This window comes from Nicotiana sylvestris, chromosome 2, assembly GCF_000393655.2.
Source record: "Nicotiana sylvestris chromosome 2, ASM39365v2, whole genome shotgun sequence".
NCBI classification, from domain to species: domain Eukaryota; kingdom Viridiplantae; phylum Streptophyta; class Magnoliopsida; order Solanales; family Solanaceae; genus Nicotiana; species Nicotiana sylvestris.
This window is the reverse complement of record NC_091058.1, coordinates 5,846,195-5,918,283: the sequence shown is the minus strand read 5'-3', so window position 1 is coordinate 5,918,283 and position 72,089 is coordinate 5,846,195. Positions and strand designations below refer to the sequence as shown.

Here is a 72,089-nt window from a genome sequence, read left to right as displayed (position 1 = left end):
TTTTGGCTTAATTATAGTTTTAGGGCTAGAGAGAACAAGGTTGGAAGCTAGGGTTTATGCACTTACACTTGGATTTTGAAGATTTGAAGATTGTGGTTAAGAATTCTTCCTCATTTTTATTCATTTCTTCATTTTTTTGCTTTGTATTGTTTATCTAAGTGTGTAATATTGTATCCAACACTTGAATCTTGTTTATGGAAATATTCATATTTAAAGTGTGGATTAAATACCTTGTTGCGCTTATGTATTGAATGGTTTTTATCCTTTTATGAAGTGAGCTATTGTTACTTTAATTATTCTTGTTCTTTAATGTTTCCAAAGGGATTAGCTAACCCTATGACTCGCCCATTAACTCTGAATTAATTTTGGGAAAGATTATTTGGGGTTGGGAAAGATTAATTAACAAGAACTTGAGGCGTTAACCCTCATTTTATAGATTCTACCTAGGGATAGAAATGAACTACTTGTAGCCATATCCGGGTGTGCTTAATCTCTTAATTGTTTTAAGGATAATTCAATTAGGAAATCTTGTTAGTCTTTGGAAGAAGTTAATATAGAATTATTACCCGTGGTTAATTAACATAAACTCTCTCATATTTGTAAAATCATAAAATATATTGGATCGTTACTTGAGTATAATTCTCAATGCATCCATACTTGTAGCCATTGATCATTTTACTTGCTTTCTAGGTTAGTTTACATTTCCGCATTTAGGTACAAATCTTTCCTAAAACCAATTCTAAGTGTTTGGCTTTGCATAACAAGTGATAATTCTCTTACATTCCTTTTGCCTACATATTGTTCTCTGTGGGATTCGACCCCGACTCATAATTGGGTAAATTATATTGCATGCGACCGTGTCCATTTACTTTTTGGTAGTGAATTTGGACGTCATCACCTTTTCCCTGAAGAAAAAGAGAAACCTCCTGATTAAATGCTAAATAAAGTACATATACTTTTTGTTCAAAAAATAGATATATATACAATAATCACATTATATACAATATTCTGCACTTTATGGGTGGTGACACAAGTAGGCGTAGGCCAAGACAAGATACCTTCCTTCACTCTGCAATAACCCGATGACTCTTCTCTTCACAAGTAGGCTTGGCGCATGCTTAGTCGATTTTCAAAGCTAGAAAAGATGCAAGAAGACTAACGAGGCGCTGGAGTGAAGTGATTCCCGAGTGGGAATGGCGAACGGAGTTGGACTACTATGTGCATTCTATCAATAAAGTCAAAGCATAAGTTTTAGCCTTTTCTCTCTGGCATCTTTTTATACTTATGCAATGCAGCCTTTTTCGAAAGTATTCAATAGCAAATCTTTTAGAGTTAGTAGCCTCCATCCTCTTGTTAGAGGCTTTCTTTGCGCAGGATCCCCTTTCTTCTCAGAAACGTTAGGGAATGCGAAGGAAGAAAGCCGGGTAGGTGCTTTAAGAAGGCGCCAGTTGACTCCCCATAGGCAGAAGATTCATATCTAATTAGGGTCCCTTAGAGCGAGTTCCATTCTTTCAGCCCTGAATGTCTTTCCTTCTACCTCCCCAGTTCAACAATAGGGTTCTATCTTCTGGTTAAGCAAGATCTTAGTTATTTCGCCTTTGTGTGATAACTCTATATTTCTGGAAGCTACCTCCCCCTCTCTCTTTATGCACTTGCCTAGAAGGCTTAGGTGTCTGTGGGTAAGTGATAACTAGGGATTATGATGCATTTTACAGTCCTTACTACTTGAGTTTTGATTAAAAATGTGTACAAAATAGTCCTAAAGGCTTATATGTTGTACTTGTTTGCAGTTTTTGATCAACAAGGTGACAATTCATCAAAACCAACTCAAAAAGGAGTGAAACATGCACAAGTACCAAGAACAAGTCCAAGTACAGTGCAACAGGTCCAATGCGGCCGCACTCCATTCTGTGCGGTCCACAGTGAGGAAGTTCAGAGAGGTGCTCATTTCAGGCACTCAAGCATTGCATCCGCAAAGTAGTTTGTGCGGACCGCATTGGCTTCATTACGGCTGCACTCGATTTTGTGCGGTCCGCAAAGCTGAAGTTCAGAGAGTTGCCAATTTGGGGAATCATTGCCAGTGCGAACCGCAATAGAAGCCACCGCGGCCGCGGTGCATTTTGTGCGGCCTGCGGTGGCCAAGTTCAGAGAGCAGAAGTTTAAAGCCAAGAGCCTCAGTGCAGCCACACTCTATTTTGTGCGGACCGCACTACCCTCGCAGGGGTATTTTTGTCCAGAAAATTTGGCCTAGTATAAATAGTTTCTTTTACCATTTTTAGGTCATCCGTTGTATTCTAACTAGCAACTGTGCTCGTGAACAGTGTTCCTTTACCATTTTGAGTAATTTTACAATAGTTTTACTATTGAATCTTCAAGTTTTAGCTTGTAATTAAATATTATGGGTTTTTTCTTCATTTATTTTTTTGTTTTCTTCTATTATCATGAGTAGCTAAACTCATTAGCTAGGGTTGTTGCTCAACCCTAGTGTGGGTATTTGATGTGTCTTGTGTTTTAAGGCTTGAATGTCTATGGATGTTTGATATTTGGACTAATTTATGGTTTCAATGTTGAATTAGTGGTTCCAAACACTAATTTGTACCTATTTGACTTGGGCTCTTCTTGAGAAAGAGAGCCTAAGTCTAGGAAAATTAGTCCAACAAGGAATTGGGGCGTATTTAAGAGATTGATGACCCCAATTAAAGGGTTAAACCTAGAGATAGTAATACCCGACTTGAACCTCAATTGCTTGCACAAATTATCATACCCAATTGGTCTTGAGAAAGTCAATTAGGGCAAAATCACTCAAACTACCGAGAGGTATAGAGTGAGTAGTATCGAGCAATAGTTATATCGTAATCCCCAACATGATAACCTAGCCTTAGACTCGAGAACCTGTCAAGTGTCCACCTAGGAGAAAGTCACTTCCCTAGTGCCTTTTAACTATTTAGACAACCCTTCAAGTATCTTACTCTTAGCTTAACTTAGCTTAATTTAGCATCTTATTAGTATAAATTTAGAAGTAATATCAAAACCAACTATGATTAGAAGTACAACTAAGAGCAATTACGCATCTCCAATTTAGATAGAAACTCAATTCCCATTTCTAGCTCCCTATGGAAATCGATCCCGACCTTCTCGGGTAAAAGCTGCTTCGACCACTCTCGCTACTTTGTAGTAGTGCAAGGTTGGTCTCGATCACTTTTTGGCGCCGTTGTCGGGGAGCTAATGATTTTGGCTATCTATCTAAATAGTTTTGTGTATTGTTCTTCTTTCCTTCTGTGTTACTAATTTGTGTGTGTCACAACTTCAGGTACAAAATGATAGCAAACCACCCACCTCTTGGATGTAAGCACGTGATTTTTGTCCTATATGATAATTACTCCGAAAAATTCAAAAAAAAAATAAAACGATTTTCCTTGGTGTGCAATTTTGTGATATTTTGTGATATTTTTGAATAATTATTTGTATTTGTCTGTGCATGTTTATTTGTTAAATTAATAAAAATACAAAAATATGTCGCATTTTGCATGTAGGATTTAATTACACAATTGTTAGTAATTAAGTTTGTTTTACAAAAATTAAAAATTACAAAAATAGGCATCTTTTGCATTTTTAGCATTTAATGTCCAAATATACAATTTTATGCTTAATTATTACTTAATTGTGCGTTAATTGTTATTGGGAGTTAATTTGCGCTTTTATAACTTAATTTAGTTCATAATAATAGTTTAAGTATTTTTATAATTTAGTTTTAGAAAAATAAAAGAAGAAAAGAGAGCAAAAAATAAAGAAAATCGGAATTGGGCTCAAATTTAAGTCATAGGTCCAAAGAGACCCAATCTTCCCAAAGACCCAGTCCATTTCGAACTAGGTCGACCCAGTCCATAACCCAAAGACCCAACACCCCTATTACCTTACATTTTTACAACAACAAAAACAAACAAAGGAAAACCCTAAAAATCTAAACCATCCGCCCCCCCCCCTCATTTTCCTTCTTCTTCCTCAAGCTCCCCTCCCTAGCATCAATGGTTGCCCCTCCATCCTCACCACCCAAACACAGCTGTGGCCCACTTCTTCGTCTTACACCTTCATCCTCACGACCACTGGATCAACACCAGCCCGTCGTCTCTAAGGCTCACGTCCAAACGCACCTCACTGCTGCTGCGTTTCTTTCCCCGGTGATGCGGTGTTGCTGCCTCACTTCATCATCTACATGACCCACCTGTTGTTGCCTCACCCCGTCGTCTGCTGCTTCAGTGACTGCCATGGCCATGCTTCATCTCCCTCGTCGCCATGGACAACTACACAGCCGATGTCGTGTCGCCGCTGCTGCCGCTGTGTCGCCGCTGCTGCTACTCCGTTTTGCTGCTGCTGCTCGAGCATCGCTTCTGCTGCTCGTCGAAGCTCCTGCTGCTTTCCTCTTCGCTGCATCCCAAACAAACCCCATCGATGCCTTTTGCTCCATTATCTCCATAGCAGCTGACGAGTCCGAAAACCATCTCGTTCAGTCTAGTCCGAAAACCTACTGCTTCAGTCCAGTCGAGTTCGAGTTTTTGTTCGAGCTTTGGTCGATGTTTGGCAAAACAGTCCATACATGGTTCGAGTTCGTCGTTGTTCATCTCCGGTTAGTTGGTTTTTGAGTCTCATTTATTGTCAGTAATTTTGTTTGATATTTTTCGGATCCGAAATCGTTAAATGTTTGTTTCGTTCATTATTTTGTGAATTTTTCAGTTTGTTTCATGTTTGTTTTATCGTTCTTGTTTATTGTTTAGGTAAAAGTTGTTAGTTTAATGTTGGTTAGATACAAATTGAAGTTTAATTAATTGTTTCTTCAATTTGTTTCATGTATTTTATGTATTTTCCAGAAATTGTTAATATTGTTAAGTTCAAGTTTAAATTCATAATTGTTTCTTCTTAGGTTTTGTTTTGTTATTTGCCTAAAAGAATTTAGTTGTAATAGGGAAGTATGTTGGTTTTAAGTTCAATATTGTTAAATTTAGTTTAAATCATGTGAATCCGTCATGTTTTGTTGTTTAAAATAGATTTAATTCATGTTCATCTTTGATTGAAGTTCGCTTTTAATTTAGTAATTTAATGTGAAGTTATGTTTTGGTTTTAATTTTTGGATCATGTATCTTTGTTATAATTTTGTTGGATTTGATTTTATTGATTATTTGAAGATTAGTGATTTGAATATGTTTATTTGTTTTGTTTAAGTTTAATTTGAAGTTTGAATAAAGCTTGTTGTTGTTGTTGTTGAATCTGAAAATAGGTTTGTTTGTTGCTAAAAATATTGTTCAATCAAAATTTTAGTTGTTCTTTGTTGTTCAATTTTGTTCATGTGATATTGTTGTTGTGTTGTTCATCCGTGTTCATATGATTTGTTGTTTGAATTTATGTAGAAATTGGTCATATTGGCTATATTTTGGTTGAGTTTGATTAATTGATTGGTTACAGCTGATGAGGGTAGTTTGGTAAATTGTAGTACGTCCGGGGGTAAAATAGTAATTGCAATAAGGTCGGAGGGATAGTTTAGGAATTGTACATTTTGTAATTTTTTATGTTAAGCATGGGGGACAAAAGATAATGGGGTGTAGGTGATATAGTTGTTTAATATAAATGGGGGACAAGACAAAATATAGTGGAGGGGAATATGGTAATTGTTTATGGTAGGCATGAGGGACAAAATATAATGGGGTGGGGTTAATATATTTATTTAATGTAATGGGGATGAGTGGGAAGAATAATGGGTTTGGTAGGAAAAAGTATTGATTTATTAGTTAATTAAAGGGTTTGGGAATGTGTTATATATAGGAAGTCTTGAATCAGATTTTGAGAGGAAGAGAAGAGAAAAGGAACCAACACAGAGAGAAAAACGAGAATAAAAAGAGACAGAACAGAAAAAAACGGACAGGGAGAATAAGAGAGAGAAAAAAAGAGCTGAATATTTAAGAGAGAAAGAAAATTCCGAAAAATATTTAAACTTTCAAATAAAAAAAACTAAAGAAAAAAATCTTTTGCTTTCTTTCATTGTTTGAAATCAGCATTAATTGTTGTTGTTTTATCGAAGCTTGAAGCTTTTGTTTTGGGATTACTATTCCACCGGTTTGCAAACTCTTTTCCTGGGTTGTTACTGTTGCTGGGCTGTTGTTGCTGTGTTGTACTGTTATTACTGCTGTTGATTCTCATCTTCATTTTCTTTTGCTTCCAATATCAGGTACACAACTGACACGCTGGTTATTGTAATCCGAATATGAAGCATGAATACGAAAAATGAAGAGTTGAAATTCTGAATTATATTTAATTATATTCTGAATTTTATTTGTATGTACAAATTATTTAGCTTGCAAAAATCAGAATCATGCAGCTATTTAATACATATAGTGGAACATCCGACGATAGCTTAACAGATGAACTAACTACATATATTGCCTAAAAATAAATAAATGGTGTAGTAACTCCGTCAAGTCAAAAATCAAACGAATAGGCCATCTAGTAGGAACTTGGCAGAAATATTGTTTAGTTAAATAATATTGGTTAATTTTAGCATGTAAATGGTCTAGGATTAAAATTAGATTGCTATGTTTTTTTTTAATTTGACAAACTGAGAACATGCCTAGTATAATGTAACTAGGTAATAACATATAAATAAATTAAGATATTTTCTCTTTTATTTTGTAGAGACAAATTTCAATAGAAAAATGTAAGCATTTTAGGACTGTCCTTTTTTAAAAATAAAATTAGATGAGCCTCGCCCAATAAAATGCACCAATTGCGGGGCCCTCAATAAATGTTTAATTGAGTATTTAGAATTCGGGATGGACTGTTTAGTGAATTCCACGGTCTTACCCATAAATAATAATACGTTAATCGCTTTAGGCACGATGTTAATAATAATACATTCTTAAACACGGGTGCGCATTTTTGCGACCCAAATCCAAATCCCAAAACATTGAATAAAATGTGTTCCGGATTGCGGGTGCATTTCATGTGACGTAATCCAAAGACATGTTTTAAACAATGTTCACATTCTTGTAAAAATAATAATAATAACTGATAAAAGCGGTAAAAAGATAAAACTTGCACATAAGTTCATATTTGTATAAAAATCAGATAATCAAGCCGAATATAACAGTTGAGCGACCGTGCTAGAACCACGGAACTCGGGAATGCCTAACACCTTCTCCCGGGTTAACAGAATTCCTTATCCGGATTTCTGGTTCGCGGACTGTAATACAGAGTCATTCTTTTCCTCGATTCGGGATTAAAATTGGTGACTTGGGACACCCTAAATCTCCCAAGTGGCGATTCTGAAATAAATAAATAAATCCCGTTTCGATTGTCCTTTAATTGGAAAAACCTCCTTGCACCCTAGCGGGGCCGGAAGAAGGAGGTGTGACAGCTCTGGCGACTCTGCTGGGGACTACACCCAGAACCACTGGTTCAGGGTTAGAAATTCGAGATTAGATAAAATTGTTATATTTGGTTTTATCTGATTCTGTTACATGATATATGCCTAATGTGCTAAATGATGCTTTTACCGCTTTAATATTATCTGAATTGTGTATATAAAACTGCTACGAAACCCTTCTTCTTTCTGAGTCTTTTGAATTTATGGTGTACACGTGCACGTGGCCCACCTTTCTGTTAGAAGTCATACTAAATAAGACGAAGTTGGGACAAGTAACTAGGCCGGGTAGACTTTCATGCTCCCGGTACGTTGCCCTCACTTCGGCTCAAGCTGTCCACTTGGGTAAGCCAGGGCTAGAACAATATGCTTCAGGTTTTTCACTTATAATAACTCAGCTACATGCCGGATCCCTAGTAGGAACGTTTGTTTGCATCACCTGCATTTGACTTTGGAGGCTCAATACAGGGGTTGGGTCTGTCTAGGACAGGTGTACCAGAAAATGAAAATGACCATCCTGATGCATCTTACTTGCTGCTACTTGCGCATTTATTTGATTCGGACTTGTGTGTTGACTGACTTTTGAATATCAGGAATAATAATTTGAAATTGAAAAAAAAAAAGAAATAACAGTTAGGGAATTGATTGTTTATTTTTGAAAAAAAAACAATGACCAAATACTGTCAAAACTCTGCCGAAATTTTGAGAAAATGAAAAAAAAATGTTTTATTAGTTTGTTTTACTAAAAAGCAAAGGAAAAATAGAAAGAAAAAAAGTCGTTGTTCTGTCTTATTTTTTAAAAAATAAAATAAAAAAAAAGTATAAAAAGGAAAATAGTTTGTCTTCCCCTAAAAATGACAATGAAAAAGAGTCTTACTTTTAAAATAGTTTTTTTTATTTGTTTCTAAAAATTCCAAAATGAAAATGAAAAGAGTCGTGCTTTGAAAGTGGTTTTGTTATTTGTTGCTGAAAAAAAAATCTTGTTTTAAAATAGTTCGGTTAATTGGCCCGAACTACGCGGGTTTGATTCTCACCGGATGTGAGATACGTAGGCAACCCTCATCGGGTCCAACCACACCTTTTGCTAAAATAGCCAAAAACAAATAAACAAAAAAAATGTCAAATTTTAATTTGGTCATAAAGAAGTCGGGTGACGCTGTTTTATCAAGACATAGCCGAATGTTCCCGAAAGGGACGACGGAAGGGTGATTTTGCATAAACAACCACCTTTGGGTCATTTTTAGATTTGGTCCAATTGACCCACACAGCCTTAAAAATCTTCGTCCCCGAGGCGCTGAAGGGCCGTGTTTGCAACACCAAGTTTTTATTGTAATTTGAAAAAAAAAAGAGCCAGCGGTCAGGTGAATACCGTTTGGATTTTTGTCACAATAAGTCGAGCCAGCTTCGGCCGCGTCTTAAACTGTTCTTGCCGAAATAGCCTTAGAGTATCTTTCAGTTGTCGAAAGGCTATTTTCGTACAAGAATGGACAAGTTTGTAAAGTGTCATAAAATAATCCTCCCCGGCCTCAAAATTCATGTGAGATTTGGAAGGGGCCACATTTGCAAAAATAGCCGTTTGGTTGCATTTGTCAAACGGGGAAAGGAAGCTGGCCTTTTTGTTTTGAGGTTATAAATCTTTTGACTAGAATATGTGGGTTGTTTGATTTTTGAGTTTGTTGGTCATCTTTCAACCTTTGAAACCCAGTTTGTTTTATTATGAAAATTGATAAAGAAAAAAAATGTGTCTCATTGTTGTTACCTTTCATTTGGTCCGAACTACGCAAGGTCTGATTCATGCGGGGTCATGATACGTAGGCAATCTCCATAAGATTCGACCACAACAACACAAAAATCGAAAAAAAATCAAAAAAAAATCAAAAAAAAAAAAATCAAAAAAAATGTTGTTATAATGAGGACCGACTGAGTCCATTCTAACCTGTTTTGCTTTGAATCACAAAGAAAGTTAGGTGGTTGGTTTGTGGTAAGCCGGAAATACAAGACCCAGAAGCACACTTTGCGGGGATCAGGCTTGATAACAGAAGCACTCGAATCCTATTGGGACTTGTTGACTAAGGTTGATGATATTGAAGTTGGCAATGGTCTCGACAATATTGATGTGAAGCTCAATGGCTAAGATGCCAATTTTGATAAAGTGGGAGGACGCTCCGTTCCTTGGTTAGCAAGAGAGAAGCTTGTGGTGGCTTATTTTGTTGTCATTTCTGTTGTCCGGATTATTCTTAGGGTTGTAATCCGAATATTGTCTTGTGTCAAACCTTCTTATCTTTCCAGTTTGTCATATCAGTTTGTTTAAGTTTTGTCAAGGCTGTGTTAGGATTTTATTCTGGTTGTTTTGTTTGTTTTATTATTCAAACCATTTCACCGGTAGTCTAATACAAAAGCCGGTCTTTTATTATTTCCAGTCATCTTTTTGTTTAGTCCTTTTATTATTTTGTTCAGCGCCGATTCTAGTTACATGACATGCGCACACAGTTTGGGCCTAATCTTAAAAGTTAATCATAAAACCCTGGGAAGGTGATCAAAGCTTTTAAAGGAAATAAGAACGGTTTGAGATTATTTGGAACCCGAGTCATGTGGAACTGGGGCAAGTAAAGCATAAAGAAAACCGTTAAATGCAAGGTTTGCCAAATTGACATGAGGGTTGTTCATGATAATGCGAGTGAGAGTGTTGCCCAATGGTGCTTTAGAGATGACAAATGTCGAATATAATTGTCAAGTCCAGCACCATCGGAAGAGGCTACAAATCTTTGTTTAAATGTGTTGTTTGCACGGGGCATGTTTTGAAGACTGGAATGACGAAGGCATTTTGTTCTGCTACCTAAACACTTTATCCTTCGTCACCCCTTTTGAGCCTTATTTATCTTCTTTCATACCCCTCGTTCGGAATCAATAGCAACGACTAGGAAATACAAGCCTGGAAGGTAAAGAAAAAAAAATCAACAACAAAAAACGAAAAAAAAAGAAGAGAAAAATGATAACAAAGAAAAAAAAAAGTCCGAAGAAAACAGAGGAATTGGGAACTACGTTTGACCTGATTCCTCAAAGAGGATACGTAGGCGCTTCACGGCTCGGTCATAGGGTGCATAATGGCCACAATGGTCACAGTGCGCATGGTGTAATAAATTTTTTTTTTTTAAAAAAAATTATAAATAAATAATCCCCAAGCAAGAAACTGGGGCAAGGGTAGCGCTTGAGGTAAGCAAAATTGGTTCCGAAGGTTGTAATTTTAAACCCCAAATTTATTTTGTTTTTGAGCCTTTAATACCCTTTCTTTCTAGCCTATCCAAAAACCCACATTACGGTCCAAAGAAAGACCTTCTGACCAGTCTGCAAAAGATGCCAAGTCAGACAAATGAGAGTCTTACCGGCGAACATAACATTCTGTTCCACAGCAGAAAGGACTCTAATCTCCAGCAGAGAGAGTCATACCGGCAACACTCCAAATCCCCAGCTGGAAAGTGATACAAATGAGAGAGTCTTATCGGTGAAAATCTTCACGGACACCATAAGGCGATGAAAGCTGAGAGAAAAACCAAAATGAGAGAGGCTTGATAGTGAAAACCCTTCGGGCACTACAAGTCGAATAAGATTGGGAATCAGATGGGGAATTGCCAATTGAAGGTCTTGAAAGACGATTGACGGCAGAGGATAGGCCACATGTGCATGTCATGACCATTAGAGTCGGTATTTGCATATGATAGGTTTTTATTTATAGTTTTTTTTGTTAAAGAGTCATCTTTTTCGGTTGTCTTTTATTCTGTTCCCTTTTATCTTTTCCTTTCATAGAAATTTCCCCAGTAGAGTCTGTTTGGTCAGAACCAGTGGGAAATGACTTTAAAATAGGCCATCAGCTTTCCAAGATAAGATCTGACTAATACATCCAAGTGGTATAGTCAGCAAGGAACAAGCGCGAGGCCAGTGTCAAGAAAGATATCTCCAGCAAAAGGAGATTGACAAAAGGATCAACGAGTGTCAAGAGGGATATCCTTGCCAAAATCAAAGGTTATTAAAACCTCAAGGCCAAGGCCCGTGGACAAACAAGGAGAGCAATAAGCATGATTTGGGAAATTCATGCGAGACTAAAAGGTCGGGAAAATGCAAGTTTCCGAGCCATGCCACGAAAGAAGAGGGATATCCCCAGCAGAAAAGGATTATCCCCAGCAAATAATATCATCCCCAACAAGTTTTGGAACGCAGAGCAGGGAAGGAGAAAGGGAAAAGCCATCCCAGTAGGCGTATCACAACCAACCACCGCATTTTAAACTAACAAATTTTGTTTGATTTGAAACATGTAATAGAAATGGCATTTATAACGGAAATGCATGCCACAAGAAAGATTATCAAACTGGGGCAGAAAATTTTCTTTTCAGTTAGAAAGTTTTCTGGAAATCAGGTACCCATTTGGGGAAGAATAAAGATAACACCAGTCTCAAGGGAAGTAGTCTTTGAACCAGTGTTGCCCCCAATATAATAAGTTTCAATGGAGGAAGTTGTTCCCCAGCAGACAGAACAAAGGGATGACACTTGTGCTCAGAAAAGCAAAAGCCATTATCATCCCCAGCAGCTTCCAGGAGAATGAAGCATCGATTTGAAGGGATAAAATTCCCCAGCAGCGTTATCCTCAACAACGTTATCCCAAGAAGATAACACTTTTATCCCCAACAGTGTTGAAAAAAAGAAAAAAAAATTGAAGGAGGGGAAGAAAGGAGACTCCCCTAGTGGTATTATCCTCAGCAATCAGGCGTCCACCTGGAGAACGAGGAAGAGCAATGGAAGTATTATCAAGCAGGCGTCCACCTGGAAAACAAGGAAGAACAATTGAAATAACAATCAGGCGTCCACCTGGAGAACAAGGAAGAACAGTTGAAGTATCAGCAATCAGGAGCCCACCTGGAGAATAAGGGAATACAATTCAAATTTTAAGTAATCAGGAGTCCCCTCTGAAAAACAAAATGGCGATTTATTTTTGACATTATTGGTTGAAGTCAGGAGCCCCCCTGAAGAACAGAATGGCGATTTATTGGTTGAAGTCAGGAGCCCCCTGAAGAACAGAATGGCGATTTATTGGTTGAAGTCAGGAGCCCCCTGAAGAACAGAATGACGATTTATTGGTTGAAATCAGGAGCCCGCCTAAAGAAAGGAAAGGCATTTTATTTTTAGAAGTTGTTAAAATCTCGCCAACCAAAGAAAGGAATGGCATTTTAAAAAGTTGTTGAAGTCAGGAGCCCCCCTGGAGAACAGAATGGCGATTTATTGGTTGAAGTCAGGAGCCCGCCTGGAGAACAGAATGGCGATTTATTGGTTGAAGTCAGGAGCCCGCCTGAAGAAAGGAAAGGCGTTTTATAAGGAAAGGCGTTTTATTTTTTAAAAGTTGTTAAAATCTCGCCAACCAAAGAAAGGAATGGCATTTTTAAAAAGTTATTGAAGTCAGGAGCCCCCCTGAAGCACAGAATGGCGATTTATTGGTTGAAGTCAGGAGCCCCCCTGAAGAACAGAATGACGAATTATTGGTTGAAGTCAGGAGCCCCCTGAAGAACAGAATGGCGAATTATTGGTTGAAGTCAGGAGCCCGCCTGAAGAAAGGAATGACATTTTATTTTTAAAGTTGTTGTTGAAGTTGGGAGCCCGCCCATACAACAGAGGAATACATTTCAAGATCAAGTCAGAGGACAATAAAACAGAGGGTTACAATAGGAATCCCTAGCAGGAAACAATAAAAATCCTCAGCACCGGGAAGCAGAAGGTTGCAACAAGAGGTCCCAGCACAAACTCAAGTGCATGTGTCAAAAAGATGGAAGAAATGCAAGCAGACAAGAAAGCAAGGCAACAAGAACAAATTGTAGTCTAGCCTAGCTTCTTGTTTTCTTTTAAGTACGGTGTAATAAGGAGATCGGTAAGCAGTGGTAATAGCATGCAACAACAGTAACATTGCAGTCCCACGGTAGTCCCAGCTACCAAAACTTCCCGAACTACATTGACCTGATTCCTGTTTATCCCAGGATATGTAGGAAACCTTTGAAGCAAAGGTTCGGTCAAATCTTTTTCAAAAAAATGCTTCATACGGAGTACTCGGATGGGCAAAAATCGCTCGCTTTATCTTTGCACGAAAACCCTTCGTGTCTTCGGGCAAAGAGGGGCAGCTGTAAGCACGTGATTTTTGCCCTATATGAGAATTACTCCCAAAAATTCAAAAAAAAATAAAACTATTTTCCTTGGTGTGCAATTTTGTGATATTTTGTGATATTTTTGAATAATTATTTGTATTTGTCTGTGCATGTTTATTTGTTAAATTAATAAAAATACAAAAATATGTCACATTTTGCATGTAGGATTTAATTACACAATTGTTAGTAATTAATTTTGTTTTACAAAAATTAAAAATTACAAAAATAGGCATCTTTTGCATTTTTAGCATTTAATGTTCTAATATACAATTTTATGCTTAATTATTACTTAATTGTGCGTTAATTGTTATTGGGAGTTAATTTGCGCTTTTATAACTTAATTTAGTTCATAATAATAGTTTAAGTATTTTTATAATTTAGTTTTAGAAAAATAAAAGAAGAAAAGAGAGCAAAAAATAAAGAAAATCGGAATTGGGCTCAAATTTAAGTCATAGGTCCAAAGAGACCCAATCTTCCCAAACGACCAAGTACATTTCGAACTGGGTCGACCCAGTCCATAACCCAAAGACCCAACACCCCTATTACCTTACATTTTTACAAAAAAAAAACAAACAAAGGAAAACCCTAAAAATCTAAACCATCCGCCCCCCCTCATTTTCCTTCTTCTTCCTCCAGCTCCCCTCCCTAGCATCAATGGCTGCCCCTCCATCCTCACCACCCAAACACAGCTGTGGCCCGCTTCTTCGTCTTACACCTTCATCCTCACGACCGCTGGATCAACACCAGCCTGTCGTCTCTAAGGCTCACGTCCAAACGCACCTCACTGCTGCTGCGTTTCTTTCCCCGGTGATGCGGTGTTGCTACCTCACTTCATCATCTACATGACCCACCTGTTGTTGCCTCACCCCATTGTCTGCTGCTTCAGTGACTGCCATGGTCATGCTTCATCTCCCTCGTCGCCATGGACAACTACACAGCCGATGCCGTGTCGCCGCTGATACCGCTGTGTCGCCGATACCGTGTCGCCGCTGCGTCGCCGCTGCTGCTACTCCGTTTTGCTGTTGCTGCTCAAGCATCGCTTCTGCTGCTCGTCGAAGCTCCTGCTGCTTTCCTCTTCGCTGCATCCCAAACAAACCCCATCGATGCCTTTTGCTCCATTATCTCCATAGCAGCTGACGAGTCCGAAAACCATCTCGTTCAGTCCAGTCCGAAAACCTACTGCTTCAGTCCAGTCGAGTTCGAGTTTTTGTTCGAGCTTTGGTCGATGTTTGGCAAAACAGTCCATACATGGTTCGAGTTCGTCGTTGTTCATCTCCGGTTAGTTGGTTTTTGAGTCTCATTTATTGTCAGTAATTTTGTTTGATATTTTTCGGATCCGAAATCGTTAAATGTTTGTTTCGTTCATTATTTTGTGAATTTTTCAGTTTGTTTCATGTTTGTTTTATCGTTCTTGTTTATTGTTTAGGTAAAAGTTGTTAGTTTAATGTTGGTTAGATACAAATTGAAGTTTAATTAATTGTTTCTTCAATTTGTTTCATGTATTTTATGTATTTTCCAGAAATTGTTAATATTGTTAAGTTCAAGTTTAAATTCATAATTGTTTCTTCTTAGGTTTTGTTTTGTTATTTGCCTAAAAGAATTTAGTTGTAATAGGGAAGTATGTTGGTTTTAAGTTCAATATTGTTAAATTTAGTTTAAATCATGTGAATCCGTCATGTTTTGTTGTTTAAAATAGATTTAATTCATGTTCATCTTTGATTGAAGTTCGCTTTTAATTTAGTAATTTAATGTGAAGTTATGTTTTGGTTTTAATTTTTGGATCATGTATCTTTGTTATAATTTTGTTGGATTTGATTTTATTGATTATTTGAAGATTAGTGATTTGAATATGTTTATTTGTTTTGTTTAAGTTTAATTTGAAGTTTGAATAAAGCTTGTTGTTGTTGTTGTTGAATCTGAAAATAGGTTTGTTTGTTGCTAAAAATATTGTTCAATCAAAATTTTAGTTGTTCTTTGTTGTTCAATTTTGTTCATGTGATATTGTTGTTGTGTTGTTCATCCGTGTTCATATGATTTGTTGTTTGAATTTATGTAGAAATTGGTCATATTGGCTATATTTTGGTTGAGTTTGATTAATTGATTGGTTACAGCTGATGAGGGTAGTTTGGTAAATTGTAGTACGTCCGGGGGTAAAATAGTAATTGCAATAAGGTCGGAGGGATAGTTTAGGAATTGTACATTTTGTAATTTTTTATGTTAAGCATGGGGGACAAAAGATAATGGGGTGTAGGTGATATAGTTGTTTAATATAAATGGGGGACAAGACAAAATATAGTGGAGGGGAATATGGTAATTGTTTATGGTAGGCATGAGGGATAAAATATAATGGGGTGGGGTTGATATATTTATTTAATGTAATGGGGATGAGTGGGAAGAATAATGGGTTTGGTAGGAAAAAGTATTGATTTATTAGTTAATTAAAGAGTTTGGGAATGTGTTATATATAGGAAGTCTTGAATCAGATTTTGAGAGGAGGAGAAGAGAAAAGGAACCAACACAGAGAGAAAAACGAGAATAAAAAGAGACAGAACAGAAAAAAAACGGACAGGGAGAATAAGAGAGAGAAAAAAAAAGAGCTGAATATTTAAGAGAGAAAGAAAATTCCAAAAAATATTTAAACTTTCAAATAAAAAAAAACTAAAGAAAAAAATCTTTTGCTTTCTTTCATTGTTTGAAATCAGCATTAATTGTTGTTGTTTGATCGAAGCTTGAAACTTTTGTTTTGGGATTACTATTCCACCGGTTTGCAAACTCTTTTCCTGGGTTGTTACTGTTGCTGGGCTGTTGTTGCTGTGCTGTACTGTTATTACTGCTGTTGTTTCTCATCTTCATTTTCTTTTGCTTCCAATATCAGGTACACAACTGACACGCTGGTTATTGTAATCCGAATATGAAGCATGAATACGAAAAATGAAGAGTTGAAATTCTGAATTATATTTAATTATATTCTGAATTTTATTTGTATGTACAAATTATTTAGCTTGCAAAAATCAGAATCATGCAGCTATTTAATACATATAGTGGAACATCCGACGATAGCTTAACAGATGAACTATCTACATATATTGCCTAAAAATAAATAAATGGTGTAGTAACTCCGTCAAGTCAAAAATCAAACGAATAGGCCATCTAGTAGGAACTTGGCAGAAATATTGTTTAGTTAAATAATATTGGTTAATTTCAGCATGTAAATGGTCTAGGATTAAAATTAGATTGCTATGTTTTTTTTTTAATTTGACAAACTGAGAACATGCCTAGTATAATGTAACTAGGTAATAACATGTAAATAAATTAAGATATTTTCTCTTTTATTTTGTAGAGACAAATTTAATAAGAGAAAAATGTAGGCATTTTAGGACTGTCCTTTAAAAATAAAATGAGATGAGCCTCGCCCAATAAAATGCACCAATTGCGGGGCCCTCAATAAATGTTTAATTGAATATTTAGAATTCGGGATGGACTGTTTAGTGAATTCCACGGTCTTACCCAGAAATAATAATACGCTAATCGCTTTAGGCACGATTTTAATAATAATACATTCTTAAACACGGGTGCGCATTTTTGCGACCCAAATCCAAATCCCAAAACATTGAATAAAATGTGTTCCGGATTGCGGGTGCATTTCATGTGACGTAATCCAAAGACATGTTTTAAACAATGTTCACATTCTTGTAAAAATAATAATAATAATGATAAAAGCGGTAAAAAGATAAAACTTGCACATAAGTTCATATTTGTATAAAAATCAGATAATCAAGCCGAATATAACAGTTGAGCGACCGTGCTAGAACCACGGAACTCGGGAATGCCTAACACCTTCTCCCGGGTTAACAGAATTCCTTATCCGGATTTCTGGTTCGCGGACTGTAATACAGAGTCATTCTTTTCCTCGATTCGGGATTAAAATTGGTGACTTGGGACACCCTAAATCTCCCAAGTGGCGACTCTGAAATAAATAAATAAATCTCGTTTCGATTGTCCTTTAATTGGAAAAAACTCCTTGCACCCTAGCGGGGCCGGAAGAAGGAGGTGTGACATTGGAGATCTTCCGCTGGGGGAGAAGGTAGATGACAATGTTGATGATGAGGTCCCTATTGTACCTCAAGGACAAAGGAGAGGCCGCTAGGCCAATGATAATATTCCAGACCCTCCCCCGCCACCTCCAAGAGTGGCTCCTCGAGTGCTTTCCAACCAAGGATATGCAAGTGCAATTGTCCCACCCCAGATCCGGGCAGGCAATTTTCAAATTACCACTGTGATGCTGAGATTGCTAGAGTAGCGTGGGTATTTTACGGGCGCTACCAATCATAATGCTTACAAACATCTCAAGGGTTTCGTGGATACCTGTTGGGGGAGCAAGCAAACTAATGTATCTGAGGATACACTTCGGTTGAGACTATTCCCTTTTTCACTTAGAAGGAAGGCATTGGATTAGGTTGAGCGACTTCCCAACCATTCCATCACTACTTGGGATGAGTTGGCGGATAAGTTCATTGCAAAGTTTTTCTCACCGGGGCACATGGCAGTATTGAGAGATGAGATCTTAGCCTTCAAGCAGGAGCCCACTGAACCATTACATGAGATTTGGGAACGATATAGAACCATGGTAAAGGAATGTCCCAACAATGATATGACTGAGGCGATGATCCAACAGACTTTCTATTAACACAACAAACCAGTGCATAGTGAACCAACTTGCTGGGGGCAATTTCATGAAGCTGTCATATGATGAGGCTTGTGACATTCTTGACGAGATGGCTGACATGTCCTCCGCTTGGAAAAGTAGAGCTAATGTGCCACAGGGTGACCCCACGGTCACTCATTTGAACAAAGAGCTACATGAACATGAGTAGGCTATAGCAGAGCTGATAACTACAATGAACCAATTAGCAAAGGCACAGTTGTAGCAAGTTCAAAATTCGTACCAAGTAAATTTTATGGAGGGTGTCAACATGCTAGTGAACAAAAGAAGACAAAGAGGTCAACAGAACCAAGGGAGTTCGGATCAATTTGACAATGATTGTGGTGGATTCCAAGATGATGATTAAGATGGGCAGAATGAAGAGGTGCAATACGTGAACAACTATCAAGGCCAAAAGGGCAATTCTTCCAACCAACAACAATGGAGACCCCAAGGCAATTGGGGCAATCAACAACAACAAGGCAATGGTAATTGGGGGAACAACAACCAAAATTCCAATTGGGGCAATCAGAACTATCAGAACAATCAGGGTAATTGAAATGGCAAGAACAACAACTGGGGTGGTAACAACAATTAGGGAGGTTGGAACAATGGCAATCAAGGAATCGGGGGCCAAGGCTTTCAAAGGCCCCCAATGTACCAACAACCGAACAATCCACCCTCATTCCCATCCCAAGGTCCTAGTTCTTCCAACAATGAAATGAGGCAAATTGAAATGATGTTTGAACAGATGATGAAAAAGAATGTGGACTCTGATGCTCAGTTATCTTCCCACAATACTTCAATCAAAAACTTGGAGGTTCAATTAGGCCAAATCTCACAATCCTTGAATACTCGCCCTAAGGGGGCACTACCAAGAGATACGGTAGTTAACCCGAAGGATGGGAACAATCATGTGATAGCGGTGACTACGAGAAGTGGAAGAGGTGGCGATATGAATGCCTTCAAGCAAAAAGCAGTTTTGAGTGATGAAGTTGAGTTGCAAAAAAATGAAATTCCTTTGGTGGTTGAAAATGTGGTTGATGAGAACGTGAATGAAGAAGTGAGGATTGATATCCAAGATATCGAGATGGAAACTCAGAATAACTTAAACCCGTCTAGGAAACATGTAATAGACATGCCAGAAATGGTTGTGCCTAAAGCCAAGGCTCCTTTGCCAAGGTCACCTTCACCTTATCCTCAAAGGCTCGCAAAGCAGAAAAATGAGAATCAGTTTAAAAAGTTCATTGACATGATGAAGATCTTATCCATTAATATGCATTTGGTGGAGTCTCTTGAACAAATGTCGGGCTATGCTAAATTCATGAAGGACTTGGTGACAAAGAAAAGATCCATGGATTGCGAAACTATCAAGATGACCCACCAAGTTAGTGTAATAGTGCACTCAATGGCCCCGAAGCTTGAAGATCCCGATGCTTTCACCATTCCTTGCACCATTGGGAGTGCGGACTTTGCTAAGGCTCTATGTGATTTGGAGGCAAGTATCAACTTGATGACCTACTCAGTTTTCAAGACATTGGGTATTGGGCAACCGAGGCCGACTTCCATGAGATTACAAATGGCGGATAGAACTATGAAGAGACCATTGGGTATTATTGATGATTTCCTTATCCGGATGGACAAATTTATCTTGCCAACTGATTTTGTAATCTTGGATTGTGAGGTAGATTATGAAGTTCCAATCATATTGGGAAGAACTTTCCTTGCTACTAGGAAGGCCTTAGTTGATGTGGAAGCAGGGGAACTCACCTTCCAGGTGGGTGATGAGAAAGTGGTATTTCATGTGTGCAAGTCAATGAAGCAGCCCAACAGTTCTGAGGTGTGCTCTTTTGTGGACCTTGTCACAGTAGTGATAGTTGATGACACCAGTGCAATGATCAATGTGGAGGACCCTCTAGAGGCCGTATTGTTGAATCTTGATGTAAATGATGATGAAGGCCGAGTGGAGTGTGTGAATGATTTACATGGAATGGGCTCTTACTCTTATGAGCCTAGGAAACTATCTTTGGATCTTGAGAATAGGAAGACTCCACCACCAAAACCTTCAATTGAGGAACCTCCGGTGTTGAGTTGAAGTTGTTGCCTCCACACCTCAGGTATGAGTTATTAGGCCCTAGTTCAACTTTGCTAGTTATTCTTTCTTCTTATCTTACTAACACGCAGGTTGATGCCACATTGGCGGTGCTTCAAAAGTGGAAAAAGGCAATTGGATGGACCTTAGCTAATATTCGGAAGATAAGACCTGCTTTCTGTATGCACAAGATTATTCTGGAAAATGATGCAAAGCCTCCTTTGGACATCAAAGGAGGTTGAACGAGGCAATGCAGAAAATTGTGACAAAGGAATTAATCAAGTGGTTGGATGTCAAGGTTGTGTACCCCATCTCTGATAGCTCTTGGACTTCGCCGGTGAAATGTGTACCAAAGAAGGGTGGCATGACCGTGGTTGCAAATTCGCAAAATGAGTTGATTCCTACCAGGACCGTCACCGGGTGGAGGGTATGCATGGACTACCGCAAGTTGAATAAAGTGACCCGTAAGGATCACTTTCCATTGCCTTTTCTTGATCAGATGTTAGATCGACTTGTTGGGTGTGCCTTCTACTGTTTCTTGGATGGGTATTTTGGATACAACCAAATCTTGATTGCTCCGAAAGATCAGGAGAAGACCACATTCACTTATCTATATGGCACCTTTGCCTTTTTCTCAGATGTCTTTTGGGTTGTGTAATGCGCGACTACATTTCAACGGTATATGGGGGCTATTTTCACCGATATGGTGGAAGATATCTTGGAGGTGTTCATGGACGACTTTAGTATTATGGGTGATTTGTTTGAGGAATGTTTGAAAAATCTTGATAGAGTGTTAGCCCGTTGTAAAGAAACCAATCTTGTTCTTAATTGGGAGAAATGCCACTTCATGGTGGAAGAGGGCATAGTTCTTGGGCATAAAATTTCAAAGCAAGGTATAGAGGTGGACAAAGCAAAAATTGATGTGATTTCAAGGCTCCCTCCCCTACCTCTGTCAAGGGAATTAGAAGTTTTCATGGGCATGCGGGGTTCTACCGGAGATTTATCAAAGACTTTTCGAAGGTAGTGAATCCCTTATGCAAGTTATTGAAAAAAGATGCCAAGTTTGTGTTCGATAAGAGATGTATGCAAGCTTTTGAACTTCTCAAGCACAAGTTGACTACCACTTCTATCATTACCGTACCTAATTGGAGCTTGCCTATTGAGCTCATGTGTGATGCGAGCGATATTGCGGTTTTGGGTCAAAGAGTGAACAAAATGTTTCATCCGGTGTACTATACGAGCAAGACAATGAATGATGCTCAAGTAAACTACACGGTGACTGAGAAAGATCTTTTGGCTATTGTGTTCGCAATGGAGATATTTCGGCTGTATCTTGTGGGTGCCAAGGTCATAGTCCATACCGATCATGTCGCACTCCGGTACTTGATGACAAAGAAGGATTCCAAATCTAGACTGATACGATGGGTCTTGTTACTTCAAGAGTTTGATTTGGAGATTGTGGGTCGGAAGGGTAGTAAAAACCAAGTGGCAGACCATTTGTCCCATTTCGAGGAGGACGGGAGGCCTCGTGATGGCCTAGAGATCAATGATTCATTTTTGACGAACATCTCCTTTCGGTGTCGGTGAATAGTATGCCATGGTTTGCGGACGTTGCTAATTTCTTTATGACTGGTATAATCGCGTGTAAGCTCTCTTCTAATCAAAGGAAGAAGCTCAAACGGGATAGTTTGGATTTCTATTGGGATGAGCGGTACTTGTTCAATATTTACACGGATGGTGTGATCAAAAGGTGTGTCCCGGAGGAGGAGCAATTGAGTATCTTAGAGGCTTGACATTCCTCTCCCTATGGTGGCCATCATGGCGGGGCGAGGATGGCTTCCAAAGTTCTTAGTTTTGGGTTTTATTGGCCAACTTTGTACAAAGATGCAAGTGAACTTGTGAAGAGGTGTGACGAATGTCAAAGAGCAGGTGGAATTTCGAAGAAAGATGAGATGCCTCTCAACACCATTCTTGAAGTTAATATTTTTTATGTATGGGGCATTGATTTTATGGGCCCGTTTGTTAGCTCGTGTGGGAACACATACATTCGTGTGGCGGTTGACTATGTTTCAAAGTGGGTTGAAGCCGTGGCTTTACCTAACAATGAGGCCAGGAGTGTTGTGTTTCTCAAGAATAGCATTTTTACTAGGTTTGGCACTCCCTGTGCAATCATAAGTGATGGGGGGTCTCATTTTTGTAATAGAGCTTTTGACACATTGCTTGCAAAGTATGGTGTCAACCACAAAGTTTCTACTCCTTATCATCCTCATGCGAGTGTCCAAGTTGAAGTCTTAAACAGGGAAATCAAGAGTATATTATCAAAGACGGTCAATGCAAATAGGACCAATTGGTCAAAGAAGTTGGATGATGCTCTTTGAGCTTATAGGACTATTTACAAGACTCTGATTGGTATGTCTCCGTATCGGTTGGTGTTTGGGAAAGCTTGCCATCTACCAGTTGAGTTAGAACAAAGGCCATGCGGGCTTTGAGGAAGCTGAATCTTGAATGGGATGTGGCAGCAAATCTTCGTATGGAGCAGCATAATGAACTTGATGAATTCTGATTCCATGCCTACTCCAATTCGTCCTTGTACAAGGACAAGATGAAGTACCTTCATGATAAATATGCTCGTGGCAAAGAGTTCAAAGTGGGTGATTTGGTTCTCTTGTTCAACTCTCAATTACGTATGTTTCCGGGAAAGCTTAAGTCGAAATGGAGTGGACCTTTTAAAGTGGTATTTGTGACTCTGTTTGGTGCACTTGACTTGAAGAACAAAAATGGAGAGGTTTTCAGAGTGAATGGGCACAGGGTCAAGCACTACCTGGGCAAGATTGATGATAGTCACGTGGTAGAACTTCTTCATTTAAAGTGATTTAATGGTGAACTGCGTCGTGTCGCGACGTTAAATTAGGAGCTTCTTGGGAGGCAACCCGTGTGTCTTTATTTTTGTTTTTCTTTGATTTTCCTTGTAGTATAGGATTTATTTTTTGACTTACTGGTTGTGAGATGTTGTAGGATTGTTTTGATACAGTGCATGACCAAGTTTGAAAAAATGATCACTCTTTGAAGTTTGCAATGCATACCGCACTTCATTTTGTGCGGCCGCACAGGCCTCTTTGCGGGGGCAAAAATCCAATGCGGACTGCAGAGTCGTTTAATCAAAAGTGAGGAAGTCTCTGAAGTTTTCCACCGCGGCTGCATTGTATTTTGTGCGGTCCATGGTGGACCATTGTGGCCACACTGGATTTCTTGCGGTCCACAGTGGCCAACCTCTCAGTGCTTCATGTTTTTGAGCACCGCGGACCGCGGTGCCATTTTGTGCGGTCCGCGTTAGGTAGATAATGGTGAAACCACGAGGAAAAGGTGATAAACAATCAGGAAGAGGAGAGTCCTCCCAGGGTAGAGGAAAGGGCATGATCAAATTGACCCCGCAAGCCCGGAAAAACATCAAAAACACTCGGAGGCTCATAAAGGCTACTGACAGAGCCATTGACCAATCGGGAATTGAGTATGAGCCTTCTCAGGAGACATCGTCAGACTCCATGCTAGAGTATGTTCTTTACTGGCCGGAGAGAAACAGGTTGAAGGATACACCTCCAGTCTCTCCCACGGCCCAAGCATCAGTGCGCATATCTTCTGAGTCGTCTGAGGGCTCAGTTGTAGACAGTGGCAATGAATATTCCACCTCTCATACAGCTTCACTATCCGGGGAGGGGCCCGTAGAAGAAGAAGGAGGTGAGCCCTAAGTAGGAAGGGTAGAGAGAACCAAAAATCCGGAGGCATGGCAAGACAGATTTGTGAGCGAGGTCGCCTACCACAAGTTCAAAGAATGTTGCCCCGAGAGGAAATTGATACCTGAGCGTAAATTCATCACCCAGGACCTTTTGCCTCACAACTCCAATGTGTTGAGGCAATTTAGAGAGAGAGATGGATGGGATTATTTCATAGGCCATGTGGAGGATACCAATGAGCACTTGGTGAAGGAGTTTTACATGAATGTTGCCCACATCAAAAAGGGCACCACAGTGACCAAAGTGCGGAACTTGAATGTGAAATTTGATGGCAAGACAATAAATGATTACCTGGGCTTCCCAGAGGAGGATGAGTCATTGTATTTAGAAAAGGTGGCATTAGGTGAGGCTGCTCGTCCTTGGTTGGCAGAGTACTTGGCAATCCTAGGTACCACCCCAGATTGATTGACTGTGGGAGTGAGGATTCTGAGGAGGACACTGAACTTTGAAGCTAAAGGGTGGGAAATATTTTTGTGTAGCAGGCTAGACCCCACCACCCACGACAACTCACTTCCTATCCACCGGGCTATATTGGTGGCATCGATCATGGTGGGATACCTGATTAACATTGGGAATGTGATGTCTTGGGTAATTACATGGGTGGTGAACGAAGGTGACAGATCTTGTCCCTTCCCCAACTTCCTGACTATGTACCTTGAGGACTTAGATGTGGAGAAGCGAAGATTTGATATGAAAGTGAAAGCAAAGGCACCGTTCTCCTGGTACAACCTACAAGGTGATGACAACCCTAAAGGCAAGCACTATAAGGGCAAATCCACTGCTTCTACTGGCCAGTCTGAAGAGCCAGTAGTAGTAGTGGCTCCTACTCAGCCTCCTTCCACCACAGCAGACATGGCCCCAGTACCATCTACTTCTTCAACTCCAGAGATTCCCTTATCCACTGCATACCCCTTGACTGCCCACCGTCTGAGCCAGACCCTCACTAGCATCAACAACTGGATACAGACAGCTACTTCTAAGCTGTCTGTAATATCTACTACGGTGGCAGCCTAGTCAGCACCTCATCAACCACAGATCCCACAGTCAGTAGAGGACACTCTAAAGGAGAATCTGGACAACCAAAAGAAGTTCATAGATGTTGTTGACTCTCATGGAAAGGCATTGAAGGAGCTTGCTAGGGAGGCGAAGAAAATGAGAAAGACTCGGGCTTCAAAAGAGTCGATGAAGAAGCTAAGGGTGGAGGTAGAGAGGTTGAAGGCGGATCACCTACCTTTGGATCAGTTATTGCATGACTTGGCGCCAGCAGACCAGCCCCAGCCAGAGCAGGAGTCAGAGAGGCCACCCAAGAGGAAGAGGGTGATTCCCCGTACTGACGATGCAGTCATAGAGTTGGAGGACCCATAGGGAGGTTCCTCCAGCCAGCCCCAGATTCCAGTACAGGCCCAGGACTCAGTCCAGGTCCAGGCCTAGGTCCTAGTGGAGCCACAGATCACAGGGAGTCGGTCACAGGTTTCCGAGAAAACAGAGGACCCAGGGACCTAGACTCAGGATCCTATGCAGACGGAGGGCCCATAGGGAGTTTCTTTTTCCTCTCTTCCTTATTTTGTGCTTATTTTGGTTAGTTGGTATTAAGGACAATGCCAACTTTCATTTGAGGGCGTAGATCTATTTGGATGACTGTATGTATAACAATATTTTTTTCTTTATGCTTTCTTTTTACATTTGGTATGTATATAACTTTATCATTTTATTGTATTTTTCGTACTTTTGGGTCTGTATATAAAGTTATATTCTTATGTATATATTCATTTTCCCTATTGTATATTCGACTAATTCTCCTCTTGTATATATTCATTTTTACTTTCCGCATTTTTCCTTTTATAGCTTCTTATTTTATTTTAGTAGCTTCTTGTTTTGAGTTTTTGCGTGCAATAAGCCTTTGGTTTTCTTAATGCCACTGTTCTTTCCAAAGGTGGAGTTTGTGTGAAACGGGTGGCTCTTCCCGATGATGGATGGCATGACAGCCTTCTTAAGGGTTTGAGTCTATTTTCTTTCTGCTTTTAGTAGTTAATTGGTAAGGGTGCCTCAAGAAAAGCTTCACTTGGGCCTAACACATTTGTCTTTGATCATATGGTCAAAAAATAAATTGTTGTGTATAGGATGGTGAAAGTGGTGACCTTGAGACTCTTGTGTTGACCGATAACTATCAAGTGGTTTTTTGAGACTATTGTGTTGCTCAAATCTCAACTAAGGTTGTTGTGGGCCCCCGACTCTGTTTCTTTAGCAATCTCATAGCTTGTGTGGTGAGAATTTAAATTGCAAGTCAAAGTCTCGAGCCATTAGTCTAAAACTTGCCCTGAATATTTGTCTAGGCGAAATCCTAGGTGTAATTTGACTTGAGATATGATTATAGGCTCTCCTTGATCCGAAAGTTATCTTGAACACCTCCATAGCCTACCAATGATAAAATCCCTAGTCAATCCTTTTGAGCCTTAGACCTTTTTCTTTCAAAAATAAACCACGATACAAGCCTTTATCCGTTCTAAAATACCCTCTCTTGGCACTCGATCTCTCCTTAGCATAAGGCAAAAGCATAATTTGGGGGGAGAGACGAGGAATGCAACAAATTGGTAAAAGGTACAAAAGGAAGAAAAGGAAAGGTAATGAAAAGGAAAGAAAATCAAAAAGACAAAAAAAATGATCAATGTAGAAAAGAATAAAGGGATTCAATAAAAGTAAAGAGATGAAAAGTGTGTAAAGTTGAGAAAGGAGAAAAAGATTTGAAATGAACAAGAAAGAGTGACAATGTGTCTCTCTAACACTTAGAAAGAAGTTAAATGACTTAAAAAGTCAAGAGAATGTGTGCCAAAATGAAGCAAAAGAAGTGTTAAAGGGAAGATGGAACCCACTTAGACCAAACTTCCTACCCTAAACCAAAAGCCTTTACTATATCTCCACAAAAGCCCTATATGATCTTGAGTTGAATGAAGCTTACATTAGTGGTGACTTACATAAGGGGCAAGCATATGGTACTTAGAGCCGGACTTGTGACTTTTCTTTGAGAGAGATGAGTGTATTTCCATTAACCTCGTTCTCAGTGCTACAATCCTAAAGGTGAGGTTTGCTTAGGGAGAGTTGAGGATGCATGAGTTTGGGTTCCACAATGACTAAGGTAGTAGAAAGAGTTTCTTTGATGTGTTGAGTTAACTCTTGATGCTCTTGTGTCGCACTAAATCCATGGCGCTTAAAAGGTCGAATGTTGTTAATGATTCATTTGAATTGAGGGAAATTGTTAGTCCCAATTGATGTTAGATGAGGTCACTTTAGGTCGGCCGAATTTTCTTGGAATTACTCTCAAGGGGTGGGTCTTATTTTTGGAAGATACCTCCCCTCTCTCTTTATGCACTTGCCTAGAAGGCTTAGGTGTCCGTGGGTAAGTGATAACTAGGGATTATAATGCATTTTACACTCCTTCCTACTTGAGTTTTGATTAAAAATGTGTACAAAATAGTCCCAAAGGCTTGCGTGTTGTATTTGTTTGCAGGGTTTGGTCAACAAGGTGACAATTCGTCAAAACCAGCTCAAAAATGAGTGAAACATGCACAAGTACCAAGAACAAGTCCAAGCACAGTGTAACAGGTCCAATGCGGCCGCACTCCATTCTGTGCGCTCCGCAGTGAGGAAGTTCAGAGACGTGCTCATTTAAGGCACTCAAGCAATATGGCCGCAAAGCAGTTTGTGCAGACCGCATTGGCTTCATCGTGGCCGCACTCGATATTGTGCGGTCCGCAGAGCTGAAGTTTAGAGAGTTGCCAATTTGGGTAATCATTGCCAGTGCGGTCCACGGTCCTTTTTGTGCGGACCGCAATAGAAGCCACCACGGCTGCGGTGCATTTTGTGCGGCCCGTGGTGGCCAAGTTCAGAGAGCAAAAGTTTAAAGTCAAGAGCCTCAGTGTAGTCCTTTTCTTACTTGGCCTAAGAAAGCATAGTAGAACTAGCATAGCGGGATATGAAAGAAGGCTAGTCACTTCCCTTATTCATAGGGGTAGCCCCTCTCGAGGTCCTGTTTGAAAGGCAGTTACGAGAACTTGTCTGGATTGAGTAGTCCTTTCTCGGGTAGCTACTGAGACATAGGTTGGCCCGAGCATCCCTTGGCATACCTTCGTTACCATTACTAAGAAAAGTAAGTAGGAATTCGTCCCAAATAAACTACTGATCTAGCTTTTTCGCATCGAGGAAACCCCATATTTCCCCTCTCAGGTTAGGCGCCCTTTGCTCGAACGAAAGAGGGGTCTTTGCCGGAGCGATGCTAGTAGTTAGATTCAATACTAAATAAGTCTTAAATTGAAACCAAATCCAATTGAGAAGAGACAATCTTGGTGACATCCATTGAAGGGATCTCGATCGAGAAGCGGCCCAGGTAAAGCCAGCTTTCAAAGGTAGAATGTATTGGTGGCACATCGACCTAGAATAAGGGCGCTAGTCCACGATTCCTGGATTCCAACCTTTCAAAGGCAAATGAAGTCTCAAGCTATAAAAGTAGGCATGCCATCAATGCTAAGAGATAAATGATTAGAATATCCCTTGAATAAGCAGATGAACCACTTGAGCCTCCTATTTCACTGAATCTGCTCCCATCTCTACAGAGCCTCGAAAGCTTATAGGATCTCTAGGCTATATAGAAAGGGCCTGTGATGGAATCATTGATTCTCAACAATGTGGTGAAAGATCTAAAAGAGGTGGATGATCCCAAGTATTGCAAATATCACCGCATCGTCAGTCACCCTACAGTAAGATGCTTCGTCTTAAAGGAGAAGATTATGATGTTGGTGAGAGATGGAAAGATCATCATTGATGCTAATGACACGGCCGAAAAGAACCATGCTAGTGCTAAAATCGATCACAAGAAGGGATCAACGTAATAGTCTTCTCCAATGTTCTCTAACAAGCAAGGAGGGATCCATGAGACGTTTTTCCTCAAGATCAATCTGAAGTGCTGATTGAAGTTCATTGAAGATTCAACACATCACAAGGAACTCATTTCGTTCAAGAAATACACTATATTGTCCCTCGAATTAAAGAAATCAAGAAGGAGTGGTCAAGAGAAGTTGTCTCTCGTGATCAATCCGAAGCGATACTAACTCTTCTTGACGATCAAGTAAATCACAAGGAGGTCCACATTATCCTGCGCTCGAGAAATATGTTACTTCAGCCCTCGAATCAAGGAAAACAAATTATAGACAAGAATCAGGGGATATACAGAGTTATACTCACAAGTTTTATTAAAAAAAGAATTTTTCTTTACATTTCTTTCGTGATTGCAGTTATTAATTTCCATACACGAAATTTGTCGCGAACAGTAAGCTAATAAAATCAATATGACTGGTGGAATGTGATATTGTAGCTATTGGTTGGTAATCTTGCAATCAAGTTATTTCTATCTTACGAGCAGCTTGCTATACTCTATTAGTGTCTCTCTTTGATCTATCATAAGCAACCGAGCGGAAGTAGGTTTCTCTCTTTCTATTTACTTAATATGCAAACTCGCTTCGAGCCGAGTCAGTGTTGAGGTTGGGTTGGTTGATCTCCCAAAAAATGATTCTTATCCCGTCCGTCAGGTTTGTATGTACCCACGCTCCTGTTTATTATTTTCTAGATCCTCGGGAACTATCCTTTCCGGCAACCCCCTCCCCCTCGCCAAGCCTGAAGAAAGGAGCAACTTAGATACCTCTTTGTTAACTATATTCCCGCTTTGCTAAAAGGGTCCTTGGGCCCAATCAATCTCTATACCCTTGATGCAATCGACTCCCCAAAGCCACTAAACCGCTCTCTTCCACCCGATTTGAACTGAACCTCGTTCTAGTGAGAGTTTTTCCCTTTTTTAAACTAAAAATCAGTTGCCTATCTGATCCTTGGTCAAATTGGGCCTTTATATATATCTCGAATCGAATAGTTGGGCTATCCCTTCCCTTGGCTTGGTTGGTTATATAAGAGAATCTCGGGAGAAAGCCAGTTAGATCTTACTTAGGGCGAAAGATTTATTGGATGGTTCATTCCAGTTAGAAGTCAGTTAACTCATGGAATTGGCAGAAGTTCCCTCTTAACCAACCCTAAGAAGGAATTCTTCTATTCATTAAGATGAAGCCATTTAGTGAGCTCTAAATCTGAACTCAATGATTGCAATTTAAGAAGGGCATGAAGCTTTGGCTCAGTACAGTAGCATTTGACTTTGGGAAAGAGAATCGATCGCTTACCTTGCTTTGGCATGCCAGAAGCATTTCGCTATGGTTCTCATTGATTGAGTCGATCCCGAGATAAAGTAAAGGGAGTTTTGTGGGTTCAGTTTGCTTAGAGGCGGAAAGCCTAGAAGAGGCCTAGAAGTCATAAGGAATAGGCACTGTACCGGCAACAAACTATAAGGTTTGGCTTTTTATTTTATTGACTTTCTTGAGTCAATATCACATTTTGCATGCTTGGTTAGATCTCCTAACCTAATGTAATGAACGAGAAGGTGAAAAATTCAATCTTAGCTAAGCATTCGAATTCTGGGTAAGAGAGGAAATCTTTCTTTCTAGGGAATCTGTGCTTACTAAGCCTTTGTTTGAAGGACTGGTCTTAAAGTGAAGTGCAAGACTAGCTGGACCCGGACTTACTAATCGCTAACATCCCGGGTTCTCTCGGGACTGGGAAAACTCTCAGTTAAGTACGACATTCAGTAAGAAGTAAGCCAAGTTCTATTATCTCTTCTAACTTATCTTAGACTCGTCAATCTGTGATGCATTGAGTTGAGAGTCAAAGGATAAATGAGTTGAAAACCTTATAACTGAAAAAGATTCGAGTGAAAGCCAGATGCATGAAGTCCATCAATAGTACTTTAGCTTTTTCAATCAATCTTCTTTTGATTTTATTCTTAGTTGGTTGATATTACAATACGTCAGTTAGTTAAGATTTGATCCCCTGGAAGACTAAAAAAAATTAGCTTTCCTAAAAAAAGTAAACTTACGGAAACATCTATCTCTATCACGCACTTCAATCCGCACATAAGACCATTCCTCTTTTTATACTCAATTACGTAAGAGTCCAGCTAGTTCGTCTCTGTCTGGCAGTTTAAGCCTTGGCCCACCAATTGTTTTTCAATCTAGGAGTTGCATGATAAGAAAGCTCTCGATCTCGACTAGCTTCAGTTAGTTAAATAGATTAGGAAAGTCGTACTACAACTATGCCATTAAAAATATTGATTCCAATGCTGCGGAGACGGGTCTTGCTGATCGAACTAATCTACTTTAGGGATTCATCTAGCAGCTTTTAATAGGAAAGCTCATTCCACCACTTCGACAAATTCTTTTGCAACAGCTTGAACTGAAGCGGGGCTATCAACGTGAACGATATAAAAACGAAGCCCATTACTCGATCAGAGGATCTAAGCCACAACTCTATTCCCGACTAGAAATCTATAAAGGACTTTAAGGGAGAGTTGCTCTCTCTATCTCAGCTACTTTCCCTACTAGGGGCACAAGAGGCATTTTTTGTCTAAAGCATATTTCCTCTCTATAGGATATTCCTTTTTTGTAATTTGTGTTGTAATAAGAAGGATGTTGTTATTCTAGGATGTGGCATTCCAGAAAGACTGACTTAAGACTTTATCTTTCACACCGACCAGCTAGTGCGCTCTTACTTGGTATCAGATCTTTTCTAAATGAAGCATTTGCCCTTCGACGGGAACTCCTACTACTTCTATCTACCTACGTCATTCTTTCTTTCATAAATCAAGCAATTTCCCATGGTCAAGCCTAGTAGAGCTCCTAGTTCGGCAAGACTAGCAAAGATGCTATCAGACCTAGTTACCATAAGAATGGAAGGGAAAGCGAAGGACAGAGACCATTTCACAAGAGCTTCAAGAATAGTGAATCAAATTAGACGTGGGTGAATGAACTGCAGGGATTTCTATTGTTGAGCCGGGTGAGCTACCTTAACATCAGCCTGATATTCCTTATTATTGATAGCAGAGGAAAGAGAACTATGCCTTCTCCTTTTGTGGATTAGATTAGTTAGAGGACTTCCTTTAGCTCTAAGACTAAGGATATAAGTAATTGGTGGGAAATCCAAAAAAGCAAAAATCCCACTCTTAGAACATTGTTGAAAGAGGAGAGTCGGTCTTGCACACTAAGTCATGAGTGAACCTAGGCTCTTCAAGACCAGCCTTTCACTCCTAAAAAGTGGGAATAGGAGTCAATCAATGACTAAAATTTCTTAGAAAGATTGCCTAATGCCTCATCTCTTCTGGATTCCATCTCACTCTCTTTCAGTCCGAAGACGATAAGAAGTGAAAGTCACTAAGGTAAGTTCCGATAGAGCTAGATTTCGGGTATTCCTACCATTTATTCTTATAGGTTACTTTTTGAACTCAACATTAAAGCACTGGAAGAGAATTTCTATCCTCTTTGTAAAAGGACGGGGATTTAGGTCTATTGCTTATGTCCGATTTGTTGAGGCTAGCTTGACTTCACTCACTTCAGAAAGAGAGAAAAAGAATAAGAAAGGATCATAGCAACCAGAAAGAGAAAGAAATCCCCTCTTCCGCTTAAGGCACCGAAATCCCTGAGCTAATATCAATAGCAGTAGATTCAAGGGAAGTTCTTTCTAGAGCAGTAAGAGCCTATTCTGTCTTGCTTTCTAATTCAATTCCACTGCTAGGGTGAGCTAACTCCAAAAAACCCATCCATAGCTCGGATTTCAGGTTGCAACTCGCCTGCATGAAGCCTGAATCGCTAGTAATCGTTGGTCAGCCATATGGTGGTGAATTCCTTCCAGGGCCTTGTACACACTACCCCTCTCCTTTTCTAGCTGCCCAGATTGAATTCCTCTGGGAATAACTAAACTATTAGCCAAAGGTCTAGTGGAAACTGCTTAGTCAAGAGAAACTCCCCTTTTTGTCTCGTACCTCCGCTCCTAAACTAATTAAGAGCGTTATATGTTTCTACTCCACTACCAAACCTGAGGATGAAACTTGAGATTCATTCTTCTCAAAACAAAAGCAATACCGAAGATAGTAAGAAATCTGGACAAAACCTTCCTATCTTTTAGGGAAGAAGAGTACCGGATCAAGTAGGCAATCTTAGGACAATTCTTTTTCTTCATTAGGGCTTTTAGCCCCAAGTTAATCGAGGGCATTTCACTCCTAGCCCAGAAGGGAAGGGCTTGTTTGAGACTAGTAGTAGCTGGCAACATCTTTGACGCGTCTATTAGTTAAAGAGGCCTAAGGCTGGTCTCTTTCCTTTCGTACCATGCCTGTTGAAAGTTCCTTGCCTTTTCCCTTGAACTGGGTATGAATTCCTAAATCCATTTACCTCGACCAGGATCAACTCCTTCTATGCCCCAGGAAAAAGCTAAAAGTAAAGCAGTCATCAAGCTAGAGCTAGTTTCACAACTACCGATTCGCACCCGCGGGTCAAAGAGGACCAATAAAATCTCGATTCAGCATAAGCAAGGGATAAGAGAGGCCTTAGGAGGTCTCTTTCCCACTTAATAGATTCATTCATTCGTTACGGTGGTTGTGGGTACCTACCGTTCAGAGATGCTATCAGAGTAGGAAAGTTAGCCAAGTTCTCCTGCCTAGTTTAGATAAAGCACCCCTTATCACCCACGACATCTAGTTAGGACACAAAGCTTATTCTATTCCTAAAATAGTGGATTCTATAACAACATTCCGCCTTTTCGAAGACAGAGCACTCGTGGCACACACTTGGCATTTTGCCTTAGAAAGAGTTCAACCCACTTGAAAGAGGAAAGTTAGGCATAGTACCGGAAATTACGGATTCGGGGTTCATCCCTCAATCAAGCGCTACTTGAAAGTCAGGATAGATTCCATCCTCAGTTAGTAAGTACCTTTTTTTAGCAAGAACTCTTAATCGTTCGTATCCCATACTCATGGGCTACTTCACTGAGATGATGGTCGGAGTTTACAAACTGCTTTGATAGAAGTAGGTTAAGAAAGATAGCTGAAAGTGCTAGCATAAGGAAGAGATTCTATGGATGGAAATAGGCCCTTCCTTGCTTTCAAGGTTTCAGCATTCAAAGTCAAACTATTCTTTGTTTAAGTTTAATAATAAAATAAAAGAAATCGGCATGATCTTCTCTCTTTTATCTATTGAACTATGGAAAAAACTTTATAGTAGCGACACAGATTCACCACAACTTATAACTTAGCCAATGAGGCAAACGAAGGCTAACCCGTTCTGGTTGTTATGACTGGCAAGAATCGGTAGGTTCTTTCAGTGCTCTTTGATCCTTCTTACAGAGACTATCCTTTGTATAAGTTATGATTAATCCAAGTAATGAGCTTCCCCAGAGTCAAATCCCATGGACTACAAGGAAAAGATAGAATCTCGCCCGGCAACAATAGCTGATTCAATAGCAGATGGTCTTGGAAAGAACCTTTCATTCGATGCCTCTGATTAAACTCCCAGAAAACTAAGGAAATATGCACGAAGATAGGGTTAGCCCCTGCGGCAAGAATTATTTGGGAATGATTACCCAGGAACTGAAAGATGGTTGGCGTGACACGCCTAAATCCCCCACAATCAATCCACAAGGCTTCAGGTGACTGGAGCAACCTTTGAAGGTGCTCGGCCTTGTTCACCCTTTCAGCTAAGTATCCTGCTTTTTCCTTGAGGGGAGACGAGATTTAAAATATGTGGGCCTTCATCGCCTAAAGTCAATCTATCCAAAGAGCCTACCCTATAATAGATTCAGCTAAAGCTGTACTTGGAAGATTTCTTTCTCAATCATGAATTCGAGCTTACTACTTGAATCACGAAAGGCGCTTTTTCTTACTATCTATTCAATTCCAACTTCATGCTCACTTATGAAATCAAGCTAATAAGGCCAAAACTAGAGCATGAAGTCCACTATCATGAGAATCAAGCGAAGTAGAGACATAAGTAGATCCAAAGAAAAGAAGTAAGACGACTACTTCCATTCCTCTCCTTAGACCGACAGTACTACAAGACAGAAATAAGGCGATTATTACCTAATATAATAATATGAATTATAATAATAATAATAATAATACCTCACAAACAAGGTAGATGAATTTCCAAGACTATCTCGACCTTACCCTTACACTCAGCTTAGAGCATTCAATCTCGCTTTCACCCCTCAGAAGGACAGAAAGCAATAGGGGAATGAAATCCTGCGCCTAGAAAGAAAGGTAGGGAAAATAGCCCTTTCATAACTAAAGGAAAGGGTAATGGTTATACACCTCTTACCACATTCACTACTTCCAAAGAAAGAACTCAAGGACTGGACTACGGAGGGACTTAGAAAAACCTACTAGCAACCTCTCTGCTTCCTATACTTAGAAAATGATCCCAATGAAGCCAATGGTGAGACAAAAGGAACCCCAGGATTGATTATTCCCTTAGGCCTATTCTCACTCCTTCAACTAAGAAATTCAAATCAGCACTTGAAGCAGGAGTCTAGCTAAGGCTAGTGCGCTAGAATTCAAATGTCTTGTTCTATTCTAAGGCTCGGACGTGGAGCTGGCTCTATTAATCGATAAGCAGCGGTTGCTTACCCACGGACACCTAAGCCTTCTAGGCAAGTGCATAAAGAGAGAGGGGAGGTAGCTTCCAGAAAGATAGAGTTATCACACAAAGGCGAAATGACTAAGATCTTGCTTAACCAGAAGATAGAATCCTATTGTTGAACTGGGGAGGCAGAAGGAAAGACATTCAGGGCTGAAAGAATGGAACTCGCTCTAAGGGACCCCAACTGGATAGGAATCTTCTGCCTATGGGGAGTTAACTAGCTCCTTCTTAAATCACCTACCCGGCTTTATTATTTTGCCTCCCTAACTCTTTTGAGAAGAAAGGGGATCCTGCGCATAGAAAGCCTCTAACAAGAGGATGCAGGCTGCTAACTCTAAAAGATTTGCTATTGAATACTTTCGAAAAAGGCTGCATTGCGTAAGCATAAAAAGATGCCAGAGACAAAGGGCTAGAACTTATGCTTTGACTTGATTGATAGCTCTTTTCTCTTATACCTATTCCAAGCTGATAGAATGCGCATAGTAGTCCAACTTCGTTCGCCATTCCTACCAGGGAATAACTTCACTCTAGTGCCTCGTCAGTCTTCTTGCATCTTTTCCAGCTTTGAAAATCGACTAAGCGTTGCGCCAAGCCTACTTGTGAAGAGAAGAGTCGTCGGGCTATTTGAGTGAAGGAAGGTGTCTTGTCTTGGCCTAGGCCTACTTGTCTCAACAACCAAAAAGTGCGGAATATCGTATATAATGTGATTATTGTATATATTTATTTATTTTTAATAAAAAGTACATGTACTTTATTTAGTATTTAATCAGGAGGTTTCTCTTTTTCCTCAGGGAAAAGGATATCCCTTTGCCATTTCCTTGCGCTAGCTGTCCACTCCTCTTTTCACTTTTTATTATCATCATTTCAATTTCTTTTCTATTCTAATTCTAATTCCAACTTTGGAATCTCTCTTCCTTCTTTGGATCTCTTTTCTTTATTAATTATCTAATAGACTTCTCTCTTTATATAGATTTTGATTTTCATAATGTTTCCTTATGATTTTTTTTTCTAAAGTGGCATTCTCCCTTCTATCTATCTTGAATTGAATTATAGAACTTTCTCCCCGAGCTGCGGAACTAACAAGTCTATTATAAAGTCGAATTAGCAACTTTTACACCAATTTTCAAGTGGATGAGATCGGTTGAGTGGTCTTAGTTGAAGGGAATTGCACGTGTTTATGGATTAAACGGGATTCAAGCTAGGGAAATGGTTGAATTTGTCAGCGGTGTGAAAGGAATAGCTTTGAATCTTGAGAATGAGAATGTAGGGATTGTTGTCTTTGATAGTGATACTGCTATTAAAGAAGGATATCTTGTCAAGTGCACTGGATCTATTGTGAATGTTCCTGCGGGAAAGGCTATGCTAGGGCGTGTGGTTGATAGCTTGGGAGTACTTATTGACGGAAGAGGGGATCTAAGAGATCATGAGCGAAGACGTGTCGAAGTGAAAGCCCCTAGTATTATTGAACGTAAATTTGTGCATGAGAGTATGCAAATAGGGTTAAAAGCAGTAGATAGTCTGGTTCCTATAGGTCGTGGTCAATTGAACAACCGCTACGTTATTTATGGAATTATCCAATCTCTTATCCTAATTGATGCAGTGATGGAAATCATGTCCTTCTATAATGAGGATTTAGGGAAGAAGCATATATATTAGGTAACGAGTGTAACAAGGGGAATGGGTGTTTAGAAATAACTCTTAGAGAAATTTGCAGCTTTGATCCACGAGCTCTCTCTTGCTTCTTGTCGTAACTTTTTATCCTTTTTTGGGTTATGAAGACCTTTATTTATGGTTGTGGGAGGAAAGAGTTATGATAAGAACAAACTCTTTCCGACCAATCAAATTAAAGTGTAACAAGGTCGCATTTGATTGGCTAGAACATGTCACATGCACACGTGGCACAGTTTCATTGGCCCTTTAATTTGGCATGCCTTGTCATTTTGACACATGGCATGATCCCCTCATGTGTGAAATAGCACCCCTGAAATAGACCTTTTGTGAACTACTTCTCAGTTCTTGAAAACTGGATCTAGAAGGGAAAAATGGAAACTTTTGGGCAGAGGGTAGTGTTGGTTTCAGAAAATGGGCAACTCTAAAAATGGGTATGGTTTCTTGTTCAAGTGAAACCATGAGCTCCTCTCTTTCTTCCATGATTAATGCTTCTTTCATTTTTTAGTGTCAAGTTTTTTTTCCTTTTCGCTTAGCTCTTTGTTTTTTTTTCTAATATCAGGGTTTCAAGAATATTATAGGACAAAATGTATTGTGACCCCTGTCACATTCATGTTTTTATTATGGAAAACAATAGGACAAATGCCACTGAAAAGTATACTATCTCAAAATTCTATTTTTAGGCAAACAATGTATGTAGCTGCATTAGCAACATCCTCTGAAAACATGGTAAAAAAATAAATAAGAAAGGGAAGCAAGCTGCCACATTTTCATACAGAAAAGTGTACAAATAGCACCCATTATGAACCTTTATCAAAGCCAATAGTAGTAATATCTTTATTCGACCTACGATTAATTCTTATCTTTTTCTTTAAGTCTTATCAAATATATTTGTAACAAAGATTAACAATTGAAATTTTCTTTTTTTTCCTTTTACTTTATTATCTCAAACAATTAAAGGAGCAAAAGAAGTTCTATTCTTTGGATTATTTATTTTTAATTATTATTCTGTGTTCTACTTATTTTCATATTTTGTGTATCATTTATTTTTTCGGTTCAAGTTTATATTCCTCTATTTGTAAATTCATTCCTTAGTGATATCAGTTTTGGAGTTAATTAAAATTTTAATATTAAAATACATGATCTTTCAAGGTTATTATAGAGAAGTAAAAAAGATACTTCTAGTTGTGTTTGTCTCAAAGAACTCATCATATTATATTTTTCATCCCTTCTCTATTAGTTTTTTATCTTATCAATATTATTTTTTGACTCTATTCAAGAACCCTTTCCATGACCCCTAATTACACCTTATCATTAACATGAGTTATCATCAAAATTAGTAGATGAAACCTCGAGACTAACACTTATGGTTAATATGCTTAGGCATAATGTCTCAAAATAGTTGAATTTGTCAGCCTTAATCGAAGAAGACTATTCGTATAGCCGAACAATGTTTTTCTAATATCTGGTCTAAGCAACTCCTCCCCCTACCCCCACCCCCCAAAAAATATCCAAAAGGATTGTCTAAATAAATACATAAATATTAGACTAATGAAAAGATAAATGCCTTTACTTGTCTTCCACGGGCCAGAAATGCTCATATGAGCTACTGATATGGTTGGTACCTTTCTTGGGGTGACCTCGTCCACTAATTTTCATCATATCTTTTACTAGAGCCCTCTTATATAACTCGTACTTGATTCAAAGAGTTACGAAATTAACAAAGCATTTCTAAATGCAAAAGTTAAAAGGGTGAAATCATAACCCACGTAGTAAAATTGAAGTGGAAAACAAACCCTTTAACTTAAAAGGAAAAAGCAAGGGCAAGCCACTAAAAGAGTAAAACAGAAACTCAAATCAAAGGTATCATGAAAGCTGAACACAAACTTTTTAATACCTTAAATAGCTTAGTTAAAACTAAGTATGAACTTAGTCTTAACCTAATTGTCATTATAATAAACCCCCGAAAAGGACTGAAGGAACGATGTTACTAAAAAAATATTACTCCTAAATGGGACCAGGGGTAAAACCACCAATTGTTCACCAACAAAACAAAAAAACTAGTTAACTTCACAATTAAACTTTCACTATGGAGCAGGTTCTGAACCAGTGTTCAAGATGGCATCATCAGCAGCAGAGGGATCAACTTGATCAGAAGGAGCTGGGACATCTACCACGCCATGATTAGCTCCAACAATTTCAGGAGAATCAGCCATGGGTGAAGAGAAACTTTGGCTTTGCTGAGTTTTTTCAATTGTTTCCTTAATATTTGCTAACTCAACTTCAGAGTTAAAACCTTCCTGGCTTACCACCATAAGAGTATCATGGCGGGTGTTCAAAATGGCTCAACTTTCTTCAATAGCGGCCTTGTCTTCAAGAGCTTCATAGTCTCTTTCCAAATGATTAATTTCACTCTTGAGCTCTTCTCTCTCAGCTAAAGCAGCATCATAAGAAGCCTGTAACGGGAAAGCGAACTCTCCAAAAACCTAACTTTATCGGTGGACACTCAGAGGTCAACATTTAGGATCCATATTTGGAATGACAGTAATGTTAGAACTCATCGCAAGGGAAAGGGGAAACTGTACAAGGTATTTTTCACTCGTTTATGGGACCAGTGTCAAAGGAAAAGATTGTTGCACTCTCTTGCTTGAATGAATCAACATTTGTAGATGCTTGTTCATTCAGGATTCTTCTATCTATATTTAGAACTACTAGATCAACTACTCCAGCTTTTAGCCTTTGGAACCTGCGGAACCCTAAAGTCACTCGCCCGTTCAATCTCTTATGTCCATCCTATCCAAAATCCTTGAATCAGTGAATCTGGGGACAGAGACCTAGCTCCTGCTTTATTTAAACAACTAAGATAAGCTCTAAGACCATCTCTTCTTTTCCACATCCTCATTCCTCCTTCTTTTCGTATACTTAAGCTTTTAATACTACGGAATCAGCTTTCCCAATCAATCAATTAAAATTAATGTGTAGGAACCTGCCCTCATCGAACTAAATGTCTACCCTTCCCGCATTTGAAGACAGACTAATGTTTAAGACCTCATGCTTTTGTAGAGATCCTTTCTTATCTGACCGCCTGAGATTACCCATATATGGATGAATAACCATGAAGTTCAACAATCTTTTGAAGGAGGGGAGTCAACTGACTGACAAGGAACTGACAGAAGGGGAAAAGAGGAGTGAAACCATTCGATGGAGTTGGAAAGGACTTCGCTAATCATAATAAGGTTGGTCTCACCTTCGTCCGGGGACTCGAACGAGGTATTTTGTGCTTGCCCTAATGACAGTCTCTTCTATTCTCTCTTCAGCAGATAGATAGACAAATAGGCAATCCGATAGATATATTATGGCTTCCTCACTATCAGCAAGCTCCCACAGGCGATGAACTACTTTTGACTTCTTCATTCGGTTTGTATCCATATCGTATAGAGTGAAATATTCCTTTTAGTGTGAGTATCTATATTCAAGCAAGCATTCCATTGAAACGATCCTTTGATAATGGGCTTTGCCCAACACTGGGACTAACTTTATAGAGAGAGAGGAAAATCAGCAAAAAAAGCTATTTTTGAATCGGATATTGGATAGGCTAAGCTAGGTGTAGCCCGCTTTCTCTACGATTTTGCTCGAACTTGTCAAGCCTAGGTGCCTATGCAATTATTAAGGCAGGGTGTTATTGTACCAGTGGTGGAGTGGCTTGAATCAAATCGTTTGTCTAGAGAGGTTGTAGTGATAACCAAAGTGGACTCTGCTAGAAAGTAAAGATGTTGTATAGGCAACTGGCCTTAGAGTAGTGTATCGAACTAAAGAACAGGAGCACCCATAATCATTGACGAAGAGGAAGGCTTGGAAAGGGATTAAACATATTGAGGAGGAGTTTTCACAAAGGCCAATAGCCGATAGCTGATGTCACTAGCCTTAACTTTTTTATCTACTTGAAAGCTGATGGGAGTACAACTTTCTTCAAGGAAGTGTCTCATATGATATTATATTAGTAAAAAGCCTTTGATCCTAGATAAGTAAGCAGATATGCCTATGGTTGGAAAGATAACGAGCGTTATTCTCAACTTAGTCTCTCAGAGGCCAGCTCGTTGTAACCCTAAAACATGACGTTAGCGGGGTTAGGCTCCCCCTGCGGAAATACAACAAACATGAGACAACCGGGAACGATGACCCTTCTTAAGCCTGAGGCCTAAGTTGGACTTTCTCTTTTTGCTACTTGCAACTCCGAAGTTTAGGATTTAGTTTTGAACTGATGGGATTTTTTGAATGGTAATGGAGCTTGTCATTCTGTTTATTTGGCCGAATACGACTCTAGGCCTGACCTTTTGCTAGCTTTTTCATTATGCTGGTTCAACTACTGCTTATGCTTGAAATATCTAAACACCTGAAATCCACTCTCAATAGGTGTTGCCCCTTAAACAGTGTGAAAGGGTGGTGGGTAGAACTACGGGGAGGGTCTAGTAGTTAAGCTGGAGAAGTATTGCTCTCGGTACGCTACTCATTCCAAACTCGAGTTGTTCTCTCGTTTTATGCTTGTCTATATACACCTCATCCCTAGGATTTTTAAAAAAACTAGAAGAACAAGCCACATTCCTGGTTATCCCTAGTAGGATCGTTTTGTTGCATCATATGCATTTGACTTAGCAAAGCTCGGCACAAGGGGTGGGTACGTATAGGACATGTATCCTCTTTGAGACCATCATGCTCAATTATGTACTAATTGCTACATCATTTGAAAGTCTTGCTTGCATTGTTGACTGGCTTTAGAAAATTAGTTGAGCGGTGATGTTATGGGCTCTCTGTCAATTATAGTCTCCAACTGTGAGTAACAAATACAAAGCAAGAATAACATTTCAGCAACCAAGACGTGACCAAACCCTATAGGGAATGGTTCCTGTAGAGCAAACATAATTCTGTGCCCCCATTTGATTAGCCTGTTTCCAAGAGGGAGAAGGTCTTATGGCAATCTCAGGCTTACTCAAAATTGGTTATTTGGCCTGATCGAGCAACCTATGAACAGTTGTCGCCTACATAACCTACCTCCCAGACCAAGTGAAGAAGGTATCAGATCACTTTTGAGAGCCCTTTTATTAAACCAGTTCCTTTACTCTTTTTGAATGAATTACAGTCAGTAAAGTAATCAGGTGGAAGGGGTCCATAGAATAAAAATTGGCTTTTTTTCTTTCTTCTATTTTTAGAATAGAGAAAGAGTCGAAACTAAGGGTACGCTCTCTAGAAGATTTGCTCGAAATTTTTTTTCACTTGATCGCCTGCTATCTTGAAACCTCTTTGCTTGTGGGGGAAAGAGTGGAAAGAGCACTTCGCGAAAGAATCATATGGCTCGGTGAAAGTTTCCCATTAGGGTTTCCAACCCTCCAGGTCTCCACCTACTTGTGGAATAGGGTGGTTCCTTGATATTAAGGTGTCAAGGTGGTCGAAGAAGGCCACAGGTGGAAGCAACTGATGCTTTGATCATTCAATTGACTCCTTGCTACAAGTCCGTGCTTGTTGTCATGCTGGCAAAAGCAGGGGTTTCGATCGGTTTTACCTACTATTGGATTTGAACCAATAACTCTCGCCATATGAAAGCGATACTCTAACCGCTGAGTCAAGTCACCCTATAAGAGAAAGCTGCACAACCAAAGTGGCCCTTACTATACAAGGGGGCAGAGCGCTAAGAAAGAGAAAGTGTTATCACTATACGAAATGAAGCAGCGGCTAGCACACTAAGCTAAGATCAACCAATGTTCGAACGCGGAGCCTTTCTTTCTCGGTCGTCTGTCTTAATAAATGGATTCCGATTCATGTAGTTGTTCTCTGCTGCATTGGTCTTTTCACTCCCCACTCTCCACCATAACAAAATGTTTCCACTATATCTCAAGAGTAGTCAAAGGAAGTACGGCGGGTCCGAGTAGGAAGAAATTTACTAAGAATTAGGGCATACAATAATGGATCAATTCATTCAACAAGATCTGTTCGGATCAGACCAGGATGAATGGGATTGGTCTGACCTCTCGCTCGGATGTAAGACTCCCGCCGTTGACAGATGTCCCATGCCACCTTTCATGAACAGCTATGCCCGAGAATGAATTGTGATATAGCATCGAATAATCCATTGCTCTATTCCTGACTCGAAATCCATAAAAGACTTTAAGGGAGATAAAATAGGGGGCCTTATACCATACATCCTGCTGCCTGGGGACACGTTACATCATAGCAACACGACCAAATGGAGGTGGAAAGCCCTTGTATAGGTTAGGTGCAAGCTAGCGCCTTCCTTATACTAATATAAAATGTTGGGCCTTCCCCTTATTTATTAGAACTTAAGAGGGACCTATACCATACTCTCATCCTCTCCTTGGGCTTCAGTGACTGTAATGTTAGGTGTTGTCCTGATTTTCTTACCATATTTGGTTTTCCTATCTCTTGAAGAAAAGGACAATATATATTTATCATAATTGAGGTTTCTTTTTCTTAGCAGAAAATTATAAAATCTTCTATATGTGGCTAGTCCCTTTTCTTGTAGGAAAAGTTTTGGAGTCCTATAAGTTGAGGATCCTTCCTTCTCATTCAGCAATATCCACAATGTAGCCACATGGGGTTTGAGAGTCGTGTTTAGGGGAGAACTTTATAAGACAAGTGTTAGTGTGTCACTTATGTTTGCCTCTTCCTGAGGTTGTTCTCTTGATATTCTGTACTTTCTTTTATTATAGTAGATTGCTCATCTCCGCCGTAGACGTAGGTCGGTCGACCGAACCACGTTATATATTTATGTCTCTTTTGGTATATTTCTCTTTTGTTGTATGATTCATTGTCGTTCAAGGTTTTCTTTGCTAGCTTCCGCGTGAAACCTAATTTTTCGGTCCTAACAAGTGGTATCAAAGCCCTCTTTAATGGCCAATAGAAGCTCACCAAGGGCTCGTTAGTAGTGGCTCGAGGAGTCAAGTATAGTCAATTATATGTGACACGGGGCTCTATTCTTAATGACTCTATAAATTTGGTGGAAAGTGATACTTTATCAGAATTGTGGCAGGGAAGATTGAGTCATATGAGTGAGAGGGAGATTATGTGTTTGGATAAGAAAAGTTTGATTTCTGGAGTAAAACAAGAAAAGTTGAAAAGGTATATCTATTGTTTAGCTGGCAAACAAAAAAGGGTTTCCTTTCATAGCCATCCTCCTTCAAGAAAGCCCGAATTATTGGAGTTAGTACACACTCATTTGTGTGGTCCTTTTAAAGTAAAGTCAAAAGGTGTTGCACTTTACTTTATCACCTTCATTGATGATCATTCTCATAAGCTCTGGGTGTATCCTTTGAAATCCAAAGATCAAACATTCGGCGTGTTTAAGGAATTTCAGGCCTTAGTTGAGAGACAGACGGGGAAGAAATTAAAATGCATTTGCACTGATAATGATGGTGAATATTGTGGTCCCTTTGATAACTATTGCAAGGAACAAGGAATTTGTCATCAGAAAACTCCTCCCAAGGCTCCTCAATTGAATGGTTTGGCAGAGAGGATGAATAGAACTCTAGTTGAAAGAGTTAGATGACTGCTTTCAGAGGCTAAACTTTCAAATACATTTTGCGCAGAAACACTTAACACTGTTGCATATGTCATCAATTTGTCTCATGTTATTGCTTTGGATGGTGATATCCTGGATAGAGTTTGGTATGCCAAAGATGTTTCTTATGATCACCTCAGAGTTTTTGGGTGTAAAACTTGTGTGCATGCTCCTATAGATTAGAGATCAAAACTGGATGTCAAAACTAAGCAGTGCATCTTTATCGATTATGGTCAAGATGAGTTTGGATATCGTTTTTATGATCTAGTTTACAATAAACTTATTAGAAGTCGTGATGCAATATTCTTTGAAGACCAGACTATTGAAGATATTGACAAAGCTGAGAAGATAGATTCTCAGAGTAATGAGAGTTTAGTTGATAGTGATCCAGTTTTTATTGCTAAGGCACCTATTGCACATGAAGGAACCCATGACAATGATGAAGATAGTGATCAAGATAAAAATAATCATCATGGTATAGATGTTATGGATGCTTCAGTTGATGAAGTTATGGTTGATCAGCAACCAATTCTTCCTCAGGTAACTACTTCGAATGCTCCTGAAACCTCTCTTAGAAGATCTACAAGGGAGAAGCAAAAATTCATGCGCTATCCTCCTGATAAGTATGTACTTTTGACTGACATGGGAGAACCTAAGAATTATGATGAAGCCATGCAAGATACTCATAAATATCAGTGGATTGAAGCCATGGAAGATGATATGAAGTCACTCCATGAGAATGGCACATATGAGTTAGTGAAATTGCTGAAAGGTAAGAGAGCTTTATCTAACAAATGGATATTCAGAATAAAGCAAGATAACCATACATCTGCGCCTAGATACAAGGCAAGGTAAGTTGTTAAAGGTTTTGTCCAGAAGGGAGTTGATTTTGATGAAATTTTCTCCCTCTGTTGTGAAGATGTCTTCTATTCGTATGATTCTAGGCTTAGCTGGAAGTCTAGATTTAGAGGTTGAGCAGATGGATGTCAAAACTTCTTTTCTTCATGGTAATTTAGATGAGGAGATTTATATGGAGAAACCTGAGGGTTTTGTAACTAAGGGAAAAGAAAATTATGTCTGCAAATTAAAAAGGAGCCTGTATGGGTTGAAACAAGCTCCAAGGTAATGGTATTTGAAGTTTGAATCTGTTATAGAAGAACAAGGGTACAAGAAAACTTCTTCAGACCACTGTGTATTCTTCCAGAAATTCTCAGATGATGATTTTATTACTCCCTGTGTTCCAGTTTATGTGAACTTATTTTCTTTTTGGTTCGTTCCAAAAAGAATGACCCCTTTCTAAATTTGGTAACAATTTAGTTTAAAGCTACAATTCTATCCTTAATAAGAAACTTTTATGACCACACAAATACTATGGGCCCCTTTTTGGCTTGTTTAAGACCACAAATTTCAAAAGTCTTTATTTTTTCTTAAACTCTGTGCTCAGTCAAACAGGTTCACATAAATTGGAACGGATGGAGTATTTTATTACTTTATGTGGATGACATGCTTGTTGTTGGCAAGAATAAATCTAGAATTGCAGTCCTTAAGAAGCAGTTGAGCAAATCGTTTGCAATGAAGGACTTGGGGCCAGCAAAGAAAATCTTGGGCATTCAAATCCACCGACACAGAGATAAAAAAGAGTTATTTTTGTCCCAAAAGTAATACATTGAGAAGGTACCAAGAGGTTCAATATGACAGATGCAAAAGTGGTTAGTACTCCTCTTGCTAAACACTTTTCAAATTGAGTATTAGTCAGAGTCCATCTACTGATAAAGAGAAAAAAGAGATGTCTCGTATTCCTTACTCTTCTGCCATTGGTAGCTTGATGTATGTTGTGGTTTGCACTAGACCAGATATTGCACATGTCATTGGTACTGTTAGTAGATTCCTTTCTAATCCTGGAAAAGAACATTGGAATGCAGTAAAATGGATATTAAGGTATTTGAAAGGTACTGCAGATTTGAAGCTGTGCTTTGGAAATGGCAAGTCTGAACTTGTTTGTTACATAGACTCTGATTTAGGAGGAAATCTTGATAATTCAAGATCTACTTCTGGTTATTTGATCACTTTTGCAACGGGGTTGTTTCTTGTCAATCTAGACAACAGATGTGCATAGCTCTATCCACCACAGAAGCCGAATATATGGTTGTCACAGAAGTTTTCAAAGAACTATTATGGATGAAGGAGTTTATTAATGATCTTGGCTTTGAGTAGCCAAGGTACATCTTATTTTGTGATAATCAGAGTGCTATCTGTCTCACCAAGCACTCCACGTTTCATTCTAAGACCAAACATATAAATAAAAAATATCATTGGATAAGAATGGCCGCATAAGAAAATTAGGACAACACCTAACATTACAGTCCCGAAAGCCCAAGGAGAGAATGTGTATGCGTATTTGAAACTATTTTCGACCAACGTAATAAAAGCGGTACATGTTATGATAAATATCACATTATGGTGGATGTCTACTCTTCTTCCATGATCTTCATTTCAAATGCTTAACAACATATTCAATGACATATTTTGTATGTTCAATGACATATTCCATGACATATTTTCTTCACTTTTTACGCCTATATAAAGGCCTTGTAATAGATAGAAAAATACACACAATTGAAAAAGAAAATCTCTTCCTTCTCTCTATCTCCATTTCTTGTTCATATTTTACTAAATTGCTTTTATTTCCTTGTTCCATATTGTTACTTTGAGTTATATTTCATAACACGTTATCAGCACAAGTCTCTAGCCAATTGTATATATATCTACAAAGATTGCAATTAGAAGCCATACATATCATCTCTTGGTTAGATGTAAAGAGAAACTACATATGGTAAGTAATGAAACGTAAGAAGGTATGATTATCTTATATTTGTCATTCCTCTAATATCTCGTATGCACACAACTTCGTACTACACATGTATTGCATAAGCACATATCAATATTACATCTTTTATATCACATGAATGGAATGAAATTTTCGAAGTTCTATATGTAAAAATTATAGTAGCAGTTAATTGTTGATATGATGCATGTCATGGTAACCAAGGATATGTTATATAAGTTGTCTTATGCTTATTTGTGTGCTAATTATCTTCAATCTCTCTTGCCGCTTTTAATATTTTTTTACTTGGATGAATATTTTTTCCTTTTGGGTCTTTGCAATTGCATAAAAAAAATGGTCATACTGATTAGTAGGGGTCTTCATGGTTCGGTTTGGATCGGTTTTTCCCTAAAAACAAACCAAACCAAGTAAGTCGGTTTTTCAAATATTAGAACCAAACCAAACCAATTATGTCGGTTTTTTCTCGATTCGGTTTATGTCGGTTTTTCGGTTATTTGTCGATTTTTTCTTAAATATAAGACATACACTACCAAACACACATTTCGGCGACCACATTTTCAACGTAACACTATCAAATCAATTGTCCTTTGAGAAATATATTATTTACCAAGATATATTGATGATAATTGAATCAAATAGTGATGAATAATTTAAGGACTCAATTAAAAATATATTGTTTTAACTTGAAATAGATTCTTACACTTAACAAAAGAAAACTACCAATTAAACTAGAATGTAAATGTAAAGAACTATACTAAAAGTGCAAACGATTAATATTTACTATAAAAAATTTAAAACTTTGTATAAAAATATACATATATATAGGTGTAATAATAAATTTAAAATAGCTACTCATATATTCGGTTTGGTTTGATTTTTTTAATTAAAACCAAAACCAAACCAAATTTGATCGGTTTTTAAATTTTAAAACCAAAACCAAACCAAACCAAAAAGTATCGGGTTTTTTTGTCGGTTTGGTATGGTTTTCGGTTTGGTTCGGGTTTTCGAATTTTTATGAACACCCCTACTGATTAGAAACATAAATCATCTTAAAGAAAACAAGAAATACTTCACATCTTTATCTAGGTTAATTAATTACTTCTTTAAAATTTGGAAAACAAACCAGCTATTGAGAAAGTATTCATAATTTATGGTCATATCATTTGAAAGCAAACAATGATTAGTATAACTACTAGAAGAGGTTTTTTTTTATCCATGACTTATTTGATGCTTGCTACTGACTTACCATTTTCAAGTATTTTATATGAATGATGCACAAGCTACAACTGGTAAGTTGTTATCTATAATGTCACTTTTCAAGTAATATAAATATTGAATTTATGTATTAATACTATATATGTGTTGTTACCTATATGGTGTACTTTTGATAAATTTATTCACTAATTGCTTGGTTGAATTGAGTGGAGGAAAGTCACGGCGTTAAATCAAATCCAATAGGTAGGGTATACCCCGAAAACAATAATAGTTTTTAGAAAGTCTCAATAAATATTATGACAATGATTTTATAATCTATTTAAACTCTAATAGAATTTAGAAGAAATATTCTGACTACAAACGGTTGTATTTCATATAGATGCTACAAATAATTAATAAAGCTTTACGCTGATTTGAGATTTGTACACTTATTTAAGAAAGCAAATTTGATTTGCTAAGTTGCAAATTAGTTGTGTATAACTTTCTTGGCATGTGATTGAAATTAAGTCTTGAGAATGAATCTCAATATTGTTTAGTCTATTATGCCATTAATTGAGGGTAAGACATCGGGATTCTCCATAATGATAAGAGTTGGGTTTGAGTCCCAATTTATTATGGCCTAACATGTCTTTATAATGGTAAGACATTGGGTTTGAGTCCCACTATATCATATTGATGATATAATGATGACTAAAGAAAAATAATATATTTTTCATTAAAGGCATAAAGATTGTCCCACTTGATTTGCTCCATTCTTGAAGCGAATGTGGTAGCAGTGCATAATAAGTTTAAATGAAGACAAGTAGTTGAACACCGAACGTGGGCGTTCCAAAGATCAAAATAATAATAATCATCACTATGATTATAAAAGGAGAACAATAAGGGTTCTCAAAATAGTCCTTCAAAATGTGAAGGCAATGTTTACCATCAAATTGGTATGAAAATAATAAAGCACGTTGCTGATTATGATCCATTCCTTGAAGAGAATGTGACTTGTGATAAGCATTGAGAATGCAAATCCATTCCTAAAGTTGAATGTGGCAATATATGATAAAAGCAATGAATAAAGACATGCAATTCATGCTTATATGAATGCCACACAACTCACCTCTAAGTGAGGTTTGAGTGAAATAAAGAGAATAAATATTATTGTGTGGTTACATTAATATGTCATTGGTCGCGTACATGTGATACGCCAGATATTATTTTGCCATGCCTTATAAAAGTTATTAAAGGCAAAATTAAAGCAATAAATAATTTTTCTTATGATGATTCTGACCATGACAATTTATTGATATAAGTTTCTCCGTGAAGGAGACATTTACCATATGAATGGCATGATAAAAGATCTTGTAGTACAAAAGTTGTTAAGAGCTCTGAAAAAACTAATTTGTTACTACCGGAATGAATAAAGTTATTCATGACATTGATATTGTAAAGTTTCAAAAAAAACTTTTTGAGTTTCAAATGTATAAGCCAAAGTGGTTGGCATATTGAGACTATAAATAAAAGGAAGATTGAATATCTTCATATTTCTATAATCATACTGGCTAAATATGTAAGGTTACCCGATTTTCTTTATATTTGCACTACACAAATATAAGCATGATGATGGAATCATATGCCACAAGTAAACTAGAGGTTTACTAAAACAATTATTAGGTGGCATAACCGGTTGACCATTCTGGTTCAATTATGATGCGAAAAATTAATTAAGAATTATATTGGCATATATTGAAGAATAGAATATTCTTCAAGAATTATGTTGTGATGCTTATTCTCATGATATACCAGTTAAGGTTGGGATTGAATCCCTTGATTTCTGGAACAAATAAAAGGTGATAAATATATGGGCCCGGTCACCTGCCATGTGGACGATTTTAATAGATGCATCTATTCTATGGTCACATGTGCATTTGTTATCAACTTGCAGTTTGGCGTTAGGAAAATTGCTTGCTCAAGTTATTAGAGCACAGTTCCAGAATATAAATTATGATGATTTATCTTAATAATACTGGTTTAAATCCAAGTTGGTTTAGCAGAAATTGTATGCCTCCAATTATAGCTAAATCATTGGTTATGAGAACAAAACTCCCAAAGACGAAATTTGGTATGAGATGTATGATTTAATATACAGCAGCACTTGTACGCATCTAGCCAAATTATAAAAATTTCTCCCTATCACAATCGGTTCAGGGTCAGGAACCAAATAATTTCTATGTAGAAATATGGATGTGCTATATGATTTAATTATGCCACCAAAATGCACAAAGATGAGTTTCCAAAGAAGGTTGGGAAATATGTTGGTGATCCCAACATTAGGGGGAGAAAATGGGCAGCTGAGAAAGTGATACGTGAAATGAATTATTATGAATTCATATAGATCCTCGTACAAGAAAATATGAAATTGAAGTTCAAGTGATAATTCATTTACAAATTATTGACAGACGCATTTGCTGACCCAAAGCTAAATGTCATATTTCAGCTGCTAATGCTCCAAATAGAATAAAGTCCATGATGGACAGAGTCTATGGCACGCATGAAGCGTAACAGACCAATTGGTTCCAAAGATAAAACTCCTTGAAGAAGGAGAGGAGCAAATATTCAAAATTGTCATAATAAGGAGGCAAGTGCCCTAGAATAGCACCGTGACATAACATTTCATAAGACCTCATGGGAGAGGCTCGGGTACCTGAAAATAATGAGATAAAGAGATCTCAATAAGTTATGTCTTTATTAGGTAATAATGGAACTAACGTAAAGTGATCATCGACGATATTGTTAATATAATGTAGCGCTCAATATTATTAATATTGACGAGAATATTGAGCTCAAATCTATCATAAAATTTGGACAGATAAATGATTGGCCAAAATAAAATAAAATATACGCAATCAAGATTGATTTCACCTAAAAAATGTGAAGTTGGACGGATAGTCCCAACACTTGAAAGTATAAAGCCAGTGGAGGTATAAATGTGCTCTTGTGCGAAGAAAGACAAGTCGATAGACATAAAGACGACTTGTGTCACAAGAAAATTTGTAAATATCCTGGCATTGATTATATAGAGACATGTTCTCTTGTGGTGGATGTAGTTATTTCAGATTTTAATCTAGCAATATATAAAAAACTTGATATGCGTATAATGGAAATCATTGAAGGGTTTAAATTGTTCTGAAGCATATTATGGTTCCCAAAAAATTTATTAAATAAAGTTTCAATAATCCTTATACGGATTGAAACAATCAAGGCGCATGTGGTATAATCGCCCGAGAAAATACTTGTTGAAAGAAGGGTACAAGAATAATTCAATTTGTCCTTGTAAAAGATCCGGATTTGAATTTGTTGTAATCGCCGTGTATGTTGATGATTCAAATATCATTAGAACTCACAGGGAGCTTCATAAAGCAGTAGACTGTTTAAAGAAAGAATTTGAAATGAAAGATCTTAGAAAGACAAAATTTCATCTTGGTCTACAAATTGAGTATATGAAAGATGAAATTTTTGTCCATCAATCAACATACACTGAAAATATTTTAAAGCAATTCTATATGGATAAAGTACATCCATTGAGTACCCCAATGGTTGTGTGATCACTCGATATAAATAAAGATTCATTCCGACCTCATGAAAATAATGAAGAACTTCTTGATCCTGAAGTACCATATCTTAGTGCAATTGATGCACTAATGTATCTTGCTAACACTACAAGGCGTGACATAACTTTTTCAGTTAATGTCTTAGCAAGATATAGATGTGCTCCTACAAGGAGACATTGGAATGAAATCAAACACATATTGCGTTATCTAAAAAGGACTACCGATGTGGGCTTATTTTATGGCAATGATTGCAATTCCGATCATGTTGGTTATGTCAATGCGGGGTATTTATCTGACACACACAAGGCTTGATCTCAAACATGCTATGTGTTTACATGTGGAGGTATTGTCATATCTTGGCGATCGACTAGGCAATCAATCGTTGCTACTTCATCTAATCATGCTGAAATAATTGTTATTCATGAAGAAAGTCGAGAATGTGTATGGTTGAGGTCTATAATACATCTTATTCGAGCCAAAAATAATTTAAAGTGTTACAAACTACCCACAATTTTGTATGAAGACAATACATCATGAATAGCCCAATTGAAGGGAGGATTCATAAAAGGAGTTAGGACAAATCGCATTGCACCAAAGTTATTTTCCATACATGATCTTCAAATGAATGGTGATATCAATATGCAACAGATTCTTTCAAGTGATAATATAGCTGATTTGTTCACCAAATCTCTACCGACGTCAACCTTCAAGAAACTAGTGTACAAGATTGGGATGTGAATGATCAAGGATGTGAATTGATGCTCTCATAGGGGGAGTTAATATGCGGTGTACTCTTTTTCCCTTACAAGGTTTTGTCCCACTGGGTTTTCCTTGCAAAGTTTTTAACGAGGCAACCAAAAGGCGTATTTCTAAACATATGTACTCTTTTTCCTTCACTAGGATTTTTTTTTCATAGAGTTTTTTTTTTCTTCCTAATAAGGTTTTAACGAGGCACATTATCTTTGGACATCCAAGGGGGAGTATTATGATAAATATCACATTATGGTGGATGTCTACTCTTCTTCCATGATCTTTATCTCAAATGCTTAATGACATATTCAATGACATATTTTGTATGTTCAATGACATATTCCATGACATATTTTCTTCACTTTTTATGCCTATATAAAGGCCTTGTAATAGATAGAAAAATACACAATTGAAGAAGAAAATCTCTTCCTTCTCTCTATCTCCATTTCTTGTTCATGTTTTACTAAATTATTTTTATTTCCTTGTTCCATATTATTACTTTGAGTTATATTTCATAACAGTACATTTGTTTTCACGTAAATATTATATCACTTATTCATGGTTAATTAGTATTACTACAATAAATTCATGTAATTTGGTATACACAAAAGTGCAAATAAACCATTTCCCATGTTTAGGTATGTCGAATTTGCTTTTTTCTTTTTTAAATAAAAAAATCCAGATAATACTTTAGTGGTGCTTGGAAACGGTTTTTCCTTTCACATAATTAATGAGTTTCTTAAATTTTAACTCATCGCAAGGGTGATTAAAAAGTCGTCTCCAATAGGACCAGGAGCAGATGAAATGGACTTTTAGCTCATAAAAGAACGCTAGAGAAGAAAAAGGTATATATTTTATCTGTCACTTGTAACATTAACAATGATATAAGTAAATTGGATGTACGAAATCTCCGCCCTTAAGTAAAAATTTCGAGTTCGAGCTTTAGAGTTTAAAAATGAAAAAATACTAGGAAGGAGCGGTTCCTCATGAGTCTTATATGACGCGAATTCAAATTAGTCGGATCAGTATATTTCACATATTTTAATGCATGGAGTGTAAAAGAACGAAACATATGACAAACCTTGCACTGTATATAAAGATTGGATCGACATGTTTATTTTGAATTTTTGGAACCAAAGTCAAAATAAGAATATATTTGCAGTCACTTTCAGATAAATGGCACGCACACAACGAGTAAACGCCAATCCCCAATATTGAAAAATGAAAATAAATCATTTTTTGTGACTGCTTGAGTACGTTGAAATCAAATTTTTGACATGTATTTGCAACTTGGGATAAATAGTGGAATGCTGGAAAATATGGCAAATTTAAGAAAATATAGAAACCAAGTCTTGGATTGAGTTTTCTTCTTCTTTTTGGTGGGTTGGTAAAGACTCTAATTTATCAAAAGCACAACTAGTGGAATGACTTCAAAATTCAAAAACATCGGCTGTTAGATTGGAGTTAGTACTCCTACTTTACGTCCTCTCTTTGTTTTTTTTTTTTCTTCTAATAACATAACAATGGTTTCCGATTAGTTTGTACGCACCTCGGTTATATCCACTAATGAACGTAAATAATAAAGTATGAATTCAACCTCCCCCAATAATTTTAACATGCAAATTATTTTCACATTATTCTTCTATTTTTCATAGTACCGAGCCTTACTTACGTATTATTGTTATTACTTTTCATCTATTTTGTAGTACTTATGATGTGTTATTATTTCTATGGTTTCTGTTGATAGTACTGATATAATGTCTTTTTCGTCTTCTTGAGCTGAAGGTCTATCGGAAACAGCCTCTCTACCCCTTGGAGTAGGGGTAAGGTCTCAGTACACTCTACCCTCCCCAGACCTCACTTGTGAAATTTTACTGCATGATTGTTCTTATTGTATATATAATTATTAAAATTTAAATAAATATTATATTTTGAATGTACATTTTAGAGTTACAACGGGTTTAAAGGTAAGAATATAATATTGAATCCGTCATGTTTAAATTTCATTCGGTATTTGTTACCCATCATTTATTAATACAAATACTGAATAAATTCTACACACTAGACTTCGATAGGCGAGAGGAAATTACCTAGCATTTTTTTAGCTAAAATTTAAACGATGTTCCATAATTTTTATCTTAATTGACCACTAGGTCATAATAAATTTACACGCTTTTTTAAATTTAAAAAAAAAAAAAACTAGAAGAAGTTTCTACGTCTAATGAGTGACTTGAATAGAAATTAAGATTTGGTCCAGAAAGACCGCAAAGACTCTTACTAGTGTGACATTCTTAGTTTCTAAATTCTGAATTATGATTACTGACCAAGAATAAGAAGCTGCTCTGAAGACCCGCTTTGGAAAAAGAGAATGGAGAGTTTACCTAAAATAAAATAAAATAAAATAAAATAATTATTAAAAAAACACGATGCAAGAATATTTTGTCAGTCTGAGTTTTGGAGTACAGCAAACTGAATCTAGAATTTCGAATAGACGAGGAATAGTAGTAGACTATAGAAAAATCCTCGGTAGAGAGCGCTTCTCCTCGAATAGAACCCTATCTGACGCGAATCCGGATATAGTCGAGCTCCAATGCGGATACCGGACAACAGAAAACAAAAAAAGACTATGGAAAAGGAAGAGTATTGATACTGTTCAAACATATATTAGTAGGATATTTTCTTATATTAATTTGTTTAATCTTTATATTTTAAGTTTTGATTATCCTAAAATAAATAGAACTCTCACCTTCCGAAACGTAAAACTATTAGTCTACACTTATTAATGCTTCTACATTATTCTATTGTAAGAAAAATGACATCCACTTTTAATATTCACTTTCTTCTGAAAGTTACATTTATCTCCACTTTTGCCAAGTTTATATGAATTTTACAAAACTCTCACTTTTATTTTAATAGTGAGATTAAACAAAACGGGTACATCTAAACAATAATTAAGTCGTTGCATCTCATAACTCATGACACCTAAATTGTGATTTGCGTCTTAATGACAAAAAAAGAGAAAAAAATCTTTCCTTTTTAACATAATTATTTTTCATTTCAAAACTTTGCTATGCAAATATTTCGATATCCTTATTTTCCCCATTTTATACAATGTAAAACCAAAATGGGAAATAAATGTAAAAACTAGAGAAGGAAAAAAAAATGAGAGAAAGATGATTGCGTGCATCCATTTCGTCCCTACTTTTTCTTTAATCTCTTATATTCTGTATCCTGTTATGATAAATATCATATTATGGTGGATGTCTACTCTTCCTCCATGATCTTCATGTCAAATGCTTAGTGACATATTCAATAACATATTTTCTATGTTCAATGACATATTCCATGACATATTTTCTTCACTTTTTATGCCTATATAAAGGCCTTGTAATAGATAAGAAAATACACACAATTGAAGAAGAAAATCTCTTCCTTCTCTCTATCTCTATTTCTTGTTCATGTTTTACTAAATTGCTTTTATTTCTTGTTCATGTTTTACTAAATTACTTTTATTTCATAACACATTATCAGCACGAGTCTCTAACCAATTGTATATATATATCTACAAAAAATTTCCTACATCCGAAAAGATTACAATTAGAAGCCATACATATCATCACATGGGTAAATGTAAAGAGAAACTACATATGGTAAGTAATGAAATGTAAGAATGTATGATTATCTTATACTTGTCATTCCTTTAAAATCTCATATGCACACAATTTCGTACTACACCTGTATTGCATAAGCACATATTAATATTACATCTTTTATATCACATGAATAGAATAAAATTTTCGAAGTTCTATATGTGAAAATCATAGTAGCAGTTAATTGTTGATATGATGCATGTCATGGTAACCAAGGATATTTTATATAAATTGTCTTATGCATATTTATGTGTTAACTATCTTCAATCTGTCCTGCCGCTTTTAACATTTTCTTTTACTTGGATGAATATTTTTTTTTCCTTTTGGATTTTTACACTTCATATAGTACCAAAAAAGAGGAATAAAAAATAAAATAAAATTGGTCATACTGATTAAAAGCATAAATCATCTTGAAGAAAACAAGAAATACTTCACATCTTTATCTAGGTTGATTAATTACTTCTTTGAAATTTGGAAAACAAACCAGCTATTGAGAAAGTATACTTCATAATTTATGGTCGTATCATTTGAAAGCAAACAATGATTAGTATGACTACTAGAAGAGGTATTTTTGAGTATCCATGACCTACTTGATGCTTGCTACTGACTTACCATTTTTAAGTATTTTATATGAATGATGCACAAGCTACAACTGGTAAGTTGTTACCTATAATGTCACTTTTCAGGTAATATAAATGCTGAATTTATGTATTAGTACTATATATGTGTTAGGTGTACTTTTGATAAATTTATTCACTAATTGCTTGGTTGAATTGAGTGAAGGAAAGTCATGGCGTTAAATCAAATCCAATAGGTAGGGTATACCCTGAAAACAACAATATTTTTGAGAGAGACTCAATAAATATTATGACAATGATTTTATGATCTTTTTAAACTCTAATAGAATTTAGAAGAAATATTCTGACTACAAACGGTTGTATTTCATATAGATGCTACAAATAATTAATAAAGCTTTACGCTGATTTGAAATTTGTACACTTATTTAAGAAAGCAAATTTGATTTGCTAAGTTGCAAATTAGTTGTGTATAACTTTCTTGGCATGTGATTGAAATTAAGGCTTGAGAATGAATCTCAATATTGTTTAGCCTATTATACCATTGATTGAGGGTAAGACATCGGGATCAAGTCCTGATGCTCCATAATGATAAGAGTTGGGTTTGAGTCCCTATTTATTATGGCCTAACATGTTTTTATATTGGTAAGATATTGGCCAATGTACCATATTGATGATATAATGATGACTAAAGAAAAATAATATATTTTTCATGAAAAGGCATAAAAATTGTCCCACTTGATTTGCTCCATTCTTGAAGTGATATGATAGCAGTGCATAATAAGTTTCAATGAAGACAAGTGGTTGAACAATGAACGTGGGTGTTCCAAATATCAAAATAATAATAATCATCACTATGATTATAAAAGGAGAATAATAAGGGTTCTCAAAATAGTCCTTCAAAATGTGAAGGCAATGCTTACCATCAAATTGGTATGAAAATAATAAAGCACGTCACTGATTATGATCCATTCCTTGAAGAGAATGTGACTTGTGATAAGCATTGAGACTGCAAACTCATTCCTAAAGTTGAATGTGGCAATATGTGATAAAATCAATGAATAAAGACATGTAATTCATGATTATATGAATACCACACAACTCACCTCTAAGGGAGGTTTGAGTAAAATAAAGAGAATAAATATTATTGTGTGGTTACATGAATATGTCATTGGTCGCATATATGTGATACACCAAATATTATTTTGTCATGCCTTATAAAAGTTATTAAAGGCAAAGTAAAGCAAGAAATGATTTTGCTTATGATGATTTTGACCATGACAATTTATTATGATATAATTTTATCCGTGAGGAGACATTTACCATATGAATGGTATGATAAAAGATCTTGTAGTACAAAAGTTGTTAAGAACTCCGGAAAAACTAATTTGTTACTATCCAGATGAATAAATTTATTCATGACATTGATATTGTAAAGTCTCAAAAGAAACTTTTTGAGTTTCAAATATATAAGTCAAAGTGATTGGCATATTGAGACTATAAATGAAAGGAAGATTGATAAGCATGAAGCTGGAATCATATACCACAAGCAAACTAGAGGTTTACTAAAACAAATATTAATTGGCATGACCGGTTGACCATCTCAGTTCAATTATGATGCGAAAAATTAATTAAGAATTAAATTGACATATATTGAAGAATAGAAGATTCTTCAAGAATTCTCTTGTGCTGCTTATTCTCATGATATACCAGTTAAAGGTTGGGATTGAATCCCTTGATTTCTGGAAGGAATAAAAGGTAATATATATATGGCCCAGTCACCTGCCATGTGGACCGTTTACTATTATATGATTTTAATAGATGTATCTATTTTATGGTCACATGTGCATTTGTTATCAACTTGCAGTTTGGTTTTTGCAAGATTGTCTGCTCAAATTATTAGAGCACAATTCCAGAATTTTAATTATGATGATTTATCTTGATAATACTGGTTTAAATTCAAGTTGATTTAGCGGAAATTGTATGCCTCCAATTATAGCTAAATCATTTGTTATGAGAACAAAACTCCCAAAAATGAAATGTGGTATGAGATGTATTATTTAATATACACCAGCACTTGTACGCATCTAGCCAAGTTATGAAAATTTCTCCCTATCACAATCGGTTCAGGGTCAGGAACCAAATAATTTCTATATAGAAATATGAATGTGCTATATGATTTAATTATGTCACCACAATGCACAAAGATGGGTTCCCAAAGAAGGTTGGGGAATGTGTTGGTGATCCCAATATTAGGGGGAGAAAATGGATAGTTGATAAAGTGATACGTGAAATGAATTATTATGAATACACATAGATCCTCGTACAAGAAAATATGAACTTGAAGTTCAAGTGATAATTAATTTATAAATTATTGTCAGATGCATTTGCTGACCCAAAGCTAAATGTCATATTTCAGTTGTTAATGCTCCAAATAGAATAAAGTCCATGAGGGACAGGGTCTATGGCACGCATGAAGCATAACAGACCAATCGGTTCCAAAGATAAAACTCCTTGAAGAAGGAGAGGGGCAAAATGGTCATAATAAGGAGGCAAGTGCTCTAGAAGAGCACCACGACATAACACTTCGTAAGACCTCATGTGAGAGGCTCAAGTACCTGAAAATAATGAGATAAAGAGATCTCAATAAGTTATGTTTTTATTGTGTAATAATTGAACCGATATAAAATGATCGTCGACGATATTGTTAACATAATGTAGCGCTCAATATTATTCATATTGACGAGGATCTTGAGCTCAAATCTGTCATGAAATTTGGACAGATAAATGATTGGCCAAATGAAAAATATGCAATGAAAATTGACTTCACTTGAAAAAATGTGAAGTTAGGCGGATAGTCCCAACACCTGAAAGTATAAAGCCAATGGAGGTATAAATGTGTTCTTGTGCAAAAAGTTCATGTCGATAGACATAAAGACGACTTGTGACACAAGAAAGTTAGTAAATATCCTCACATTGATTATATGGAGACATGTTCTCTTATGGTGGATATAATTATTTCAAGTTTTAATCTGGCAATACATGAAAACTTGATATGTGTATAATGGAAATCATTGAAGGATTAAAATTATTCTGAAGCATATTAATGTTTCCAAGAAATCTATTAAATAAAGCTTCAAAAATCCTTATACGGATTGAAACAATCAAGGCGCATGTGGTATAATCGCCTGTGTGAGTACCTATTGAAAGAAGGGTACAAGAATGATTCAATTTGTCCTTGTATATTTATAAAAAGATCTGGATTTGAATTTGTTATAATCTTTGTGTATGTTGATTCAAATATCATTACAACTCCCAGGCAGCTTCTTAAAGCAATAAACTGTTTAAAGAAAGAATTTGAAATGAAAGATCTTGGAAAGACAAAATTTTGTCTTGGTCTATAAATTGAGTTTATGAAAGATGAAATTTTTATCAATCAATCAGCATACACTGAAAAGATTTTAAAGAGATTTATGGATAAAGCACATCTATTTAGTACCCCGATGGTTGTGAGATCACTCGATATAAATAAAGATCCATTCCGACCTCATGAAAATAATGAAGAACTTGTTGGTCCTGAAGTACCATATCTTAGTGCAATTGATGCACTAATGTATCTTGCTAACACTAAAAGGCGTGATATAACATTTTCACTTAATGTCTTAACAAGATATAGCTCTGCTCCTACAAGGAGACATTGGAGTGAAATCAAACACATATTGTGTTATCTAAAAGGGACTACCAATGTGGGCTTATTTTATGGCAATGATTGCAATCCCGATCTTGTTGGTTATGCCGATGTAGAGTATTTATCTGACACACACAAGGCTTGATCTCAAACATGCTATGTGTTTACATGTGGAGGCACTGTCATATCTTGGCGATTGACTAAGCAATCAATCGTGGCTACTTCTTCTAATCATGCTGAGATAATTTCTATTCATGAAGCAAGTCGAGAATGTATTTGGTTGAGGTCTATAATATATCTTATCCGAGACAAATGTGGTTTGAAGTGTGACAAACTACCCATAATTTTGTATGAAGACAATGCAGCATGCATAGCCCAATTGAAAGGATGATTCATAAAAGGAGATAAGACAAAGCATATTTTCCAAAGTTATTTTTCACACATGATCTTCAAAAGAATGGTGATATCAATGTGCAACAGATTCGTTCAAGTGATAATATGGTTGATTTGTTCACCAAATCTCTACTGACGTCAACCTTCAAGAAACTGGTATACAATATTGGGATGCGAAGGCTGAAGGATGTGAACTGATGCTCTCATCAGGGGGAGTTAATATGCGGTGTACTCTTTTTTTCTTACAAGGTTTTGTCCCACCGGATTTTCCTTGCAAGGTTTTAACGAGGCAACCAAAAGGCGTATATGTGTACTCTTTTTCCTTCATTAGGATTTTTTTTCCCATAGGGTTTTTTCCTAATAAGGTTTTAACGAGGCACATTATTTATGGACATCCAAGGGGGAGTGTTATGATAAAAATCAAAATATGGTGGATGTCTACTCTTCCTCCATGATCTTTCTCTCAAATGGTTAATGACATATTCAATGACATATTTTCTATGTTCAATGACATATTCCATGACATATTTTCTTCACTTTTCATGCCTATATAAAGGCCTTGTAATAGATAGGAAAATACACACAATTGAAGAAGAAAATCTCTTCCTTCTCTCTATCTCTATTTCTTGTTCATGTTTTACTAAATTGCTTTTATTTCTTGTTCATGTTTTACTAAATTGCTTTTATTTCATAACATATCCCTTTTTTTTCTTTTTTCTTTTTTCTTTTTTTTAGTGATGGCCATTGGGGTCTCTTTTTTTCATTATTAACATTACTTTTTAACGGGGAAAAGAAAATACAAAAGTAACAACATAAAGTCACAAACCATGTTGACACAAGACAGGTGGCATAACCAATTTAAGTAAATCCACCACTAATAGCCAGGTGAGGAAAATTGATGTGAAACTGAAAAGTTTAGAGTAATCATACTAAACTAATCAAACTTCCTTTTCCTCCCCCTAATTTCAACATACTTGAGCAAAACATGTTCACGTTTCTCGTTTTTAAATCTCCAAAATTACTGGGATTTGATTAGCAACATTTGTCAAATTTCTATCAAAGGTTATTATTATGCCGTGAATATAAATACAGCAGCCTTCCATAACTTTTCTTATTCAATTTCATACCATCCATGGTTTGAAAAACTTTAAAACAACCTATATTATATCATTACTAGTTTAGTTGAAGAAGAGTGAGACTAACAAGTGAAACAAATTTTTACTATGGTTGTTTAATTATTTTTACCATAGTATAACTTAATATAGAAAGAGCTATGAAAGAATGATTTACATTGACGCTCAGTTCGCACCAACTAAACAATTTGAAACTATTTGTGACGCAAAGTCACACAACTACAGCCGACCAGAGGCAGAGACGGAACCAGAATTTGAATCTTATGGTTCAGAATCGTAATCTCTTTAAGTTACTGGGTTCTAAATTAACAAATTGTACATATTCAATGAATTTTTAAGACAACTACGTGGTTTGAACAAAAGTTACTGAGTTCGGCCAAACACGCCTCCTGCACTCTACCTCCGCCCCTGACCAGAGGTGAAGGGCTTGGAACAACCTTGTTCAGGAGACTACCGCGTTTTAGGAGGCTTTCTGTTTTGTTTATTCTCATGATCCAACTCATCGCAACGATCTGCAACGTGCTCTGAGAAATGCAGGCTCTTGAAACAGAGTACACAAACATCAATGTCTTGTGATTTCCTGTCAGTATTTTTGTTAGCTGAGATTTTTACAGCCTGCAGTTTTATGCTTTTACTTTGGAATAGCCTCAAATTACTCTTCTTTCACCAAAGACAATACTGGAACCCCTTTCGTTGAAAAACTTGAACACTTCACCCGCAGCTCATCACCCACCTCGAAGTCCCTCTTCGCACCAGGCTGCACCGCATATTCAGCAGTTAAAATAAGAAATATCTCATTGAACATCTAAAAGTGGTGCAATGCAAAATAAAACCTACTGGGACCATTTGTTACGGCTTTTGAGAATATCAGAGGGCTAAACAAGGAAAGGAGGGGAAGCAAGCAATGCTCACCAATAGAAACATAAAATTAAGAAAATATAGCAAATTTTTTGACCCCAACTTGCAAATAAGGCATTTCACATAAAGCAGAGTTGCTGTAGAAAGTTCAAAACAGTAGAGAAACTTTAAGACAGTAAGGTCAAACATACCTCAAAACGATACATTCCCCGAATTGCACCACCCAAATCAAGCACCAAACCGAGGGCACGAATTTGATGCACCTTTGCTGTTACTTTCATACCAAGCTTTAGTTTATTTGCAGTCATAGGGGTCTCAGTCGTAGCATCATTCTTATCTGACCCAATTTTAGAATGCAGGCCTACTTCAGAAGTATGTTTCTGCTCACTTTCATCGTCACTTAGTAGGTCAAGAATAGCATCCTTTCTTCTTTTGGACTTGGCATTTCTTGAAGAAAAACTAGATTCTAAAAAAGACGATGACATCCTTGATTTCTGATCAGATTTAGAAGCACTTTTAGATCCATTATCACCTTTTGAATTTAGACCAGCACTTTTTTCCTCCTCATCACACTCGACAGCACTTCGGATTAGAACTGCTGGTGTAGCTGACTTTACAGTTGATTCACTAGTTTCAGGTCCCGCATTAGCAACTTCTTTTTCTTGCTCATTGGATACATCCTCAATGGCAGCCCAAACATTAACCTCTGGACTAGTAGGAGCAACAGGTTCATCAACAGAAATGTCTGTCTTGGATTTAGGTCTAGGCAGGGTAGCTTTTAGTGATAACTTAATATTACCGCGAACGTCCTGCCCTATACACATTAAAGAAAGTTGCTTTCCCACAGATACCACATCTGAAACTCGGGAAACCTAATAGTAAAAAGACACAAATTAATCACAAAACAATAACATGTCAGGAGTAGTCAATCTAGCCTAAACCTTCATGCCTCTGACCTTGTTCCTCAAGTACAACAAGGACAGTATAAACTATTCAACTTATGTTTTTACCGTAGCTTTACAAACTATAATTATGCATGACTTACACAATTTTTACATATATAGACATTACATTTGCTGTATTAAACAATTTGTGAGGAACCGCAGCAGACTGCAAGCAATATATAGTCCAGTTAATTTCAAATTTTAAAAAAAAAATTATAAATTTGTGCTTGAAAGCAATGATATACTATCTCAGAAGAAGGTCATGATTATTTTTTGCAAATACTCAATCTCTATTTGCATAGTAGGAGTGAGCAATTAGTACGGTAATATCGACTTTTGTAGAGTGGGCATTATGACTGAGCAAGATCAAAAAAGCATTAACTATTAAACTGCTAAGATACTTTTCTTTTTCCAACTGCTAAGATACTTGACATTACAAAATTTTGATCCATTACCCTAAAAGAGTAGTCATCACCCAAAATCAAAAGAAACATAGGCTCACTACGGTCCATCCAAAATAAATCTAATATTTTGCAGGTTACTAGGTTACCAGTACAAAGTGTTAATTTCAACCCAAAAATCTGTAAACCAACAGGACTGAACTTGTGTAACTCATCCTTAACCCTAGTGCATATAAGAGAGAGCCTACCGGTTCGTGTGACAATTCTGAGATATGTAAGAGGCCTTGTTGTCCACCATTGAACTCCACAAAGGCACCGTATTCTTTAACAGACGTAACAATACCTTTATATATGCCTCCAATCTCAATTTCACGCCCAATAATGAAATCAACCTGTCAGAAATAAATTATAAAAGGATGAAATTAGTTGGCTCAGAAACTTTTCAAGGATTGTGAAGCCAAAGGAAAGTGAAAAACAAGGTTTTGAAACATCTATAGGACATGGGAAACATTCACAACAAACCTTTCTATTACTAATTCACCATTCTGTCTTAGCTGTTCTACTTACTTCAGTTACAAGATTGTGCTCAATCTCTAACAACTTACATGCTAAAACAAGAGGCAGTTTTTTCACTAAATGAACATGCAGTGGAATTACCTTCTCCTGTACTTTCTCCATCACTGACTGATTTTTTGCAACAATGGTAAGTGTTCCATCACTAACCGAGATCCGTGCACCTACAATATGAATCAGCAAGGAGAAATCAATACAAATCTTAAAAGTGATAAAGGAATCAGCTGGAGAAGTTAACAATAGCTGCACCTTGGAAAGAACACCATCACAAAGTGTTTACATATGCAAATGCAATGCCGTAAGACATGCATTATATGTCTCTACGTGTGTGTCTTTGTGTGTGCATCATTGAAACTTAACAAGGCAAAGTGATAATGTGGATAAGCAACATGAAGTAACGAAAAACTAGCTCACATTCACATTCAGTTCGTTAAAGCCAAAATTAATATTTCCGCAACAAGTTTGTAGGGAAGAAAATTCTACTTAAAAAGTCAAGCACAGTATTAACATTAGAACTATATCAATGCTCATAAGCAAGAGAGGCAGGAGGAAATATATTATTAGCCAATTCCTCATGTCAAAGATCACCCAAAAATCAAAATAACCAGGTAAAGATAACAGATAACTCTAATGCAAAGTGTTGACTGCACCTGTTTCTTCTTCAATTTTCCTCTTCAAAGCACCAACAGGACCAATCAAACGACGAAGGGCGTCATTGCTGTATTTCAACGTTACTGTATTGAAGCAGTTATCAAAATATTAGCAAAAGAGACATGTTAAATGAAGTGGAAACAAAGAGTTTAGAGAAATCCAAAATCAATGATGGGGAAGAAGCTACTTACCTAGCCGAGGAGAATATCTGTCATCCTGAATACGTGGAGCACTTATCTCGCGCTCCATATGCTCAAGGATTTGAAGCCTCCCTTTATGTGCAGGATCTAGACACTCACATACGATATCCAAAGGAATTCCAGCAGGTTTTATATCTAATTGTATTGCAGTTATTCCATTACGGGTGCCAGCAATTTTAAAATCTATGTCACCCAGATGATCTTCCAGACCCTAGAAAGTTACTTGATCAAGTAAGTAAAACTCACATCAAACTTGAGAGAAGGATGGAGACCAGCCTTAGCCAAAAGAAAAGTAGGATCCAACTTAAACCAATAAAGTCAGAGGAAGAGCAGTAATGTAAACTACATAAGTGGTGATCAGATAAGTAAAGCTTTGAAGCCGATAACTATGTCTACAAGAATTGCAGTTTCAGTGACCTCAAGGTTTTATGAGCATAAAATTCTGGTATGAAGTGAAATCTAATGACAGCGCAAGTAGCGCATTAGTAGAAAGACAAGGTACAGACTGAGAGCTTCAGCAAGTCAAAGAGCTGCATAAACACACAAGACCAAGCTAGAACACGAAACAAATGGAGACACGCAACAGTGCACTCCACAGTCTGCATTTCTACCAAAAGAAAGAAGAGCAGCACTTCTCGTAAGAATTTGGTGAAATCCAAAAGGAAATAAAAGGTCACAATAAAAAGTCTAGAGTTTCATATTACAAGCATTAAGCATGCAAGGGAATGTTGGTTGAATAGTAGGTACACATCTTAAAACCTTGTCCTTCAGTGACTGGATGATTTCACAACTTTGAAGCACATACCCACAGTGACCAATTAAATTGGTCTTGCTCCAGCGGCTGATATTTGATTTGGAGGAATGTTGAGTTACTATTTGAATTGCAGGTTACTATCTTGAAGATATTCACTAAAAAGTACTATCTTGTTGATAGCTTACAGGATATTTACCAAATCTTATTTGTTTGTTTCTTTGTCCCTTTGAGGATATTCACTAAAAAGTAGTTTGTTTATTTAGTGCGTTGTTAGAAATCTTAGTATTTAATAAATGCTTCCTTTTCCCTTCTGTTTGTCCCATTCACTGAACTTCACAGAGCTAAGGCAAGCATGCAAAAGATTGAAACACAGTCCTCACCAGAATATCAGTTAATATACGATAATCCTTGATTTCACCAGTTGACGGGTCAACTTCACTGACAAGCCCCACCGACAAACCTGCTACATGCTCTCTTAGTGGAATGCCAGAATCCATCAAAGCCATGCTGCCTGCATCAACCAGACAAACAGCAATCATGACATTTGCATTCTGAACTATAACTTAAAAGACATCTTTAGATCAGAGAATTCTGCTGAGTATTTGTCCACTCAGAATTTCATCATCAGTATTGCACAATGGAAGTGTGAAAACGTCTGATTGGCATCGAGATCAACCAAATTGAGAAATTACCCCCACACACAGTTGCCATAGATGTTGAGCCATCAGATGCCATGACTTCAGAATTGATACGGACTGTGTATGGAAAATCATCTTCAGGAGGCAATACGGCAAGAAGAGCCTTTTCAGCAAGAGTGCCTGGAGAAGATTAAACATCCAGTATCAAGAAAATGATTGTCACAAATTACCCTGGTGATGCTATCATGATAGAAAAAAAAGTAACATGAACATAAATTTGATGAAGAGCAGATTTATCATCAAATGGCTGCCCAACTTCGAAAGCCGATTAAATTGGGTGATTATGAACAAAATCAGAACTCTAACTACTGGTTCCTGACCATGCACAAAAATGTCTATAAGCTAGCTACGTGACAAGACTCATCACATACGAGGCCACAAGAATTTGTGACCAAAGAGTTAGATCACCTTTCGAGTTAAGCATCATCAAGCATGATTTCTGAAAGGAGCAAGGTAGGTAAGTCTGGTCTACAACAATTGCGCTTTCACCTTTTATACTTTTTGGAGCTCGTACAAAATGAACAGAAAGATCAAGAAACCCAAAAGATGATCAAATGGAGAGAGATTCCAAAACTAGAACAAGTTATACCAGATAATATCAATATTTATTGACCAAACACATAAGAAAAATGCATGCAATCCTGCCCCTACTTTAGGATCTTGAAGAGAGAGAAGAATAGGATCTTCTCTCCTTTTTCCTTTAACCAGTATTTGGTTTTTACATGAAATAAGGAAACAACAATAAAACAAGAAAAAATAAGGCTAGTGGGAAAATGGAAGAGAATACATCATTAACATCTCTCTTCCCTCGTGGTCGTGTAGATACAAAACGGCATAACCATTTCCACATATTGAGGTTGATTATAGCTGCAAATTGGCATTCTAGTATTAAGGTCCATCTACAGCTTTCACTAAGCTCAGGAGCAGAACATACTATAAACCTGAGAACCAAATAGCTTACCAAGACCATATTATAGACCTGAGAACCAAATAGCTTACCATGACCAACTTCACGCCTATTCAGGCCAGCTCGCTTGCCAACTTCATTCGTACAAAACGGTGGAAAGCTATAATGAAGCATGAATCGCTTGCTTGAAGGCCCGACCAGCGAATCCAGATGTTGAGCATCCCCAGGGGCTCCAAGGGTAACAGTGCAAAGGACCTGTATAAACATCCCATAAGGGAAAATGAATGGCAACAAGATTGCATATTTGCATGTGACAATAACCCTAAATTATCGTACATCCTGTGTTCTTAGTGAAAACTGAACATACTAACCTGAGTATCCCCTCTTGAAAAGAGTGCAGACCCATGCAGTACAGGTAAATTACCAGCTTCACAGTACAAAGGCCGAACTTCGTCAAGACGCCTTCCATCCACTCTAAGCCCTTCTGAAATGATCCTTCTGCGAACAACCTGATGTTGTCAGAAACTTGAGGATGTTACCATCACGAAGTGATATTAAAGTCAGAACTTAAGCATAAGTAAGATGTACAAAGATGCCCAAAAAAATATTACTTACAATGCAGTGGCAGTTTGGTTCAAGGGATTAGGTTGTTATCCCGGTATAAATTTTGGGATTAAATTTATCCCGTCTTTGGTTGAAGGTATTAGCTAAAATCAATATTATTTTTATACCCAAATATTGGTTTAAATTATCCCATATAGAAGGTGGGATTGGCTATCCAGGATAATCTTGGGATATGCTGGTGTTAAACTAAATGACCCTAAATGAAGTATTCCAGTCTTTATTAAGAATATGACCATGTTTGCTAACGGAATTATAATCCAAAATACATGCAACCTACTATCAATCTATCATTAAGGAAATACACATGATTTTGAAAAAGATCAAATATGTGCTCCTCTGCAATCAACAACAGAAAAAGAAGAAACAAAATTCTGCTGTCCGTTGAAGATGTACAAATAAAACCTTACAATTGGAAGCACAAATGATAAACTTCAGCCTCGACAAGCATACCTGCTTCCTCACTGTATCAACTGTCTTCGGTAGAATTTTTAAGCCTTCTTCATCACCTTCTTCCTCAAGGGTTCTTTTAACATCCTGTGTGATTTTTTCTAAAGCTTCCCCACGCTCAAACTAAATAACAATGGGAAACATAATATTTAATGAGATGGAAATAAGGTCCCTGCTGTCATTACCAGTAGATATATAGCATGAATAGTGAAAAACAGTGAAGTCCCCAAATTCATCTTGTAGTAAGAAAACACGAACCTTTCCGTAAGTAGGGTCTGTAAAAACAGCTTCTATAGGTTCTTTGGCCAAATTCTCAATTTTCTCAAATGTTCTTTCAGATACCATAGAAAGCTTATACTCTTTCTTCTGCTTACCAGCTTTAGCTGCGAGTCTAATTTGAGGGTCAAGATACTTAACAGCCTGAATATTCAAAAATCAGCATTACTGGTTTGGAGTAATGGTGCAGTAACAAATTGATAGCCAGGAATATCTCACCTCTGGATGAGCAAGTCTCAAAGCAGCTTCCAAATCCTTCTCAGAAATTTCACGAGCTTGGACATCTATCATCAAAGTTTTATCCCTCGTACATGCATATACCAAGTTTAGATCACTGATGCTAAGCTGCATGACATCCAATATGAAGACTTCAATAAAGGCACAGGACTACAACTACTGGTCAACATAATTGGCATCAATTATAGCAACTGCCATAAGGCACATTGGTAGTTGGAGTTGCCAAGTGGCTTTTCATTTTATTCTCTTACTATGGCGTTCTTCTTAATACTATGGAAAAGATGTGATATGCCTAGTATGCAAATTCTAGGAAAAGCTAATACTCCACTGTTGACACCCAGCAGTGGCTACGTAATCGAGTAGCTACAACCTCGGCACGAGATCCCAAAGCTCCAAATTTTTACACTTAATTTAACCATCTGCCATTAGAGTGTAACTAGGTATGGCGCCCAAGGACATGGCTTAACTATCAATGAAGTTCGAATAGACTAGGGGAGACCAGGGTACAAACCCTAATAGAGGTAAAACAATGCTATGTGATTTTTTCCAATCTGTCGAAGCAGTTGCCTCAACCTTTTTTATAAGGTCCCGGTACCTATGATGGGAGGTAAAAGAATACTGGTGAATTAGTCAAGGTGCATGTAAGTTGACCTAGACAACACCAATATATATTTTTTTGAAAAGCTTAAGTGTGCTATCATGCCTTTTTTTTTTTAATTATTATGTCTGTTACCATGCTTGTTCCCTATGACAAACATGCAATATCACATGAGGCACCACATATGAGAGTCGTCCTCTTTTCTCCATATCAATGACTTTAAGAATCATGTTACTTCTTTCTTTTTTTATGACAGAGGTATCTGTCTAGGACCAACGCTTAAGACCAACTGCAGCCTTCGAAACTCAGGGATAATGGGCCTTCCTTCTACCCTTCCCTACTTAAATACCAGACTTAGTTCGCATTGTGCGAGACTCGAACCTATGACCTAACTCACAAGTCCCTCAACCTTTGCCTCTTGAACTAAGCCCTAAGCCCTGGGGGCCAAAAATCATGTTACTTCTCTTTCAAGGACAAGGAAAAATTGAATCCAGCAAATCCCTGGTTTTCCACTTGGTTTTGCATTCAGCGGTGAAGGCTGAAAGTTAACACTGTATACATGTGTATGCATCTTAGTATCTGACATCTTCTCATCTAAAGTTATAAAGAGATCATTTTAAACTATGTTACGCACCAGGATATCAAGGTTAACTGAAGATAAAACATAAGTTCTACTCCTGATAAAAACTGTTTTGAAAATCTCAAATAACTTGGCCCGGTTTCTAATAGTATAATTGCAGACTTCCCTAAAAGAAAAATTCATGCTAAAGTTGAACCCTTAAGTTCTCAAGATGTCAAAGTCATAACCGCCACCAGAATGAAAGTCGACTTGCTGAAATCGAAAAGTGTTAAACGTAATAAATTTATTCTAACAATGCCATCTAATATACGATATTACCTCATCCATGCTTGGATTTACAACAAATTGACCAGAAATCCTTCCAATACGTATTACTCCAATTGGCCCACCCCAAGGAATATCCGATAACATTAGAGCAGCAGATGATGCATTAGCTGCCATTACATCTGGATCTTGTTTCCCGTCCGACGAAAGAACACTTGCCATTACCTGGGGAGAAAAGAAGTAATGTGAGTCAGAGAAGGTTATAGA

At 37.3% G+C, this 72,089-nt stretch overlaps 1 protein-coding gene and 1 pseudogene across 1 annotated transcript in view; one reads left to right on the top strand and one right to left on the bottom strand.

The window, feature by feature from the left end:
• The first annotated feature begins 28,830 nt into the window (after positions 1–28,830).
• LOC138882251 (ATP synthase subunit alpha, mitochondrial-like) lies at positions 28,831–37,380 on the top strand (annotated as a pseudogene).
• Positions 37,381–62,949: 25,569 nt separating this feature from the next.
• LOC104219255 (polyribonucleotide nucleotidyltransferase 2, mitochondrial) overlaps positions 62,950–72,089 on the bottom strand; it is a 10,587-nt gene continuing 1,447 nt past the window's right edge. The window contains exons 3-16 of the mRNA XM_009769904.2: positions 71,877–72,047; positions 70,363–70,488; positions 70,126–70,287; positions 69,871–69,990; positions 69,168–69,305; positions 68,889–69,051; positions 67,884–68,009; positions 67,572–67,702; positions 66,429–66,648; positions 66,237–66,320; positions 65,671–65,750; positions 65,262–65,405; positions 63,860–64,540; positions 62,950–63,567 (exon numbers count right to left, since the gene is read on the bottom strand). Of these exons, the coding sequence (XP_009768206.1) occupies positions 63,463–63,567; positions 63,860–64,540; positions 65,262–65,405; positions 65,671–65,750; positions 66,237–66,320; positions 66,429–66,648; positions 67,572–67,702; positions 67,884–68,009; positions 68,889–69,051; positions 69,168–69,305; positions 69,871–69,990; positions 70,126–70,287; positions 70,363–70,488; positions 71,877–72,047 (2,451 nt within the window). The 3' untranslated portion in view covers positions 62,950–63,462. The remainder of the gene's footprint in view (positions 63,568–63,859; positions 64,541–65,261; positions 65,406–65,670; positions 65,751–66,236; positions 66,321–66,428; positions 66,649–67,571; positions 67,703–67,883; positions 68,010–68,888; positions 69,052–69,167; positions 69,306–69,870; positions 69,991–70,125; positions 70,288–70,362; positions 70,489–71,876; positions 72,048–72,089) is intronic.